The 71125-nt window shown below is 41.8% G+C and overlaps 3 protein-coding genes, 1 long non-coding RNA gene and 6 other non-coding genes across 13 annotated transcripts in view; 6 read left to right on the top strand and 4 right to left on the bottom strand.

Moving 5' to 3' along the window:
* LOC143741608 (uncharacterized) overlaps positions 1 to 16599 on the top strand; it is an 18511-nt gene extending 1912 nt beyond the window's left edge. The window contains exons 2-3 of one of the 2 annotated variants that reach the window (XR_013205166.1): positions 2379 to 2507; positions 16564 to 16599. This is a non-coding gene — a long non-coding RNA (uncharacterized LOC143741608). Of the gene's footprint in view, positions 1 to 2378; positions 2508 to 5048; positions 8915 to 16563 lie in introns of those variants that run through there. The other variant, XR_013205167.1, reaches the window with a different exon arrangement.
* Positions 13866 to 21654, bottom strand: LOC143741583 (uncharacterized). Of its 3 annotated transcripts, XM_077233848.1 has the most exons (9): positions 21254 to 21589; positions 20407 to 20513; positions 18675 to 18824; positions 18501 to 18587; positions 18301 to 18417; positions 18129 to 18209; positions 17836 to 17997; positions 17117 to 17694; positions 13866 to 16997 (listed from the first exon to the last, which is right to left on the bottom strand). In XM_077233848.1, the coding sequence occupies exons 2-9, from the start codon at positions 20500 to 20502 to the stop codon at positions 16622 to 16624; spliced, it is 1647 nt and encodes a 548-aa protein (XP_077089963.1). In that variant the 5' UTR covers positions 20503 to 20513; positions 21254 to 21589; the 3' UTR covers positions 13866 to 16621. The 3 variants fall into 3 exon arrangements, with proteins under 3 accessions (XP_077089963.1, XP_077089964.1, XP_077089965.1); XM_077233849.1 differs by lacking the exon at positions 18675 to 18824 and having other exon boundaries at positions 21254 to 21654; XM_077233850.1 differs by lacking the exons at positions 18501 to 18587; positions 18675 to 18824 and having other exon boundaries at positions 21254 to 21511.
* An 18659-nt stretch (positions 21655 to 40313) lies between these two features.
* Positions 40314 to 40387, bottom strand: trnan-guu (transfer RNA asparagine (anticodon GUU)). The gene has a single exon. It is a non-coding gene; the product is annotated as a tRNA-Asn (tRNA).
* A 121-nt stretch (positions 40388 to 40508) lies between these two features.
* On the bottom strand, positions 40509 to 40581 carry trnak-cuu (transfer RNA lysine (anticodon CUU)). Its single transcript has one exon. It is a non-coding gene; the product is annotated as a tRNA-Lys (tRNA).
* A 1327-nt stretch (positions 40582 to 41908) lies between these two features.
* Positions 41909 to 42963, top strand: LOC143742380 (uncharacterized). The gene is made up of 3 exons (XM_077235240.1): positions 41909 to 42668; positions 42749 to 42811; positions 42879 to 42963. The coding sequence occupies exons 1-3, from the start codon at positions 41909 to 41911 to the stop codon at positions 42944 to 42946; spliced, it is 891 nt and encodes a 296-aa protein (XP_077091355.1). The 3' UTR covers positions 42947 to 42963.
* A 98-nt stretch (positions 42964 to 43061) lies between these two features.
* Positions 43062 to 48566, top strand: LOC143741587 (uncharacterized). Its single transcript, XM_077233854.1, has 8 exons — positions 43062 to 43135; positions 43495 to 44060; positions 44194 to 44521; positions 44613 to 45420; positions 45533 to 45732; positions 46114 to 46605; positions 46696 to 47201; positions 47278 to 48566. The coding sequence occupies exons 6-8, from the start codon at positions 46216 to 46218 to the stop codon at positions 47942 to 47944; spliced, it is 1563 nt and encodes a 520-aa protein (XP_077089969.1). The 5' UTR covers positions 43062 to 43135; positions 43495 to 44060; positions 44194 to 44521; positions 44613 to 45420; positions 45533 to 45732; positions 46114 to 46215; the 3' UTR covers positions 47945 to 48566.
* An 834-nt stretch (positions 48567 to 49400) lies between these two features.
* Positions 49401 to 49474, bottom strand: trnai-aau (transfer RNA isoleucine (anticodon AAU)). The gene has a single exon. It is a non-coding gene; the product is annotated as a tRNA-Ile (tRNA).
* Positions 49475 to 58431: 8957 nt separating this feature from the next.
* Positions 58432 to 58504, top strand: trnaf-gaa (transfer RNA phenylalanine (anticodon GAA)). The gene has a single exon. It is a non-coding gene; the product is annotated as a tRNA-Phe (tRNA).
* Positions 58505 to 61487: 2983 nt separating this feature from the next.
* trnap-agg (transfer RNA proline (anticodon AGG)) lies at positions 61488 to 61559 on the top strand. Its single transcript has one exon. It is a non-coding gene; the product is annotated as a tRNA-Pro (tRNA).
* Positions 61560 to 61814: 255 nt separating this feature from the next.
* Positions 61815 to 61887, top strand: trnaf-gaa (transfer RNA phenylalanine (anticodon GAA)). Its single transcript has one exon. It is a non-coding gene; the product is annotated as a tRNA-Phe (tRNA).
* Positions 61888 to 71125: the final 9238 nt, after the last annotated feature.

Genomic DNA, 71125 nt, shown 5'->3' with positions numbered 1-71125 from the left:
AAGGTGTCTGTGAAAGTTTTAAAGCAGTCTTTTAGTGCCGCTTCAGAGCGGTCGCGTCCGTAACGGAGAACTGTCACGTCTGTAACATTGTTTTTTCCTCATAAATGCGAACACTAAAAATAAAATAAAATGAATATTTTATGTTCTGTGGAGAGCCAACCCTTCTTCATTAGATTTGCGCAGTGTAATTCACAGAATTACAACAAAAAAATCGTTGCCTCCTAAAAGTTAAAGATTTTTTTTTGTCACACATGACTGTGGATTTCCCTAATATTAAATATAAAACGCATGTGTAGACTGATATTTTTCTAATGCCTGGACTCCTTTCTGGGAGGAGCCTATGGATAAACAGACGTTTCAATATTTTGGTATTAATGCATTTTTTGAGAATTTATATAATTATATAAGTTTTGACTGCAAGTCTGCAAATGTCATGTCCATAACGCTGGAATTCCCAAATTTTAAATAATTTATCCTCAACTAGTTTTGTGGTGTAGGTCTACATATTTTATAATGTTAAGTTAACTTCAAATAATACTAATAGTAATTTAATAGGGTGACCAGACGTCCTGTTTTTCCCGGGACAGCCCCGTATTTCCACTCTAATTTTAGTGTCCCGACTTATTCTGAAAAAATCATGTTTTGTCCCTTATTTCATCGTTAATATATATATTTTTTTATATATAATAGGTTTCGTTTCCGAAAGGCTAAGTGAATATATATGTTACGTTCAAACCGTGTAGCGCGCGCATGACAGAGAGGGAGAGACCTTGTGTGTGTGTGCTAGTGTGCCTAATGAAGCGCATGTAAGACGCATTAATAGAGGGAATGCATTAACGTCACTTTCCCGCCGGAACACGCCCCCTCAGCCGGACTGAGTGGCAGAAGAGCAGCTGCGTGACTGGATTTAATAGGGGAAACTGCGAAAACGCAAGTAAAACAAACGATTATCAGTTTAAACTAAAGATTGGACTCAATATAGTGTTCCTTACAACTTACTAAAGATCCAGTGATCCATGGATATTAACATGCAGCCAGGAATCGTGTTTCCTGACATTTATATGTGCCTGATTTCGACACCAGGGAAATACATACAGCAAATTTGCCTGTGAATGCTTTATATAAATACAAAATAGGCAGGTCTAAATCCAGGTGATCACTTATCAATGTTATATATATCATCATATCGTCTAGAGACTTAAAACTTGTATAGTTTTTTGTCAGTGTTTATTTAAAAATGTCAAATTATACAGAATATACAGTGGTAAATATTTGATTGATGAGTTGTCACTGCAATATATAACAATACAATATATAGAGAATGATTTTACCACTAAATTCAGCATATTGACACAAAAAGGATAACTGCAAATCCACCTTTCGCTGCCTGGAGTCCAGTTGTTTCTATGAATTGTAGCGATCTATTTGCTTCTCTGTTCTGTAGCTTTAGGTAGTCTGTAAAAATATTCCTCATATTTCTACTCAAATCTAGTTGTACAGTCAGTCTCAAAGCTCTTTCCCGTTTTAGACGCGTTTTGTGTGTTTTTCCGCAGCATTCACACTGAAAACCAATGCTGCCGCTCAGTCTTTTTGCCACTTGTGGGCGTAACTGCAGTCACTCCGGCCAACGGTGACGTCACGTGCATTCCCTCTATACGCATGCGTTCTGTATCTGTCCCGTATTCCACTCCGAGAAATCTGGTCACCCTATAATTTAAAGATGTGGTAGCATTGGATCTGGACGGGAAGGATAACGCTGGGAGTTGGAAGGGGTGTGTTGCGATTCTGAAGGTTCGTGGATCTGAGTGTCGCGATTTCATTTTCATATGATATGGCATATCGTTACAGCCCTAGTCATTTTAGAATGTTAAGTTCTACTTCTGTATAGTTATTTTGGTGAAAGTAACTCAAAAGTAATACAGCAGTAATGTAACGCATTACAATTCTGAGACAGTAATATTGTAAGGAAATGAATTACTTTTAAATAACAGTAACAAGTAATATATAATGTATTACAGTTTGGAAGTAACTTGCACAACACTGGTTGAAATAAAGTCGTTATTTTTGTTTGTACTAATAACTTTTCGAGGCTGGCAAGTTTCAATCCTTTTGAAGTCTATGGAGGAGTGATCCAGCTCTCAGATTTCATCAAAAAAATCTTCATTCGTGTTCCGAAGATGAACGAAGGTCTTACAGGGTTGGAACAACATGAGGGTGAGTAAATACTGACAGAATTTTCATTTTTGGGTGAGCTAACCCTTTAAGTTCTCTTAACTCTGACTGACTCTTACAGTGCACTGAACTAGAGCTGAGTGAGACACACACAGGGATTTATTTTTATTTCTGACAATTATTCTCATCTTATTGTCCAAACACAGAAAAACTGAGACACTATTGTAAATAGTGACTTACTATTATGAAGATGGCGTTTATTAAAGAGGAGATTGAAGACATGAAGATTGAAGAAACATTCAGAGTAAAACAAGAAGATACAGAGGAACAAACAGGTTGGTTTCATTCTCAAAGCTGAACTCATTTGATTCTCATTAAAGGGTCATTCTACGAAAATGGTGGCTTTCCCGTCCCGGCCTTAACCACCAGGAAAAACACTTGTGTCAGATAATGACACAAAATATATGTTTTTTGTTTTCATTTAAGTGTTTTATTGTTAATAAAACATATGAAAGACTGTTATATTGCAACTATTTTTTATATTGTAGAACACGTTCAGTACCGTGAAATTGGCTTGTCCCTCGGGTCAGGAGTCGTGGTTTAGCTACATATTTTGAGTTAAATATATTTTTCTCCCCTTTAAATGTCTTAATACAAAGGAAAGTAGTATAGTTATTTAGTGAACTATTTAAACTAAAATATCAACTAAATATTATAAATAATTTACAGGGAATAGCTGTCTCTCAATTTCATGTCACTGGTGTTAAAATTTATAAAAAGCACCACTTTGAAAAAATGCAACATCCTTGCCAACTTCTTCCTGGGTCAAAGGCTTGTAGGAGGTGGGGCTGTTTTGAAAAGCACATGGTGAGTGTGCACTCTCTCCATCTTTTAGCAATTTGATAAATAATTTGATAATTTTTCCTACAGCATTTAAGCAGGCTCGGGTAACCCCACTGCTTAAAAAAACAACATTAAACACATCACTTCTAGAGAATTACTGACCTGTCTCTCTCCTACCATTCATTGCAAAAACACTTGAACGAGTTGCTTTCAACCAAGTATCATCTTTCCTGTCTCTGAACAACCAGCTGGATGTTAACCAATCTGGCTTCAAGAAAGGGCATTCAGCCGAGACCGCATTACTGCCGGCGACAGAATCCCTGCGGATCGCAAAAGCTGCTTCCAAATCATCAGTTCTCATTCTCATAGACCTGTCTGCTGCCTTCGACACTGTGAATCATCAGATCCTTCTGTCCACCCTCTCATCACTAGGCATCACTGGAACTTCCCTCCACTGGTTTGAGTCCTATCTCACAGGTAGGTCCTTCAGGGTCGCATGGAGAGGCGAGGTATCCAAAGCACATCAAATGACCACAGGGGTTCCCCAGGGTTCAGTGCTTGGTCCCCTCCTCTTCTCCATTTACACCACATCACTGGGACCCATCATACAGGCACATGGTTTCTCTTACCATTGTTATGCTGATGACACCCAGCTCTACCTCTCATTTCAACCAGACGATCCCACAGTAGCTGCACGTATCTCTAGCTGTCTGGCGGACATCTCGGCATGGATGAAGGAACATCACCTGCAGCTCAATCTGGCAAAGACTGAGCTTCTCGTTCTCCCTGCCTAACCGTCTCACGACTTCACGACTTCACTATCCAGCTAGATTCGTCCTCAATCACCCCATCAAGGTCGGTCAGAAATCTTGGAGTAATCTTTGATGACCAGCTAACCTTCACAGACCACATTACAAAGACAGCTTGATCATGCAGGTTTGCAATGCACAACATCAGGAAGATCAGGCCTTTCCTAACTGAGCATGCAACACAACTTCTTGTCCAGGCCCTGGTTATTTCTAGGCTTGATTACTGCAATGCTCTTCTAGCTGGACTTCCATCATGTGTTACTAAACCCTTACAAATGATCCAGAATGCTGCTGCTCGTCTTGTCTTCAACGAGCCCAAAAGGGCTCACGTCACTCCGCTGTTCATCTCCCTGCATTGGTTACTACTCGCTGCTCGAATCAAGTTCAAGGCGCTGACACTTGCTTACAGATTGACCACTGGCTCAGCTCCCTCCTACTTTCACCCGCTCCTACGGGTCTACATCCCTACCAGAAGCCTACGATCGATCAATGAGCGACGGCTCATGGTACCATCACAGCGAGGCACAAAATCACTCTCCAGAACATTCTCATTCACGGTTCCATGCTGGTGGAAGGATCTTCCCACCCCTCTTCCGTAATGCAGAATCCCTGACAGCATTCAAAAGACAACTGAAAACTCATCTCTTCTGTGAGCACTTAACATAGAAAAAAAAAAGAAAAACTTTTTCTTGAAATCTTCGCTTGTCTGGTTTATGCAAAGTATGCTGAACTTTGTATTCTGAGCACTTCTTGCATTGTTTTTGCCTCTCCACGATGACTCGCTTGGTTTAATCCTCAAATGTAAGTCGCTTTGGATAAAAACGTCTGCTAAATGACTAAATGTAAATGTAAATTTCATGCAAGGACTTAAGATGTGTCTCTGGTGTTCTACAGATTATAGTAAGGGGAAAGGAAATTTGATTAAAATAACTGTTCAAATTGCATGATTAAGTAATTTACAATTTAAGAAGTGTGGTTTGAGCTACTGTGGCCGCCATCTTAGATATGCCATCTTGTCTGCAGATTTGTCACTGGTGTTATCGACAATGTTGCTGTTGGGTAACTCCAGTGACATGACGATAACATCAGTGACAATAACACCATTAACTTTTTTCTCAACACAAGGCTTCATAAAAGCCTCAACAATTATATTAATAAAGACTTATAAGCATTTTATTACTGTTTCAATATTATAAACACATAATATGGCTTTCCTTTTGACAGATATGGCGAAACTAAGTGCTCCTGAAAAGCGAAGACTCTACAGACAGCACAGGGATGCTGACCCAGACCGCAGAGCAGCCTACCTTAAACAGAAACACCAGACTTACTTAAAGGATTAAGAGAGTCAAAAAAGAAAGCGAGTGAAGGATCTCACAGAAAGGGAAAAAAGACAGGAGTAAAGGAAATGGCTGGTCAGACAGGCAAAACACAGAGCAGGGTCCGTACGGGTGCTTGAAATCCTTGAAAATACTTGAATTTTGATGTTGTGTTTTCAAGGTTTGAAAAGTGCTTAAATTTTGGATAAGATACTTAAATGCTTGAAATTGTAACTCTTTCTTTCACAACAAATATCTATCTGATTGAATAGTTCATTTATTAAATGGAGAAATAAATTGTTTGGTGCAGCCCAAGCGCGATTGTTCTCGGCGCCCCCCGCAGTGTTGTTCTGGTTTCACGCTCAACTTGATTCTATCGAATCCTGGTGCGTTTGCGTGCATATTACGTCATCACAAACGTGCACGACGCATGATAGAAAACAGAACGTGGGTCAATATGTGTTTTTTATTAATTTGGTGCTATTATGCGGGCTGAGTGAACAACACAGGTTTACTGTGTCTCTCATTTGGCTTTCTGCTGATTGCAAATGCAGGAGACAGTGGATTTCCATTAATTTATTGCCCTGAGTCCATGCACTATGTGTGTGCGAATGCACTGCAGACTCACTCTCGCTCTTATCCAAGGTAAATTATCAACACTATCAAACCTTACATGTGTTTTATTTAACTAAATGCATCATAATCAGATAAAAAGCATGCGCAGGTCACTTTACTTCCTGAACAAGTGCGCACCCGAGTCTGTGTTGCTTTCACATTCACACGCGAACCGCTGCACGGTTCAAGTGCAACCGAACTCAAACCACCTCCTCCAGGCAGTCTCAGGTTTGGTACTCCAGTGCGCACCCGGGTTCACATTAGCGATTTTTCATGCAAACCGTGTCCTGTCCCGTTCCGAACTAAACTGCCAGTGTAAAAGCACCCTAGACTTTACAAGTAAGCCAACTGAAGTAGCCTACTGTACATGTTAGCGCCTATTTGTTTACGCTAGTAACTGCTAGCTAGGAATTCGCAGACTAAAGGCCATTGCACACTCCAAAATTCGCATCCAAAATTTTTACTCGGTAAAAAAAAAAAATTCGACCTCACGTTATGTCAATCACGGATCGGGTTCGAATTTCTGCGTTTTTCGCATCCACAGCCAGCATTTTGAGAGGTTTTTTGACAATTCAGAGCCACCGTACAAGCGAACGACAAAATCCAGAATTGCATCTGACAAGTATTTATTATTTGGGTACAAAATAAATCCTGTATACAGCTGTTCTGTCTGCCCAGCGCTTCCACTGGCCGTGTGTGTGTGTGTGTCCATGTCCATACTTAGACATACTGCCAGTCTCTTTTCAAGGAAATTGGTGGTCTTCTTTTTAATATGTGGCTCCAGTATCGCTAGCAAAGCATCAAACTGTTCCACTGACATTCTGAGGTAAATTTTGATTCGCTCGGGAATTCGCAACTCCTTGAGCTGAAAGGCCGTGTTCCAGGGTTAATTTTTCAATGAATTTGTGCAATTTGCTTGTTGGTAATAAACAATTAAACTGTTATCCATTGTATTTTACAATGTTGTTGGGTATCACAAAACGGAATATAATACAAAAAAGTAGCGGTTTGCAACGATTCTCCTTTCCCCCACAATGCATTGCATTACGTCACCTTGGGGAGAGAATTTACCAAAGCCCGCCTTGAGAGCATTGAGAGTGACTATAGGGACGAGTAGTAGACGAGAGTATTCAGATAGCGCAGATTATAGATAAATACATAGATATAGATAGATAGATAGACTAGATATATAGATAGAAGACAGATATATAGATAGATAGGCTAGTATATGCGGCAACTGCACATCCAATTGCGTGGCGCCTCTGACGTGTGACCAACTCTACGTTGTCAATGTACCTACTATATATTTCTATCTATTTATCTATCTAGCTGCTAGCTATGCTAACGTTATGCTATCTGGCTGTCTACCTATCTCTTTCTATACCGCCCACACAAGCACCTGCCAAACACAGCGACAGACACGCGGCGGCTACGTTTGCAACCACATTTTCACCGGAGGAAGAGATAAACACTTAGAAACGCCCATAGCTAGCATGATGCCTTCTATTTCTTGATGACAAAGACAAAGTTTACCAGTACTACGACACTATGACAAAGGTTACTGGTACTTATCTGAACTAACGACATGATCACTGCCACTATAAAGAAAACGTTGATTTTTCACTCGGTGCTATTCAATGACAGTAAAAAAAAAAAAATGTTGTTATTTTGCACTGCTGCTCGTAGACTAGCTCCAGTGCTCATTGCTGCGTTGCTAAATGATAGCAACTCACCAGGACACTTCACCAACTCTCCACTCATTTAATTGGCTTTGACGGCCATCAGTTCTTGGCAATTCCTCATTTGCCCTCTCACGTCTGGCAGGTTCGAAATTATACGGCTGCGGGCCAACATACATGTTGGCTCTTGCCACCACTTCCTCATCCCAGTCAGTCGCCATAGTTCTAATACTAGGCTGAGGCTACCCTTCCCCCACTTCTCCCCAACGTGACGTCATCACCGAATTGCGTAAAAAAAAGTTAATACCAAAAACGTAAAAAACTGGTCTTTAAGATGATATATGAAAAATGATATACATATGTTGAGTGATTTATGTACCCATTAATCGACAGTGGTGGTTAACCTGCAACATGAGCTTTAAACTATCCTTCCTCTCGGCGCAATCTCAGGATTGGATGGACGGGCAACAAAATCATCCTCACTGCTTTACGAATCCATTTAGTATTTTTTGCGTTTTTTTTCCATAAATACGCATCGGACTCAGTGTGCAAGGTTTCTGTGCGTGACGAATTTTTAGGCTGATGAACACGAAATAACGCATACGAAAATTTCGGACTCTGTGCAATGGCCTTAAGTGACTGAGGGTGCTTTCACACTGGCAGTTTAGTTCGGTAACTAACTAACGTTAGCCCTGTACATAACAACAATCGTTAATTGCTGAACAGAAATCGTGTCAGATGGAGTGTCATACAAGTAGCCTACTGTAAGTTCGAAGATGGCCTTTTGCAATATTTACACTGCTCTATTCCAGTTGATAAAGTCTTGAAAATGAAATAAATTTTTTTTTCAATTAATATAGGCTATTTATCAGGCAGGTGCCTGTGCACTCTCAGAGTCTTCTGGGTTAAAATGGAATTACAGGTGGTTGTTGCACTGTCTTTTTTTTGTTCAAACCTTGTCTATATCAAGAATGTGTCCCAAAACCAAGGCCTGTAAAATATTTCTGTTCAAATCCTATGTCCAAATCCTATTACTTCAGTTTTACAGCCTGAAAATCACATAATCTGGGAAGCAATGTTTGGACATTAATATAATGAAAAGTATTATTCAAAGGCAGCCCAAACTTTGTAGGGTGAAAGACAAACATGTCAATATGACTGAACCATTACAAGTTTGTACGGCATGCCCTAGATTTGGAAATAAGTGTGAAAAGACTGGCAGTAGCATAAACTTAGAGCAAAATCTTGGAGGATGCAGCAACTGTTTTCCTGAATTTTGTCTGATTTCACAAAGAATGACCCAGCTGCATGTCATTTGGCTCAAATCCTTCCACTCAGTGCTACTAGACAGTGATACATTTTGAAAAATAAAACTTGTGTTTTGCTTAAATGTCTGATCTTTCTGCTATTACGAAACACAATTTTGGCTGTTTGTTGCATTATCTCTTTTAATGTGATTAAAAACACAAAATAATAATTTTGACTCTGTATTGGTATGTAATTTACGGTGGTGTAAGGTGCTGGAAAAATTTAATTGAATTTGACCTTGGAAAAGGTGTACGAACCCTGACACAGAGAGATTAAGAGCAGGAAAGATAGTGTTGACTCTAGGGGTGTGAACCTACACTGGTCTCACGGTTCGGTTCGATTATGATTATCGTGTCATCGATTCAGTTCAATTCGATATCCTGATGCACTGCATCCTCAATTTTACTTAAAAAGTGATGTGATGTGTGTGTGTGTGTGTGTGTGTGTGTGTGTGTGTGTGTGTGTGTGTGTGTGTGTGTGTGTGTGTGCGCGCGTGTGCGTGTTTGCCTGTTCGGGAAGTCGCAGTGACAGAAACGGTGACATTCCAGTTTAAGTTTCAAGGGAGTAAAGCCTGTTTATGCCATTAAGAAAATGAAATTCTGTCAAATCAATTTTGTTTTAAAGAAATGTTAATTTAAAAGCAGCAGTCATTCAATCGCATCAACTGTCACCGAGTCCGCTGTTGAAGGTGACGATCATCCATCTTAATCTGACCAATAACCTTCTTTTATTGTTAATATTAAATTAACACATTTTATGAAATCTGAAATTATTTGTAATGTAAAATATTTCTAATAAATTGATGATAATTTTTTGAAATAATCTTATGTTATGTCATTGGTTTCACATTGCGTCACTGATGTTACATTGCGTCACTGGTCTTACTGCATGGCATATTGGTGTTCTGGCATCAGAGTTGCCCAGTTTCTTAGAATATGTTTTTTGTATCTACCTAACTGCTGCTGCATTCATTAGTAAGCATTTTAAGGATATACTCATTCAATTTTGATCACTCAACCTCAATTATTTCTAATGTTACAACAAAAAACACAATGGTAGAAATAGAAAAATGTCACACAATAGAACTTTACACATACCTGTTTAAAGTAAATTATTACTAATCAAGACAATTTCTTAATATTACATTGACTTTTTCTGTATTTGATTATGTATGCAAATTAAATAGTCAAATGACATTCTGGAAAGCCTAGGTAGCCTAGGTTCTAGGTAAACCAGTGACAAAAAGCCATTTTTTTAATGTAATGTAGTAAAAATATCAAAATACATTAAGCTGTCATTTAAGTTGATTTATAATGTTAAGAGGTTACCTATTATCTGACTGTAAGTTTTGGTAGTTAACTTTAAAAAAAAATTATTCTTTTTTTTATGTTCAAAAAGCCAAGATTTTCATAGAATGACCCGAAAATGTCCAGCTCTACAGCAGTGAATGATATTTTTGAAGAATGTCATATGAGTGTGTAACAGGTAAACCCAATATCTACTTCTGAACTGAAACCAGGAAAACCATTAATTTCTATCATTTAATTATGAAACATTAACAAAGCATGGACGTTACAATATATAAAATACAGGAAATACATTATATAAAATATTTTATATAATATATATAAAATATAACGCTTTTAATAATATAGATTGTTTTGTTGTAAACCTTGTTCTTCTTAAGTGTAGGAGACTTAGAAGCGAAAAACCATCAGACGTTGGGATTGTATCTTTTAAGCAGGATTGTTTATTTGCTGTAGTCTGCTTCGTCCAAAATCTTACCCAAGTCTGACTAAAGGAAATGTTCCCTTGCAATTTATAAACATTTTAGGGGCAGGGCTTAACATTGTGATGAACAAAGCATGTAAATGATGTATACCGGTTTAGGAACCGGCCCTATGCATGGAGTGTTACCAATTCCAATCCAATCTGCATAACTATTCAAACAGTGGGACTACCAAAGTTTCAGTAATCTGCTTACAATAGAGAGAAACAGGAATAGCCGGTTAGATAGAGAGAGCAGAATTCTGCCAGATACAGAAAACAAGATTTGCCGGACTCTCTTGCTGGAAAACTGTTTCACAGCAAATATCATCATCATCATCATAACCTTAAATGCTGAATTCAGTATACGAAACTGTCTCAGTTTATATACTATTGTATTGGAACCTAAATGAAAACATTTTAATAAATTTGTAACACTACAGTTTCAAATCAGTTTTACGGTGATAATAGGAAATTAACAGAGATTGTTTTTGGGTTACAGCAGCTCTAGAATAAAGTTATTGTCCAGCAGAACTGGGTTGTTCCATTATGTAACCCACCTACAGGGATAGGCTAGGACACGGAACCAGTGAGGAGCCCAGAGAAGAACCGAATGCAACAGGCTTCGGCGGTCAATCTCTGCGGTGAAGATTCCTTCATAGGCCCTATCCTAGTCCATCCTTACCTCACTGTTCCTTAGGTGTCAAAGGAATTAAGAAATAGGGAAAGATGGAAAAACAATAGCAGACTCAGAAAAAGTTTACAACCATAGTGTTTGAACAAATACTGCTCTACTGTCTAGCAGCCTCGGAAAAGTTTACAATCCTAGTGTGTGAACAAATACTGCTCTCCTGTCTTTTGTTTTCTTTCTTACTCTGTGCAGATACCACTGATTACTACCCTGGGATCCATACGCACTGACCTCGTCATCTGAGCCACAAGAAAACTTCAAGAAAACGACTAGACCCACTGCCGAACCAACTATCACGAAAGAAAAAAATACACAACGCAGAGACTCACATACGAAACCTTCAGTCATCCATCAACATGATCAAGATTGTCGTACCAGTTACATGACGGACACTCTCGCTTCGCACAAGATAATGATCTTACTGGACAGAGTGGCCTTGGATTACATTCTAGCAACGCAAGGGAGAGCCTGCACCATCGTCGGACCTGAGTGGTGGACTGGTTTTAATGAATCCAACAGAGAACTTGAACAAAATCCAACAAGACATTCTTGATCTTTCAGCAAAATTACACCAGATGACTGAAGATAATTATTCATGGTTCGGAAACTTGTTAGGTAAACTGTAGATATGAATAAAGGAAATAGGAATTCTGCTGTTGTTTCTTCTACTAGCGTACTATCTATGCGTCCACAGTATCAAGTGTTTCATTCAACAAATGAATCACGCCCCTCACAAAGAAATGACAGTTCCAAACAGAAAAGACTATTACCCTTAAGAACTTCACGGACCCTAAAATTGCATGTTTGTTTCTGTGTCAGCATGCAATTGCAGAAACAGCAACACAGAAGCATGTGCCTGTAACGCTCACAAGTTACAAGAATCAACTTTTAAGTGTCTAAATTTGTATTTTGTGAGAGTTATTTAGAACTCTCAAAGGGGGAAATGTAGGATTACAAATTTATTTAAATATTTAATTTAGATTTCCAATACAATAGTATTTTATATTGAGAAAGTTTATAAATGATGAGACCAGGAAATCTCTGCAAACGGTAGGGGTTCCCAGCGGGATATTCCTGACTGTCCCGTCTCAGTACGAGAAAGCGAGGCTTTTCCTGTTCTCATTGTTTTACCGGGTGAAGAGTCATGCTGAGCAAGTTTGAAGCCCTGCTATTTTATTACTGAGACCATTTGTCTTGGAGTTCTCATCTCAGTACGAGAAGTCCTGCACCGTTCTGTTCTCATGTCTCAACTCATTTACATGCTTTGTTCATCACAATGTAATCCCTCCCCCTTGAAATGTATATAAACTACAATGTAAAGTTCCCTTAGTTAGACTTGACTTGACTTGGGTACGAAGCAGACTACAGCAAATAAAGAATCGTGCTTAAATAAGTCTCCTGGTTTTCGCTTCTGAGTTTTTCTACACTGAAGAAGGAAGAAGTTTACAACAATAGCTCAAGAAAAGGAAGCTTGGAGCTTGGTCTTGCTGTGTGGTTGTCATGCTGACTCTCTCGCCCTCTCCAGTCCAAGGCTTGATGTTGTTGTTTGTGTATCTTTATATTTTGTCTTTTATTTTAATGTAGTCATGTTTAATTCTAATTAAATACAACTTTGTGCAAATTTGATTACTTTGTATGGCCTCTTCATTCATGTTGCTACTCCTTGAGCCAAGGGGTCGTAACATATAGCCTATGCGCATTTGAATGTATATGTGCACAGATGCATGGCCTGCATAATACAGAATTATTAGTCGCTTCTGTGTATCCGTGCGAACTGGAATCATTTTGATAACGTTTTATCAGTACAGAGCTAAAGGGAAGGAGGCCTTCACAGGGGAGAGACTAGTTGACACTTCAGGACTGCGTTGTCATCGTGTCCAGGCGCAGGTCAGATATGGATGGCCTGGATCCGGCGGACTACGGAAAACCTCGGGATAAACCGAGACTAATATTAGCGTAGATCCCATTTTTCTTAAGATGTAACAAGGACATCAGGTGTTATGGGAAGTGTTCCCGGTTCAGGCTGACCTAATTTATGCAGCCTAACATTAAATTATAGAAGTTGATAATGTGTTAAGTTTATGCTAGGTTAAAGAGATGTGTTTTTAGTCTAGATTTAAACTGGCGTTTGAGTGTGTCTACCTCCCGGACAATGTTAGGAAGACCGTTCCAAAGTGTGGGTGCTAAATAGGAAAAGGATCTACCGCCAGCAGTCAATTTTGATATTCTAGGTATTATCAACTGGCCAGAATTTTGAGATCACAATAGACGTGAAGGACTATAATGTGTTAAGAGCTCGCTCAAGTACTGGGGAGCTAAGCCATTTAGTGCTTTGTAAGTAATCAGCAATATTTGACAGGTCATCAGATGCAAAATTCACTTTTATATGGTGTTTGCATATAATGTGTGTTTGCAGTGTGTGGACACAACCACCATGCAATGAAACAAATCCATTCACTCCTTTTTTTTTTTTACATCAAAAAGCCTAAATGCTCAATAATCAAGCCGTTTGGATTTTTTGAGCAATATGATGTCTTATTGCTCATGCTTCGCCCACGACCCCTGACAGACTGTCCCGTATTAGCATATTTCTGCCTTCAGCCATTTGTATATTGTCCGCCAAGGCAGAACTTTACGTGTCTTGACCCACGGATGAGAGGAGTTGGGTGAGCAGTTGCTTTTAATCATTTAAAGAGACATGCACCAAAACAGGTCACTGTGAACAGAGATTTTTTGAGGAGGTAAAAAGGGTATTGTTTTACACAACCATTCAGGAATTTTAACCAAATTATGTAACAAACTTAACATGAAGATTCTAAAGAATCATACGAACCTGTGGAAAATGGGCATCCAATGACCCGTTTAAAATTTCTATGATGTTTAATAAGTAGCCAATGCAGTGTTGACAAAACGGGGCTAATATGGTCATACTTCCTGGTTCTGGAGTTTGTCAAGCGTGCAGGGCAACCAGTCATAAGAGCATTACAATAATCTAGCCATGAGGTCATGAACGGATGAACTAACTGTTCCGCATTTGTCATTGATGATTGGTATCAAAGAGCACACCCAGGTTCCTAACCGACGACGAAGACTTGACAAAGCAGCCATCAATTGTTAGAAAGTATTCTAGGTTATTACGGGAGTAAGTTTTTGGTCCAATAATTAGAATCTAGTCATCCAGTTATTTTTATATCAGCTATGCATTCCGTTATTTTTGTGAATTGGTAAGTTTTGTCAGGGCACGAAAAATATCAGCATAACAGTGCAAAATAATGCCTTGCTTCCTAATGAAGTATTTTGTGTGTCGACGTAATCGTTGACGTTGACGCGTTGTCCCAGCCCTACTCCCAAGGGTAGCATGTACAGGGTGAACCGCAACAATCCTAGTACTGAGCATAGACATCATATAGAGCTAGACGCCCTATTGGCCGCTGTGGAGCAAGAAATGCGGCCGCCATCTTAAACCGGTCATCCTCCTATTTGCGTTGCATAGCAGCAGTAGATGCCAGAGCACTGTGCAGCATATTTCTGCTCAAATCGGCGGACCATCACTCGGGGATTACTTTTCACAAGTAAGATTTAACATTTAACATTACTGTACTATTGGTTGTATTTTGTGAACAAAATATTCAATGTGTCCTGTATCGTAGCTACGTGTATGACCTTTGCAGCAAAAAACCAGCATGAAAATCAGTTCGGTATTCAGTGAGATATGATTAATTAAATGCGCTGACAGCTCATTGCACCTGCCAAACAGATTACACTGAGCGGAGCGGGTGACCGGTTTAAGATGGCGGCCCAACGGCTCGTCCGCGCCAATAGGCAGTAGCGGTCGATAGGGCGTCTATCTATATGATGTCTATGGTACTGAGCCTTGTGGTACTCCATACTGAACTTGTGATTGATATGACATCTCTTCGCTTACTGCTACAAACTGATAACGGTCAGATAAGTATGATTTGAACCATGCCAATGCAATTCCAATAATGCCAAGATAATTTTCGAGCCTATTCAAAAGAATGTTGTGGTCAATAGTGTCAAATGCAGCACTACGATGGAGTAACACTAATAGAGCGATACAACCACGTCATTTGTGACTCTAATAAAATCTGTCTCAGTACTATGGTACGGTCTAAATCCTGACTGGAAATCCTCGCAGATACCATTTCTTTCTAAAAAGGAACATAGTTGTGAGGATACTAGTGTGACAAAAGTGACAGAAGATTCGAGACCAGCCTGTAATTGACTAATTCTTTCACGTACGTTTTTCAAGGCGACCATTATTTAGAAAATGTCACTTTATGGTTTCCATGGTGATGCGTCATTGCTTGTCACGTGACACACCACAGCCACAACAGCTCTGAATGAATGATGATCTGCTTTTATGTAATTTATACTTTATTCAAAATATTTACAAATTTGTTAGCTATAGCATGAAATATCTGATATTCCGATTGTCAAATATATGCAAGTGGATATGTTTTGTTGTTTAAACACCTTTATAATGATCACGTTAGTTGAGCTCTATGCGCGACGGGCACCACCATGTTAGTTTGTGCCACAGTTCAGAGAATTGGATCTGTTGGATTTACAACATGTGAATTCATCCACTTCTCTCGAAATATATGAAAGTAAGTGGCCGGTAAACTGGGAGAAGAATAGAGTAAACTTTAAAGTTTATTTACACTGTGTATCTGATATGAATAAACTGTGTCTTATTATAATGGAAAGGATTATTATTGCCGCTTCCATAGACGTCAGTGTGTATTTTACAAACTAAATGTATTGTTTTTTTAGTACTTATTTTTAGTACTAATCACACCACTGTGATCGTACGTGCGAAAGGGTTGAAAACCCTTCACAAGCGTTTTAATAATAGCCAGCTTAAACGTTTTTGGTACGTATCCTAATGGCAAAGGTGAATTAATGATATTAAGAAGAGGATCTATGACCTCTGGAAGGATCTCAATAGCTTTGTCGGTATAGGATCAAACATATACTTAAATTATAAACGCAACACTTTTGTTTTTGCCCCCATTTTTCATGAGCAATAATGATTTTTAATGGGCAAATCTGTCTAAATCTGTATTAGTGAGCACTTCTTTGCCAATATAATGCATCCACCATTGGCATATCAAGATGCTGATTAGACTGCATGATTATTGCACAGGTGTGCCTTAGGCTGGCCACAATAAAAGGCCACTATAAATGTGCAGTTTTATCACACAGCACAATGCCTCAGATGTCCCCCCCCCCCCCCCCCCCCAACTGAACAGTTGAGAAGACACTATTTTTCTAACGGGAACGTGGTTGGGAACCCTGTATTAAACTCAGGTTAACTTTTTTTTTTTTTTCCTCAGACCTGATGCAGCTGAAAGAAGAGAATGAAGTACTGACATACATATTACTATACTACTACTAATGGTGTATTTTCAATTCTTCTGATTGAAATGTAAAAATAGTTACTTTTTTGGTTGAGTCCATCTTCAGAATGCAGCCATATGTAGATGTTATGCTGGCTTTAATGTGGTCAATCCTGCACAAGATATCTCGCCCATAAACAGCCAGCATCCACCTGTGGGAGGGGATAGTTTCGGGCTCAGGTGGCTCCTGAAACCTCACAGGGAGCAGGCTTGGCTGGGAGATGAAGTCTGAGCAGGCACCAAGGTATCGGCAAAGACGCTTCAGCCACTCCTCGCTGTGGTTCTCCCGCAGCTGCCTCACTAAGCAAGAGGGGCTGTTGCCCAGGGCCCTCTCCCTCAGGAACCTTATGACCCGCATGTCACAGGCATACCTGAATTAAACAAAGGGAAAGAGAGACAGAAAGACACAAACATTAAAACCAGCTCATCTCAATTGTGTTTTAAATGACAAACATTTGTTACACAAGCTAAGTAATCTCAGTATACTCACTTTCGAGTTAGGATCAGCCTAAATTCCAGTCTGTGGGCTAAGTCCAGCTGGTCCAAGATGGCCTTGCTGGTGGAAATTAAGGCCGTTTTGCACCCACTGCACCAGAGAGTCTCCGTGATCATAAGGTAGTACTGGTCCACATCCAGGACCTGACGGGCTCTCTTGTGTGCCCCATAGCCTGTGAGCTGTCTCCCACACACAGGACAGGACAGCCTGACCTTCCAGAGGTGGTATGGCATCCACAGTAGAAGCCGGTGTGTAAAGAAGCGCTCTGGAGCGGGGCCTTGGTGATAGATCAGAGCTGGCTCTGGTGGATCATACCACAGCTTCAGGTCAGTACGAAGCCGATGTTGCTTCCACAAAGCTGCTGAAATCCATTTCTGATCCTGTGGTGGTATGGTTTTCATCAACTTTGCGGGAAGCCATCCAGACTCTGAACCTGGAGCGATCACCCTATCCTCGGCAGGTTGAACAGAGGATCCAGCCACAGATGGAGCAGCAGAGGGAACACAGGTGGAGCTGATCACAGGGGTAAGAGGAGCAGAGGACGTCCCAGAGGAGGCAGCGGCTGACACTTCCTAATGTATTAAAAAAGGCAAACACATACAGTAGATATGATTACAAGCCACATATGAGGAATGTTTGATCAAAATGTAGCATATTTATGTGATCCAACAATATTAGTGTGAAGAAAACGATTAAATGAAAGAGTTTCTCACAACTCTAGAAGCAGCTCCTGGAGCACAGGAAGCAGAGGTGGCTTCAGACACAGAAGAAGGAGGAAGAGGCAGGGGGGAGACGGTCTGAATATACAGCCTGGGACTGCAAGCAGGAGATGGTGTCCTAGATGCAGGGCTGGACAATGCAGAAGTGCTAATAGGCTTGCAAGATTAAGAGAACACAGTTTACAATATTGAATGAAATAATATATCATTATCAGGTATTGCAGTAACAATGATTAGATAAACTCAGCATATCTTTATGGAATGAAATTTCATTTTTTTGACTATACCTTGGTTGCATGCGTCCTTGCCACACCTAGGTTTGGCTTTAAAGCTGCACCATGGGCCCCACCATACTGTGGCTTTGTAAACTGACAAAAATAAATTAGTAACATTATGTGAAGCATTTTTAAAATGCTATAACATATGATAACATAAATATCTGCAAAGACATGCATTTACCGATGCCAAAGTTAAAGTAGGCTTTAAAGGTGCCTTTCCAGATGTTGTTCCTGACTGCCCTGGTGTTACAGGTGGTGACGTGGATGGTGTGGATGACACAGGGGCCAAACTGGAAGGCTACAGTTTCACAGAAAAGGAAATTAAATTCAAAAATACACAATACACCATCAACACATTACAGTTTTATGAAACACTTATACCATTTTTGTATGGAAACCACAGTCACATGTCTGTGTCCCCCCAAACAGAGACATTTGCCCCCTGTGTTGCAGTGGACACTTCTCAATCTGTAACATATGACAGTGAATCATAACTATCTGTTCCCTCTATATATGACATAGCTTCCCTGTGTTTATATACATGCCCAAGTTAACCTTCTGATACAGGCCATGCCATTTCTTCTGGCGTGGTGCCGGTCTGTTTCCTTCCTCAGAAGGCCAGACCCCCTGTGTGGCAAATCTGCGCAGGCGGGTCATCCATTCACCCTCACTCATAGCCCTGTGCTTCTTGTGCTTGGAAGCCATCTTCCAATAAAAGATAGCGTGTGGCAAAATACAAAGTTTATGACTATTCAGTAGAGTAGTTAATCAATTTCATACATTTATTTCACATAGCACATATTTCATCTCAGTGTTTTTGGACAAGGTTATAGTTTGATATTTTGGGAGGAAGGGATATTGTGGTGTGTGGGTATATGCCATAACATAACTCGGTAACACTTTACTTGAAGGGGTGTACATAAGACTGACATGACACCTTCATAATCATGACATAACATATGTCATGAATATGAAGTAGGGTTTATGCATGTTTATGACAACTGTCATTAAGTGTCTTTCACTCAATAATGACATTTTGAATGCAAATATGACATTGTTTAAGATGTCTTTGTTATGACACCTTGACATAAACCATAACATCATAACCTGTCAGTGTCTTTGTCATGACAACTTGACATTAAATTAAGTTAAACTGGCATGTGGTTGGTTTTGACATTGGCTGTCATGAGGCCATTATAACTGTGTCATGAATATTTTTCGTGACCTCAACTACAGTGTTACAAATTGAATTTGTCATTAAACAGTTATAATGGCCTCATGACAGCCGATGTCAAAACCAACCACCTGACAGTTTAATGTAATGTTAACCAATAAAGCTAAGTGGTTTCTTAAGTTTGATAATTAATCTGCTATGTCATGTTTATGACAGGTTGTGTTGTCTTAGTAATGTCAAGTTGTCATGACAAAGACACTGACAGGTTATGATGTATTGGTTTATGTCAAGGTGTCATAACAAAGACATCTCAAACAATGTCATATTTGCATTATAAATGTCATAATTGACCGAATGACACTTAATGACAGTTGTCATAAACATGCATGAAACTTCCTTCATATTCATAACATGTGTCATGTCATGATTATGAAGGTGTCATGTTAGTCATATGCACACCCCTTCAAGTAAAGTGTTACCCATAACTCCATAAAAATCAGATTATTACATACCATTTCGATTACATAGACTTACAATTAGCCCACATTATGATTATTATCGATTATAGCCCACTTAAACAACACAAGGCCCATATTACGTCATACAACGTAATGTTAATGTTAATAAAGGCGCAGTTTTATGGTTAGCCAGTAGTATTACGATTCGGCTTATGTCAAAATGATTTATGACCCTATGATTGACAGGTGGGCGGGGCTAACCTTTGACCTTCCGGAGGATGTTCCGGAGGTCCTTTGATGTAGGGATTAACCTTTGACCTTCCGGAGGGGTTGTTCCGGAGGTCGCTTAATTTAGGGATTAACCTTTGACCTATCGATCGATCAAGTTGACAGTACATTCCGGAGGATGTTCCGGAGGTCCTTTAATGTAGGGATTAACCTTTGACCTATCAATCGATCAAGTTGACAGTTGTCTTTGCCCTATTGACTTTTGTATGATATATGAAGTTGCCAGTTGTCTTTGCCAGTTGTCTTTGCCCCATTGATTTTGACCTATTGACCCCGGGGGAAATCCCCTCCGTGTCGGGGTGAGAAAATAATTTTTCTAATGTTGCATATAGATTAGAATAGAATTACAAAAGTAAAATCATCTTACCGTTTCACTATGGTGAAGAATTGGATTAAAGTTGACAGTCTCCGCACTGTGTGTGTGCGTCTGTGAGTGTGTGCGTGTCATCCGATATCCTGGCATTCCTGAGCACGCTATATAAATGGGGATAGTGAGAAAATATCTTCCAGTAACTAAAGTTGAACACATTCTGTTCTTTAAAAAGTATATAAATGAAATGGTTAATACAATATCTTTTCAAAACAAAAATAAATATCTTACTAAAAATCTACTGAAGCAGTCATTTCAGATTAAATAAGTTTAAAGTTTTTAAACACTCTGTGTTTTGACACACTGTGATTCAGAGTGGAGGAGGAGTGTGTGTGTGTGTGTGTGTGTGTGTGTGTGTGTGTGTGTGTGTGTGTGTGTGTGTGTGTCTGTGTGTGTGTGTGTGTGTGTGTGTGTGTGTGTGTGTGTGTGTGTGTGTGTGTGTGTGTGTGTGTGTGTGTGTGTGTGTGTGTTTCATGACACCCTCCCTCCCCTCAGTCTCTCAAACACCAGCGCATGACAGCAATGGTCTCCGCGCTAAGTGTGTGCGTCTGTCTGTGAGTGAGACACCACCCTATTCCTGCACCCCCTGCTGGGGGGTGAAAGTGAGAAAATATCTCCCAGTAACTAAAGTTGAACAACATTGTTCATTTAAAAGTATATGAATGAAATGCTTGCATCATTCATTGTAAATAAATAACATTCCAATTATAGCAGTCCAAAAATAAAATCATCTTCCATTTAGACTGTTGAAGAAGCTATACAGTATGAACGGATGATCAGAAATAAAATCATAACGTATTTCATGCAGTTTACGAACCGATGACAAAAATAAAAATCAGCTTACCGTTTCAGAGTACTGAAGAATTGGATTAAAGTTGACACTCAAAGCGCTAAGTGTGTGTGTGTGTGTGTGTGTGTGTGTGTGTGTGTGTGTGTGTGCTTGCAACACTGGGAGATGTATCCATGGTCCGTCTTTAGCACCTGTTGTTTTCACGATTCATACTAATTTATGGTCGCGAGCATATCCTGAAAAACAACAACTGTATAGAAAGGACTCAAAGGAGCCTGTACCGCTGTACGTGCCACTTCACCCTACCGATACGCTTTCCAATTAAAAAAAATCGTATCTCAAGAGAGGAGTGTCTCTTTTGTGACAGTTTTAACCTTCTATCCGTGAAATACGGCGACAAATGTTGGATAGATCTCTGAGAACGACCTCTCTGTGAACTCGCCTGTACCATTCATAGAACACGCGCGCCATCTAGCGGACACACATAGTTATATCTTTCCCATACATTTTCACTGCATCTCAGAATGTATATTATATATAGATGACGGCTCGAACCCTGGCAAACCATATCTTGTCCAAACTTCAAGACTGCACAGCTCAACTCATCAACATGCAAAACAGTGAGTATTTTCTCTTTGTAATTCTTTTATGCTATGGTGTTTTAAAGATTGTTTTTTCACATAGGGTGTGAAACAATAGATGTGAATTTTTAAATATGTAAAATTATATTAATAAAGTATGATTTTTAAAAATATCTGGGTACAGATATTAAGTATCATAAACTATGATTTTAAAAATATCAGTCTGCATATGTACATTTTAAAAAATCACATCAGTCTTTATTTCCATGCTTATGGGGTTATGCTACGGTGATTTAAATATTGTTTTCACATGGTGAAAAACAGTAGATATGATTTTTTAAATAAGTAAGATTATATTCATAAAAGTTTGAAATTTAAAAATATGGAACATTGGTGTTTTTTGTTTTGTTTTTTAAATCACACCAGTCTGCATACCCATGCTTATGGGGTTATGCTACGGTGATTTAAATATTGTTTTCACATAGGGTGAAAAACAGTAGATATGATTTTTAATAATATGCAACATCACATTCATTTATCATAAAGTTTGATTTTTAAAATATGGACCATTGGTGATTTTAAACCAAATCAGTCTGCATATCCATGCTTATGTGTATTAATATGGATTATCATCGGATGTACTGCTTATGTGAAACTTTTTATATGAAAAAGCTTTTATTATGAAAATCATGGATCAGCCGTCGGCTTACCGCAACATACTTCACTCTTCTACGAATGGTATTTGTGTGTTATAATGCAGCGCTATCTTTTAATGTGAAAAAGACGGTGATATATACAGCGTTATAATTTAGTAAACCGATCTTTCGGATAGCTAACCATGCGGCATGGTGATAGAACATGTGTGTTGGTTAGCATCTCGTGCTACGCTGCTAACGGGTCTCACACATTGTTATGGGCGCTATATCATTTTGCTTTTGTCTGTATATGTTTCAGAAAAACATTGCTGATGCTTCTGACGGTATACTGGTATATATTTTACCATATAATCATCGTTTTAAACACTTTCTGAAGCGTCACATTCAGGTATGGAATGGATATGGTTGGCCATGAGTTCAAACAACATCCAGTCACAGACAAATAGCGCCCCACAGTCCCGGAGTTCAAACAACATCCAGTTCACAGACAAATAGCACCCCCACCAGTCCCGGAGTTCAAACAACATCCAGTTCACAGGCAAATAGCGCCCCCACCAGTCCCGGAGTTCAAACAACATCCAGTTCACAGGCAAATAGCGCCCCCACCAGTCCCGGAGTTCAAACAACATCCAGTTCACAGGCAAATAGCGCCCCCACCAGTCCCGGAGTTCAAACAACATCCAGTTCACAGGCAAATAGCGCCCCCCTACTGCCCTGAAATGATATACAATGCACTCCTTACTGTGATAGGTCATCCTATGGTTGGAGATGATTTTGTTTAGAGCAATTTGTTTTAATCTAGCTATTTAAATGCTGATGTGATGTATTTAAATTTTCCAAGTTGTATGATTCATAAATTATAGGTGTGTGTGTGTGTGTGTGTGTGTGTGTGTGTGTGTGTGTGTGTGTGTGTGTGTGTGTGTGTGTGTGCGTGCGTGTGTGTGTGTGTGTGTGTGTGTGTGTGTGTGTGTGTGTGTGTGTGTGTGTGTGTGCGTGCGCGTCATCAACCATATAAAACGGCCCCACCAGGCGGCTTCAAATCATAATATGTTTTTCCCCCTCAGATTCAAACGTCGAGCGGAACGCCTTTGATGCCATTAATTCATGTGAGAACTTATTTTCTATTCTTTATAAATTAAATGTACCAATTTTTATGCATCTTTATTTATTAATTTTAATTTATTTCAAGTTTTACTTATTTTTAATTCGTAGTGGCTACGCATGGGTTTGATGGAGACAGCACTGCCAATGGTAAGAACAAGATCCACCTTCAACGTAATGTTTTACGTTTAAGGAAATCTAACGTTTTATTTATTTATTTATTTATTTTATAGATTTCATCCAATTCGTCACACAGCCTGGATTCCCGGTGGTCGACCTTACTGAAGACGAGAATGAACAAGACACCATCGTCGTAACAGATAGGCGAGACATAGTCGGAGATCAAATAGTTCCTACCCCCACAGCTTTAGACCAACCAAAGAAAAAGACTAGAAAAACGAATTATTCTGTACCCCCATTTAGTCCTGAGCTATTTAATGGTGAGGCTATCTACATGTATTAACATTTAAACTCAAATTTGTCATACCATTATGATTGATTGTTATATTTCCATACACCAGGTTCGGATAGAATCCATGATGATGATGATGACGATGTGACTGACTGGGGTGTGGCTCAACTCCACGCTTGGGATCAGAGCTCTTGGACGAGCGAGCGTGGCGAAGCGTCGAACGCCGGTCAGACGCCATTTCATTTTCACCAATCGTCGGAAGAGATCGATGTTGAAGAAGTAGCACTGACCCCTCAACCAGTCGATGAACCATCCAACTATAAGCCTCTGATTCGCCAGCTCATTAATTCAATAGATGCATTTCGCAGTGAGTTTCGTGAGGCGAATGCGGATATAAACAGGAAAATTGATGCAAATTCTGCAAGGCAGGAAGAAAACCGTAGCAGAATAGATGCCTTACGTAACGAGCTACGATCCTTTCAGCCAGAGATACATAGCAGATTCGATGTTCAGGATCGTTTTTTTCAGAATGTGAGCGATGAAATATTTCACCGCATCCATATTATCCGATTAATCATGGATGAGGATTCTGATATAAACGAGCATATGTCAACGCAACACCATAGTGAAATGCTGCTCAGGCTTCGTCTTCTCCATACCCTCATAGATGAGATGTCTGCTACAATTAATAGTTTACTCACGATCCATTTTGTACCGCGTTAGATCATGTATTGATTGTTATATACACTCTTTGATTTTATACTCTTTGTATACTCTTTGATTTATATTCCTTTTATATACTCTTATTATATTACATGTATACACTATGCTATTTTATCTATGCTATTTTATCTATGCTCTATGATTTTGTAATATCTCACGTTTTATACTCTGTGATTGTTTTATACTCTGTGATGTTAGTCTGAATTTCAAAAATGGATGGATCAAAATACTTCTTTACAGACGCTCGTCAATCAGACCAATCTGACACAGAACTGTCTCCGGATGAGCTTGAAACGATAAGTATGCTTCCAGATTCTTTAGAACAGTATCTTAATGTAGAATCGTCACACCAATCTGCTGATTTGGATCTTTTTGAATTAGCCGTAAATCCAAATATGAATCTCTATGACCCACCCATACAACACGGTGCAGGGTTAAATACCGCCGAACCACCCCCAGATCCTGACGACGATAGTGTAGAACATCCTACCGACAATGATAATACTTTCCGCGAAGGTGATCCTCCTACACATGAGCGATTAAGTCCCCTCGACATTGATGCGTTGATTCGCCGGGGTGGGTTCGTTAACGGATATCACGTTTTACCACGACCTCGTTTCAATAGCGTATCGTTGAGAAGGAGCATGAATCTGAGAGTCATCAACTCTGCAGATCTGGCCGATTATCATCGTTACTTACACGACACACTGAGCGGGATTGTTACTTTTGCTAGAGATTTTGGTGGGGACGTACCCGTGATCAATTTGACCGTGTCAGCCTCCAGTCTCCAAATACCCATCAACGCTGTTTTAACCGATGGAAATAATTATGACCCCAATTTGCTTTACGACCAAATTGAAAAAGTTTTACAGAGCAACGATCAGTTATTATCGGACCAGGCCGTTGAGATAGAAGCTACAGTTGTTATGAACAGGCAAGGAGGTGGGGGTCAACGACGTAAACTTATGGATCTAGCCATTGCTGAGGTGATCAAGAGAAAAAAAACCAGTTTATTTTGCCCCACAAATATTTCGAATAATTTGTGTTTCTCCATTTGTCTCGCCCGTTTTCTTAACCCACAACACCCCGAGACCGAGTTAGAAAAACTGGCTACCACCATCCAAAACAGTGCAGGCTTCTCAATCCAAGATCCAATCGCTTTTAGCGACATAGCCTCATTTGAACGAGCTCTAGGCATTAAAATTGTTGTATTTCACAGATCTAACGCAGCTGTCTTAGAAACGTACAAAACTTGTGATGAACCCCATCCGAAAACGGTGTTCCTCTATCACCATAACGATCATTACTACATGATAACGAGTTTGACAGGGTTCATCGGTTCGGAATACGTATGTGAATTTTGTTACAAAAGTTACACCAGTCGCAGAAACCATCGATGCAAACACGCATGCAACATATGCTTCGACTCAGAATGTTACACCTACCCTAAAACGATCATACACTGTCTAGATTGCATGCGCTACTGTAATTCGAGCTATTGCTTCGAAATGCATAAAAAAAAACCCACCTCCGGGTCACGAAAACCCCGCCTGTGATCTTATAAAATACTGTAAACTATGCAACAAACGTTACGATGTTAAACCGGGAAACAAGAAAACCAAACACATATGCGCTCCGGACAAATGCGTACATTGTCGCGAAATTCTGGTGGAGGAGGGAGAACACCAATGCTTCATACAGCCCCTAGCGCCTAAGGAGTTTTGCGAAAAATACATTTTCTACGATTTTGAAACGCGTTATGAAAATGGGAGGCACGTGGCTAATTTTGTTTGCGCGATCACGTTCCAAGGGGAGAAATTTGTAGCTCGCGGTACAGACTGTATAGCTAAGCTAATCAAGCGCTTCAGACAGCCGCGATATGAAGGCTGCTGCTTCATTGCTCATTACGCCTCCAGATTTGACTCCTTTCTCATTCTGGAGTATTTCTGCAAAGCTGGGATTGCCATCGATGTTATCATGCAGGCATGTAAATTAATCCTTATGTATGATGAAACGTTTGCGCAGCGATACCTCGACAGTTATTCATTTTTCCCGTTTGCCCTAGCCAAAATGCCAGCTGCGTTAGACTTGACGACGACTGAAAAAGGCTACTTTCCACATCTTTTCAACAGAGTGGAAAATGCGAAGTATTTCGGACCTTACCCCGACAAAAAGTTTTACAACTACGATAACATGTCGGATAAAGACCAACAAAAGTTCGATGCCTGGTACAGCACGGTTGAGGGTAAGTTCTTTGACTTTAAGAAAGAACTGTACGAGTACGGCGTTAACGACGTTGTGTTATTACGCGAAGGTTGTATGAAATATCGCCAGTCGTTCATTGAATGCACCAAACTTGACCCTTTCAGTTTTACGACGATCGCTAGTTGTGCGATGGGGATCTTCAAAACACATTTCCTTAAGAAAAATACGCTGGCTCTCACGCATAACAAAGCGTACATCCGACAGAGCAAATGCTATTCATCTGGTTCAATAGAATGGCTGGAGTATGTCAAAAAGACTCGAAACGTCGACCTACACCACGCCTTGAACCATGGCGAAGTATCCTTCGGTAAGTACTTTTTAGACGGTTACTACGAACAGAATGGGTTGAGGTTTGGCTTAGAATACAATGGTTGTGTACACCATGGACACTGCTGTCGCTTTGAACCCCATCAGATACACCCCTTGTCGCGAGTACCTTACGGGGTTCTCAGGAGACAGTTTGACGATAAGGTCGAAATTCTGCAGAACGCGTACGGTTTGCAAATCGAGGTTCTTTGGGAATGCGAATGGAGCAAAATGAAAAAGACCGATCCCTCCGTGATAGAATTTATGGCCAATTATTCGGCCCCCGAGAGATTGAAACCGCGAGACGCTCTGTTTGGTGGTCGAACTAACGCTTATAAACTCTATCACAAGGTGACCGAAGATGAAAAAATAAGGTATCTCGATTTCACCAGCCTCTACCCCTTTTGCCAGGCTAGGAAAAGCTATCCGATCGATCATCCACAAATCATTTTCAAAGATTTTGAACCGATTGAAAATTATTTCGGTCTTATCAAAGCGACCGTGTACCCTCCCCGCAAATTACTGCACCCGGTTCTCCCTTACAGATGCGAAGGAAAACTCATGTTCCCATTATGTAGAACCTGCGCTCACGAGCAAAACCAGACCTCAACCTGTACCCACACGGATCAGGAAAGATCGCTGTCGGGCTGTTGGGTCAGCATCGAGCTTTTAAAAGCCGTCGAGAAGGGTTATGTGGTAGCCAAGATAGACGAGGTTTGGCATTTTCCTCAGCGGTCAGACACGTTGTTTGGCGATTATGTCAAAACGTTTCTGCGTTTGAAGCAACAAGCGTCAGGGTACCCGTCGAACGTGGTCACGGACGCTGAGAAAGAGACTTACATTCGCGAGTATTTTGAAAAAGAAGGGGTTCAACTCGACCCCGAAAAGATCAAGTACAACGCCGCCCAGAGGGCGGCGTTGTACTTGATCTTTTCGGGGTCGAGTTCCCAAAGAACCTCGATTTGCAAACCGTACGCGTTCTGCAGAATTTCGACCTTATCGTCAAACTGTCTCCTGAGAACCCCGTAAGGTACTCGCGACAAGGGGTGTATCTGATGGGGTTCAAAGCGACAGCAGTGTCCATGGTGTACACAACCATTGTATTCTAAGCCAAACCTCAACCCATTCTGTTCGTAGTAACCGTCTAAAAAGTACTTACCGAAGGATACTTCGCCATGGTTCAAGGCGTGGTGTAGGTCGACGTTTCGAGTCTTTTTGACATACTCCAGCCATTCTATTGAACCAGATGAATAGCATTTGCTCTGTCGGATGTACGCTTTGTTATGCGTGAGAGCCAGCGTATTTTTCTTAAGGAAATGTGTTTTGAAGATCCCCATCGCACAACTAGCGATCGTCGTAAAACTGAAAGGGTCAAGTTTGGTGCATTCAATGAACGACTGGCGATATTTCATACAACCTTCGCGTAATAACACAACGTCGTTAACGCCGTACTCGTACAGTTCTTTCTTAAAGTCAAAGAACTTACCCTCAACCGTGCTGTACCAGGCATCGAACTTTTGTTGGTCTTTATCCGACATGTTATCGTAGTTGTAAAACTTTTTGTCGGGGTAAGGTCCGAAATACTTCGCATTTTCCACTCTGTTGAAAAGATGTGGAAAGTAGCCTTTTTCAGTCGTCGTCAAGTCTAACGCAGCTGGCATTTTGGCTAGGGCAAACGGGAAAAATGAATAACTGTCGAGGTATCGCTGCGCAAACGTTTCATCATACATAAGGATTAATTTACATGCCTGCATGATAACATCGATGGCAATCCCAGCTTTGCAGAAATACTCCAGAATGAGAAAGGAGTCAAATCTGGAGGCGTAATGAGCAATGAAGCAGCAGCCTTCATATCGCGGCTGTCTGAAGCGCTTGATTAGCTTAGCTATACAGTCTGTACCGCGAGCTACAAATTTCTCCCCTTGGAACGTGATCGCGCAAACAAAATTAGCCACGTGCCTCCCATTTTCATAACGCGTTTCAAAATCGTAGAAAATGTATTTTTCGCAAAACTCCTTAGGCGCTAGGGGCTGTATGAAGCATTGGTGTTCTCCCTCCTCCACCAGAATTTCGCGACAATGTACGCATTTGTCCGGAGCGCATATGTGTTTGGTTTTCTTGTTTCCCGGTTTAACATCGTAACGTTTGTTGCATAGTTTACAGTATTTTATAAGATCACAGGCGGGGTTTTCGTGACCCGGAGGTGGGTTTTTTTTTATGCATTTCGAAGCAATAGCTCGAATTACAGTAGCGCATGCAATCTAGACAGTGTATGATCGTTTTAGGGTAGGTGTAACATTCTGAGTCGAAGCATATGTTGCATGCGTGTTTGCATCGATGGTTTCTGCGACTGGTGTAACTTTTGTAACAAAATTCACATACGTATTCCGAACCGATGAACCCTGTCAAACTCGTTATCATGTAGTAATGATCGTTATGGTGATAGAGGAACACCGTTTTCGGATGGGGTTCATCACAAGTTTTGTACGTTTCTAAGACAGCTGCGTTAGATCTGTGAAATACAACAATTTTAATGCCTAGAGCTCGTTCAAATGAGGCTATGTCGCTAAAAGCGATTGGATCTTGGATTGAGAAGCCTGCACTGTTTTGGATGGTGGTAGCCAGTTTTTCTAACTCGGTCTCGGGGTGTTGTGGGTTAAGAAAACGGGCGAGACAAATGGAGAAACACAAATTATTCGAAATATTTGTGGGGCAAAATAAACTGTTTTTTTTTCTCTTGATCACCTCAGCAATGGCTAGATCCATAAGTTTACGTCGTTGACCCCCACCTCCTTGCCTGTTCATAACAACTGTAGCTTCTATCTCAACGGCCTGGTCCGATAATAACTGATCGTTGCTCTGTAAAACTTTTTCAATTTGGTCGTAAAGCAAATTGGGGTCATAATTATTTCCATCGGTTAAAACAGCGTTGATGGGTATTTGGAGACTGGAGGCTGACACGGTCAAATTGATCACGGGTACGTCCCCACCAAAATCTCTAGCAAAAGTAACAATCCCGCTCAGTGTGTCGTGTAAGTAACGATGATAATCGGCCAGATCTGCAGAGTTGATGACTCTCAGATTCATGCTCCTTCTCAACGATACGCTATTGAAACGAGGTCGTGGTAAAACGTGATATCCGTTAACGAACCCACCCCGGCGAATCAACGCATCAATGTCGAGGGGACTTAATCGCTCATGTGTAGGAGGATCACCTTCGCGGAAAGTATTATCATTGTCGGTAGGATGTTCTACACTATCGTCGTCAGGATCTGGGGGTGGTTCGGCGGTATTTAACCCTGCACCGTGTTGTATGGGTGGGTCATAGAGATTCATATTTGGATTTACGGCTAATTCAAAAAGATCCAAATCAGCAGATTGGTGTGACGATTCTACATTAAGATACTGTTCTAAAGAATCTGGAAGCATACTTATCGTTTCAAGCTCATCCGGAGACAGTTCTGTGTCAGATTGGTCTGATTGACGAGCGTCTGTAAAGAAGTATTTTGATCCATCCATTTTTGAAATTCAGACTAACATCACAGAGTATAAAACAATCACAGAGTATAAAACGTGAGATATTACAAAATCATAGAGCATAGATAAAATAGCATAGATAAAATAGCATAGTGTATACATGTAATATAATAAGAGTATATAAAAGGAATATAAATCAAAGAGTATACAAAGAGTATAAAATCAAAGAGTGTATATAACAATCAATACATGATCTAACGCGGTACAAAATGGATCGTGAGTAAACTATTAATTGTAGCAGACATCTCATCTATGAGGGTATGGAGAAGACGAAGCCTGAGCAGCATTTCACTATGGTGTTGCGTTGACATATGCTCGTTTATATCAGAATCCTCATCCATGATTAATCGGATAATATGGATGCGGTGAAATATTTCATCGCTCACATTCTGAAAAAAACGATCCTGAACATCGAATCTGCTATGTATCTCTGGCTGAAAGGATCGTAGCTCGTTACGTAAGGCATCTATTCTGCTACGGTTTTCTTCCTGCCTTGCAGAATTTGCATCAATTTTCCTGTTTATATCCGCATTCGCCTCACGAAACTCACTGCGAAATGCATCTATTGAATTAATGAGCTGGCGAATCAGAGGCTTATAGTTGGATGGTTCATCGACTGGTTGAGGGGTCAGTGCTACTTCTTCAACATCGATCTCTTCCGACGATTGGTGAAAATGAAATGGCGTCTGACCGGCGTTCGACGCTTCGCCACGCTCGCTCGTCCAAGAGCTCTGATCCCAAGCGTGGAGTTGAGCCACACCCCAGTCAGTCACATCGTCATCATCATCATCATGGATTCTATCCGAACCTGGTGTATGGAAATATAACAATCAATCATAATGGTATGACAAATTTGAGTTTAAATGTTAATACATGTAGATAGCCTCACCATTAAATAGCTCAGGACTAAATGGGGGTACAGAATAATTCGTTTTTCTAGTCTTTTTCTTTGGTTGGTCTAAAGCTGTGGGGGTAGGAACTATTTGATCTCCGACTATGTCTCGCCTATCTGTTACGACGATGGTGTCTTGTTCATTCTCGTCTTCAGTAAGGTCGACCACCGGGAATCCAGGCTGTGTGACGAATTGGATGAAATCTATAAAATAAATAAATAAATAAATAAAACGTTAGATTTCCTTAAACGTAAAACATTACGTTGAAGGTGGATCTTGTTCTTACCATTGGCAGTGCTGTCTCCATCAAACCCATGCGTAGCCACTACGAATTAAAAATAAGTAAAACTTGAAATAAATTAAAATTAATAAATAAAGATGCATAAAAATTGGTACATTTAATTTATAAAGAATAGAAAATAAGTTCTCACATGAATTAATGGCATCAAAGGCGTTCCGCTCGACGTTTGAATCTGAGGGGGAAAAACATATTATGATTTGAAGCCGCCTGGTGGGGCCGTTTTATATGGTTGATGACGCGCACGCACACACACACACACACACACACACACACACACACACACACACACACGCACACACACACACACACACACACACACACACACACACACACACACACACACACACCTATAATTTATGAATCATACAACTTGGAAAATTTAAATACATCACATCAGCATTTAAATAGCTAGATTAAAACAAATTGCTCTAAACAAAATCATCTCCAACCATAGGATGACCTATCACAGTAAGGAGTGCATTGTATATCATTTCAGGGCAGTAGGGGGGCGCTATTTGCCTGTGAACTGGATGTTGTTTGAACTCCGGGACTGGTGGGGGCGCTATTTGCCTGTGAACTGGATGTTGTTTGAACTCCGGGACTGGTGGGGGCGCTATTTGCCTGTGAACTGGATGTTGTTTGAACTCCGGGACTGGTGGGGGCGCTATTTGCCTGTGAACTGGATGTTGTTTGAACTCCGGGACTGGTGGGGGTGCTATTTGTCTGTGAACTGGATGTTGTTTGAACTCCGGGACTGTGGGGCGCTATTTGTCTGTGACTGGATGTTGTTTGAACTCATGGCCAACCATATCCATTCCATACCTGAATGTGACGCTTCAGAAAGTGTTTAAAACGATGATTATATGGTAAAATATATACCAGTATACCGTCAGAAGCATCAGCAATGTTTTTCTGAAACATATACAGACAAAAGCAAAATGATATAGCGCCCATAACAATGTGTGAGACCCGTTAGCAGCGTAGCACGAGATGCTAACCAACACACATGTTCTATCACCATGCCGCATGGTTAGCTATCCGAAAGATCGGTTTACTAAATTATAACGCTGTATATATCACCGTCTTTTTCACATTAAAAGATAGCGCTGCATTATAACACACAAATACCATTCGTAGAAGAGTGAAGTATGTTGCGGTAAGCCGACGGCTGATCCATGATTTTCATAATAAAAGCTTTTTCATATAAAAAGTTTCACATAAGCAGTACATCCGATGATAATCCATATTAATACACATAAGCATGGATATGCAGACTGATTTGGTTTAAAATCACCAATGGTCCATATTTTAAAAATCAAACTTTATGATAAATGAATGTGATGTTGCATATTATTAAAAATCATATCTACTGTTTTTCACCCTATGTGAAAACAATATTTAAATCACCGTAGCATAACCCCATAAGCATGGGTATGCAGACTGGTGTGATTTAAAAAACAAAACAAAAAACACCAATGTTCCATATTTTTAAATTTCAAACTTTTATGAATATAATCTTACTTATTTAAAAAATCATATCTACTGTTTTTCACCATGTGAAAACAATATTTAAATCACCGTAGCATAACCCCATAAGCATGGAAATAAAGACTGATGTGATTTTTTAAAATGTACATATGCAGACTGATATTTTTAAAATCATAGTTTATGATACTTAATATCTGTACCCAGATATTTTTAAAAATCATACTTTATTAATATAATTTTACATATTTAAAAATTCACATCTATTGTTTCACACCCTATGTGAAAAAACAATCTTTAAAACACCATAGCATAAAAGAATTACAAAGAGAAAATACTCACTGTTTTGCATGTTGATGAGTTGAGCTGTGCAGTCTTGAAGTTTGGACAAGATATGGTTTGCCAGGGTTCGAGCCGTCATCTATATATAATATACATTCTGAGATGCAGTGAAAATGTATGGGAAAGATATAACTATGTGTGTCCGCTAGATGGCGCGCGTGTTCTATGAATGGTACAGGCGAGTTCACAGAGAGGTCGTTCTCAGAGATCTATCCAACATTTGTCGCCGTATTTCACGGATAGAAGGTTAAAACTGTCACAAAAGAGACACTCCTCTCTTGAGATACGATTTTTTTTAATTGGAAAGCGTATCGGTAGGGTGAAGTGGCACGTACAGCGGTACAGGCTCCTTTGAGTCCTTTCTATACAGTTGTTGTTTTTCAGGATATGCTCGCGACCATAAATTAGTATGAATCGTGAAAACAACAGGTGCTAAAGACGGACCATGGATACATCTCCCAGTGTTGCAAGCACACACACACACACACACACACACACACACACTTAGCGCTTTGAGTGTCAACTTTAATCCAATTCTTCAGTACTCTGAAACGGTAAGCTGATTTTTATTTTTGTCATCGGTTCGTAAACTGCATGAAATACGTTATGATTTTATTTCTGATCATCCGTTCATACTGTATAGCTTCTTCAACAGTCTAAATGGAAGATGATTTTTATTTTTGGACTGCTATAATTGGAATGTTATTTATTTACAATGAATGATGCAAGCATTTCATTCATATACTTTTAAATGAACAATGTTGTTCAACTTTAGTTACTGGGAGATATTTTCTCACTTTCACCCCCCAGCAGGGGGTGCAGGAATAGGGTGGTGTCTCACTCACAGACAGACGCACACACTTAGCGCGGAGACCATTGCTGTCATGCGCTGGTGTTTGAGAGACTGAGGGGAGGGAGGGTGTCATGAACACACACACACACACACACACACACACACACACACACACACACACACACACACACACACACACACACACACACACACACAGACACAGACACAGACACACACACACACACACACACACACACACACTCCTCCTCCACTCTGAATCACAGTGTGTCAAAACACAGAGTGTTTAAAAACTTTAAACTTATTTAATCTGAAATGACTGCTTCAGTAGATTTTTAGTAAGATATTTATTTTTGTTTTGAAAAGATATTGTATTAACCATTTCATTTATATACTTTTTAAAGAACAGAATGTGTTCAACTTTAGTTACTGGAAGATATTTTCTCACTATCCCCATTTATATAGCGTGCTCAGGAATGCCAGGATATCGGATGACACGCACACACTCACAGACGCACACACACAGTGCGGAGACTGTCAACTTTAATCCAATTCTTCACCATAGTGAAACGGTAAGATGATTTTACTTTTGTAATTCTATTCTAATCTATATGCAACATTAGAAAAATTATTTTCTCACCCCGACACGGAGGGGATTTCCCCCGGGGTCAATAGGTCAAAATCAATGGGGCAAAGACAACTGGCAAAGACAACTGGCAACTTCATATATCATACAAAAGTCAATAGGGCAAAGACAACTGTCAACTTGATCGATTGATAGGTCAAAGGTTAATCCCTACATTAAAGGACCTCCGGAACATCCTCCGGAATGTACTGTCAACTTGATCGATCGATAGGTCAAAGGTTAATCCCTACATTAAGCGACCTCCGGAACAACCCCTCCGGAAGGTCAAAGGTTAATCCCTACATCAAAGGACCTCCGGAACATCCTCCGGAAGGTCAAAGGTTAGCCCCGCCCACCTGTCAATCATAGGGTCATAAATCATTTTGACATAAGCCGAATCGTATAACTACTTTAGCCTATGTATTGAATTAAAGCTGAAATGAACAGACACAAATTATTTTACCTCTGGTAAAAACTGGCGCCCAAAACTGTAGGCTAATTAACGTTAACGTTATGCATAATTCAGCCATATAGCGGTACGAGGTAATCTATATGATAGGCTAGCTATTTTTAGCCAACTTAATGTAAGCATAACAATGTAATAACATACATTATGCACGATAGTAATTATATTGATATAAACATGTAAAACTGTAAACATTCATTAAAAATAATGAAACGGGCCGCTACACTTGACCTCTGCTACATAAATAAGACGTTCTTGTAACGTTAGTACACGTAATACGCTAGCTAACTAGTGCAAGTCACTTAACTAAAAATAACAACATTGTCGGTTTCTAACCTCGATGTAGTAACGTGAAATCCAAAGTAAACCCAGTACTTTGACACCTGTAAAGTTTCAACTGTTTTTTCAAAACCGCTGGAAACCACTTAACCTCTGGCGATGCCCCGTCAGGTAGATGGAGGGTTTTTGGGAATGAAGGATAGTGATTGGTTGTCAATAAAAGCAAGGAGACGGAGATTTCGGAAATGGACTTTATTGATTTGCTGTAAACTGTGAGGTAAAGCTACACATACTGATACGTGATTGATGCATACGTATAAAAAAAAAAAGTTGGAAATGGATCATAGTAATTGGAAGCTGTGAAACGGAGATGATGGGATCAGGCTTTATTGATTGGCTGTGAACAAAGATGGAAAGATGCCAATAGTGATACGTGATTGGATGGCAATTGACAGTCTCTCGTTCTCCCGGCACCGCTAGCTGGGCAACTGCGGTGAACTGCTTCGGGCTGGTCGCGGTCTTTATCCGTGCCTAAATTGCACCCGTGAAAGGGAGCCTCACATTTCGCACAGGCTTGGCATAGCCTCTTGCTGTCACGGTGAGACATGGAGATAAACCCAAACGCAGACAGTATAAAATAAGACACGGTTTAATGACAAAAACAGGAAAACAAAACCCACGAGGGGGCAAAACAGATGGAACACAGAATACCAGACTGACTAGACTAAACTGGGAAACAAATGAACAAGAAAACAAACAAGACTTCAAGAGATGCTAATAATGACTAGATGTACACAGGGTACTCACGATCAACGTATAACAATGAACCGACACAAGACAGCAAACACAAGGGGATTAAATAGGAAGACTAATCAAACATAACAGGTGACACGGGTGAAACACTAATGACAGAATCAGGATAACAAGGGGGTGGGGTAACGAGACAACACAAGCACATGACCAAAACACAAGGCCATGTGCTTGCACACAGAACATGGGTCTGTCATGATCCTGCCAAAATACTAGAATTCACAGACCTGATGGCAGAATCATGACAGTACCCCCTCCTTAAAGAGCGGCTACCAGACGCTCCCCAAGGAGACATTAAACGCGGGACAAGACTGACAGAGACATAGACCAGATCCAACAAAACATGACAAATAATAACAGGGGCATACAAGCGTGAACAATGACCGGGTTGGGGTGAAACATCAGAAAAAATAAACAAGGAAGGGGAGGCGGAGGGACAACAGAGTCTTTGAGCGAGAATCCAGGGTGGGTGGGCGGGACGGTGATCTTGGAACTACAGGGTGTGGGCTTAGGACGGGAGACCCGAACGGACTTGGGTGGAGTGGTGTGAGTAGACGGAGAAACAGTCCTAGGTTGAACCATGACGGGGGAAACAAACGGGAGTCCGGGGGCAGTAGAGACAGGGACACACGAGGAGACAGTCCGGGGACTTCTGACGGGGAACATGGTTGGTGATGGGACAGGACTGGGTGCCGCGCTCACGGCGACCGACTCTGGAACAGCGCTTGCCGTAGCGGGCTCTGGAACAGCGCTTGCCGTAGCGGGCTCTGGAACAGCGCTTGCCGTAGCGGGCTCTGGAACAGCGCTTGCCGTAGCGGGCTCTGGAACAGCGCTTGCCGTAGCGGGCTCTGGAACAGCGCTTGCCGTAGCGGGCTCTGGAACAGCGCTTGCCGTAGCGGGCTCTGGAACAGCGCTTGCCGTAGCGGGCTCTGGAACAGCGCTTGCCGTAGCGGGCTCTGGAACAGCGCTTGCCGTAGCGGGCTCTGGAACAGCGCTTGCCGTAGCGGGCTCTGGAACAGCGCTTGCCGTAGCGGGCTCTGGAACAGGCACTGGGTTCAGCTCCGAAACACCGAACACCGGCCTCTCTAAGATCCGAGCCAGACGCTCCAGATAGTCCCAGCTCAGGAAGGCAGACGGGGCGTGAACAGTCTCTAGATGGACAGACGGGGCGTGAACAGTCTCTAGCTGGACAGACGGGGCGTGAACAGTCTCTAGCTGGACAGACGGGGCGTGAACAGTCTCTAGCTGGACAGACGGGACGTGAACAGTCTCTAGCTGGACAGACGGGGCGTGAACAGTCTCTAGCTGGACAGACGGGGCGTGAACAGTCTCTAGCTGGACAGACGGGGCGTGAACAGTCTCTAGCTGGACAGACGGGGCGTGAACTGGCTCTGGCTGGGCAGACGCAGGTCTCCTCCTCTTCTTCCTCCTGATTCGCGGAGCGGATGATGCCTCGGGAGTCGAACTGGGACGAGTCTGTTCTCCAAGCCTCACGAAGCCTAACCTCAGATCCTCCGGGATCACCGGCAGACAGGCAGGAGGTGACGAGACCATGGGACCCTGTGACTTCCGACGAACCAAGCAGTCCACCATGTCCCGGAATGGGCGGTGGGCCAGCCTCTCCCGTTCCGCCAGAGGTGGAGGAACTTTGAGACCCGCGATGAGGTAACGGTTAACCAGGCTCTCCGGTAAAAAATTTCTCTTTGCCTCCACGGCCTAAGCATATCCTCTCAGGGACCTCTCTCCCTGGGGAGGGAAAGGAAGCTTGCCCAACTTGCTGTCGTTGATAGCTGACTGCCACCATAGTTCCTGGTCAGCTGATTGTTGTTTTAGTGGGGATGACATACTGTCCGCTGGGTTCAGAATGGGTCGGTTCATTCTGTCACGGTGAGACATGGAGATAAACCCAAACGCAGACAGTATAAAATAAGACACGGTTTAATGACAAAAACAAGAAAACAAACAAGACTTCAAGAGATGCTAATAATGACTAGATGTACACAGGGTACTCACGATCAACGTATAACAATGAACCGACACAAGACAGCAAACACAAGGGGATTAAATAGGAAGACTAATCAAACATAACAGGTGACACGGGTGAAACACTAATGACAGAATCAGGATAACAAGGGGGTGGGGTAACGAGACAACACAAGCACATGACCAAAACACAAGGCCATGTGCTTGCACACAGAACATGGGTCTGTCATGATCCTGCCAAAATACTAGAATTCACAGACCTGATGGCAGAATCATGACACTTGCGGGTAAAGTCAGGGTTAAGCCTAGAGGTAGGCTTAGATTGTACTTTGTTTGTTTGAGCCATATCTGTTGTTGGGGGATACAAATTGACCCAGTAGAGCAGGCCAATAATATGCACAACCCGGAGTTAAAGTTCCGTTTCGGTCTTTCGAGTGAGAGAGCAGTTACCGAAGACAAACTTCTCAAAATATCCAAAGGCAAAAGTGAGTCATACAACAAAGAGTTGGAGGGACACAACCTCCAAAAGGAAGCAAAAACGCTAGTACATATAGGCCTATGCCGAATCGATTGACCTCATGCCTGAGAGCCTGATAGGTTACAAGTTACCGGTGCCCTCCTTATGAGAACAAAATCCACGTTCGATCGATGTCGTAATTTATTACGGATGCTCGATGGTGTTTTAAAAAGAGTTTTGAGCAGGACCTCTCTGTAACACAGGCCTCCACCACCCGGAACAAAACATGAGCATTCCATCCAGGCGCCACAGCTAACATAAGCTGATGTAAACTTTCACAACACCCGCTGTCTTCTTTGAACACAAAGCAACTGACCAAGCTGTAAACGCTAAAAGGGGCAAGGAAACGTCGTGTCATGCATCCGAAATGACACGGATGTGTTAGTGGACACACGTGTGCTAAATTCTGCAGCTGTGTTGGTGGTTGCATGGCAGGACGTCAACGAAAAACACCATTCGTCCCCCCGTTTCGGTCTGTCGAGTGAGAGAGCAGTTACCGAAGGCAAACTTCTCCAAATATCCAAAGACAAAAGTGAGTCATACAACAAAGAGTTGGAGGGACACAACCTCCAACCGGAAGCAAAAACGCTAGTACATATAGGCCTATGCCGAATCGATTGACTTGATGCCTGAGAGCCTGATAGGTTACAAGTTACCGGTGCCCTCCTTATGAGAACAAAATCCAAGTTCGATCGATGTTGGAAGTTATTACGGATGCTCGATGGTGTTTTAAAAGGAGTTTTGAGCAGGACCTCTCTGGAACATAGGCCTCCACCACCCGGAACAAAACATGAGTATTCCATCCACGCGCCACAGCAAACATAAGCTGATGTAAACTTTCACAACACCCGCTGTCTTCTTTGAACACAAAGCAACTGACCAAGCTGTAAACGCTAAAAGGGGCCAAGAAAGGTCTTGTCATGCGTCCGAAATGACACGGATGTGTTAGTGGACACACGTGTGCTAAATTCTGCAGCTGTGTTGGTTGTTGCATCGCAGGACGTCAACAATAAACACCATTCGTCCCTGGGTGGGCTTGAACCACCAACCTTTCGGTTAACAGCCGAACACGCTGACCGATTGCGCCACAGAGACCTACGGCTAGCCTGTCCATGGGTTAGCTTTTAAAAAAAAAGCAGACCTGGAATTTTCCGACAATGGCGGACTCGCTTTCCACGCTTGAAACCGAGACCCCGTTGGGAAGGGCTAATAGATGCGCACAACGTGGGGCTCGAACCCACGACCCTGAGATTAAGAGTCTCATGCTCTACCGACTGAGCTAGCCGGGCAACTGCGGTGAACTGCTTCGGGCTGGTTGCGGTCTTTTTCCGTGCCTAAATTGCACCCGTGAAAGGGAGCCTCACATTTCGCACAGGCTTGGCATAGTCTCTTGCGGGTAAAGTCAGGGTTAAAGTTGGAGCCAAAGTAAGCCCAAAGTAAGCCCACGTGAGCCAATCGTGTTTCTCTGCTGTGGCTTACTTTTGACCAATCGCGTTCTCTCCTGTGGCTTACTTTTGACCAATCGTGTTTCTCTCCTGTGGCTTACTTTTGACCAATCGCCTTTCTCTCCTGTGGCTTACTTTTGACCAATCGCGTTTCTCTCCTGGCTCTGCTCCTGTGGCTTACTTTTGACCAATCGGCGACCGCTATTATTATCGTCATCTTTGCAATCTTTGCAACAGGTAAGTCTATTCTTCACCACTGTACAATCGATCATTATTTATTCATAAACAGTGTTTGTTTTTAGACAATTAAACATGCCAATAAAGCTAGCTAGCGTGTAATAGCACACGTTTTCTTCTGTTCATTGTGAACCTGCAACTTTACCATGATATACAGTAAACAACATGTCACTACTGTCAAGATAATTAGCCGACCGCTAATTAAGCTATATCCTCCTTAAACCATTTTTTTGTTGTTGTTAATTTAGTATTTTTTTGTGTCATTCATTACATTATTTTGAGCACAAGAAGATTTTTACTAAAAACTTTAAAAAAAAAGTTTAATTCATATATGATATACTATACTATGTTATACACCAGTATACATAGTTATGTTATCTTTTTAAATGCTATGTTATACATATTTAAAAAGACATGAATAGGCAAAAACAAGTGTTTTTTTGTTTCAACAAATGATTCTCAACTATGTTATAAAAGATATACGAAAACGATTTGATATACCATTTTAAGTTTTAGATCTGTTTGATGATCATATTATTATGAATTGTCATAAACGCCTTTATGTTATATTTGGTGTTTCTTAGTAATCTCTGCCACAAAAGCTAAACAAAACAAAACGATTTAAGCATGGCATGATACCAGCAAGATTGTACCAAGAAGTGTTATTTATTTTCTTATTAATAAGTTCATCACACTATTTACAATTTGTACACAAGGCAATTCAAAGTGATTCACAGTTGTATAAAAAACAATAATGCTTATGCTCATAATAATAATAATAATATTCATTAATTATTATAATATTATAATAATTAATTACATAAAAAACAAATGCTGTAGTAAAATACTTTAAGTTGGAATATGACAGCTATGTAACGTTCTGTTTCTGCCTGTGTCCTTTCAGATTATGTATGCATACCCGGTTTTACTCCTTATGGGGCCAACTGAGGAGGCCAATAGGAGGGAGATTGTGTTGGCAGGGAGGGCCAGGTGTAAGGAGGAGGTCCTGGCTGAGGCCACTGCCTTTGTGAGGCAGAATGGAGGGAATCCTGGAGACCAGTTCCTGGTTCTGGCTCACTGCAAGATCCAGTTTGGGAAACACCAGGGTCAGAGGTTCCTGTGGCTGCTGGAGAACTCACTGGGGTATGCCTGCTATCTGGTCAGCACCATTTTGGGGGAGGAGGAGAGGGACAACCCGCTGTCGGCCAACAAACACCTGTTCCTCAGATACACCTCGCAGATCAGGGAGGTAGGCGAGGCTGTGGAGGTGTATCAGAAAAAACAGGCCATGCTGCAGGAGGCCCAGAGGACAGGAGACTCTGGATGTCTGATGGTGGAGTTTGGGGATTTTAAGGGTAGGTCAATGAAGGAGGTGTATGAGGACCCAAGCAAGGAGGCCCAGGCTCTCATCACCTACCTGAAGAAGGCAAAGGCCAGGCCTTACACCAATATGGCCCTTTTCAAAGCATACGTGCTGAAGAGGCAGGCTCCAGCCCACGTGCCCACCACCACTGTGCCCACTGCATCTGTCCTCACTGCTGCTGTGCCCACTGCCACTGTGTCTGTTCCTCCTCCACCTACTGCCACTAAGAACAGGCCACTACTGGCGACCAATGTGAAGGCCCTGTTGGCGCGGGGGAAGCATTTATCTGCTTCACAGCTGGCACAAAAGATTTTGTCTCCAGCCAAACCCTGTAAGTGATTTGCAAGCTTTAAAATCATTACAGTATATATTATGCAGTATATATGTCTAACGAAAATACGTGTTCAACAGCTGCAGGACCACGTGTACCTCCTGCGTCTGAGTCCGCAGCCCGGAGACAGCTCTTTACATGTGGTGAGTATCACTTAACGCATACAAATGTGTTGGTGACATGTGCTTAGTGTTTTATGTTATTTTACAGACTCTGCTGCTACGGATTTTTTTGAGGAGGAAGATGACCTGGATGGCAACTGTAGCCTCGCAAGCTGAGGAACAACTTCCTCAAGGTATGTAAATCTTAAACAATATTTTACAAACAATTACAAATAAAACAAAACAGTATTTTTTAAATGACACATTATTTTATTTCACAACACAGAGGAATGGCACTTCTCAGGTGTCAATCTACATTCACTCTTTGAGTGAACATCCTCAAAGGAAAAAAGAGAATTTAAAGGTGTATGTAAAAGGTTTTATTTCATTTTTTATCGTAATCACTGACTAAAGCTCATTCTTGTCATCTCACACTTCCCCCACTCCCCTTGGAATAAGTGGCTGTTGTAGTGTTTGGTCTGCTTCGCTTCACACTTGGCTGATCCCACCGTTTTTTCTTCTTGTATTTCTTCTAATGGTGCTTGGATGAAAAACAGGAGGATTTTCACTGCTTCATCTTTTCATCATTATGTTGTCTCTCTACTAATCATACATGCTTTGCAGTAAACCTTGTAATCGCAGTAGCTGTCCAGCAGAGCTGAGAAAGTCATGCAGTGAAAGTCTAAAACAATAAGATAATTTTGTTGTGTTTTTTTACGCTCCAGCCACTGCAGGCTCGAGAGGCCCTGCTCCTGCCCCGGCTCGTGCTACTGCCCCTGCTCCTGCCCCTTATCCTGCTCCTCCAGCATTGTGGACCCCTGGCCAGGTGTCCCAGTCGCCTGCAGAGCTTCCTGTCCACTGGAAAGAGCAACTCCCATCTTTCCAGCAGGACTGGATCAGGAAGACTCTGTTCAGGGCCAACATAAAAACAGGGAAGCCGGAGCTGACGCCACATCCCAACTTCTGGTGGTATCCTCCCCAGCCCCCGACCGTCTTCAACCAGCCCCCTACTTCTCCTGATATCTTCTTCTGCCGCCCTCTGTTCCTCTCGATGCAGCTGAAGATGTAATAGCCTGCAATATGTAAGAGCCTGCAATAACCACAAGCTGACAGCTGCTGGCCTTTGTCGCACTGTGCGCAAGGTCCTGGACATAGACGGGTGGTATGACATGGCCACAGAGTATCTGGAGTGCAAAGGGTGCAAGAAGAAGTATCCAGCCTGGTCTGAAGACATCCTGGGACAGCTCGACATGGGACACCGCAGAAAATTCCCCGCCATTCTGAAATACAGGTAGAACACATTCATATTTAGATCAATGCACTGTAATTTGTTGTACTGTATAAAATCAAATACGTTGATTTACTGATATTAACATTGAAATAATAAGATGTGGCACTGAACAGAATTATTTGACTGTCTGTAGGTACTCGTGTGACTACCGTGTAGTCATAATGATGCGGGAGAGGACCCGGGGCAACAGTGTCACACAGCTTCACAAAAAGCTGCAGGAGCAACACACCTCAGCGTGGTCACAGCGGACGCTGGAGTACCTCAATGTCTGTGAGACCTTCACAGACTCCTCCATCGTTGAGCCTCCACTCTTTTCTGCGCCCCCGCCCCTCCCACCCATCCCCAAACCCAAGTGGCTGTTGTCTGTGTATGCCAGGGACGCCCGCTCGCGGCTACCTGAGGTCAAGGCCAAAATAACCTCAGTCTTTGCCTCTGTCCTCAAGATGGACTCCACCAAAAAGGTATAAAAAGTCAAGTTTGAGTAATAATAATTGTTATTATCTTAAATTTTTCTGACATTTGTTTATTCTACTGTTTTTTTTTTTTACATAGGTCACCAAAAAACTCTCCGGCGCTGCTGTCAACACTGCTGGTTGGTGCACTAATGTAGGCAATGAGCACGGCCAGGTGTTGGTGTCAGTCCTCACAGCGGCAGAGGGGCATGGATTGTGGCTTATGGCGGTGGGTCTCATGAAGAGGTACAGGGAGGTTGGAGTGGCACCACCCGCCGTCATGTATGTGGACAGAGATTGCTGCAGCCCACACGCGCACAGACAGTCGCAGGTCAGAGCCATGTTCATAGAGTGGGATGAGCTCCAAGTGCGCCTAGACATTTGGCACTTCCTGCGGCGCTTTGCAGCAGGCGTCATCACGGAGGCTCATCAGCTCTACGGCACATTAATAGCTCGGCTTTCCAGGTGCATCTTTGAGCTGGATCCAGATGATGTCGCTGCTCTACGGTTGGCCAAACAGAGGGAGATACAGGCCAGAGGAGTTGGTCCAGTCTCAGAGAAGGCTCTGGATAAGCTGATCACCAGGAAGGAGTTGGCACTGCACTGTCGCAAGCGGACCAGAGGAGTGGAGGAGACCACCTGGAGGATCAAGGCGCTCATTGATGAGATGGACAGTGAGAAGGGGAGGGATACTCTGGGTGTACCACTGCTGGACAACGAGTGAATCCAACAGGTCTGGATAGACCAGCAGAGGCACATTGCCTGTATTCAGGACCCAGAGGGCTTCCCTCTGTACCAGAAGACAGACACACTGAAGAAGGGTGGTGTGGTTCTCAGCTGCTATCGCTGTGCTCGTGGCTCCACCTCCTTGGAGTCTTTCCACCTCCATTTAAATCGCTTCATCCCAGGTAGGTTATAACTTTTATAACCTGCAAAAAACTTTAAACTTTTATAACCTATTCTGCCATACTGAATACATAGATAAATAATATTTGACTTTATTTGACCTGTATGGACCAGTGCCAGTGATGCGCATTTCCAGGCCTATCTCCTGGAAGGCCTGATGCGCTGGAACCAGGACCGGATGGATGAAGCAGTGAGGGGAAAGACTGACCTGAGGACCTACAGTAGCGTTGAGAGGGAGGCAATGGACCGGCTCAGCCGCAAAGAGCTGAAGATGTCCCTGGATGATCGCTACCAGCCTCCAGGGGCTTACACAGGTGAGAATTATTCATGTTATCTCAAACAAAAGATTATACATTATACAGGTGTATGAGTGTTTAAGTGTACATTTTTTATATTGTATTTCAAATAATTCAACTATTGTTGGAGTTATTTGTACTTTGTTTAATTTAGGCTTAATTTGACCCTTTATAGCCTTATTTCTTTGCTTTGTTTTGCTAAAGTGAATTTGCTTTATTTTGCAGTTTAGTATTTATTTGTTTAGTATTTAAATTTTTTGATCTGTTAAACTGCGTCAAGCCTACAAACGATCAAACTTTGAAAAGTTTGATTGTTTTTTTTGTTTCAGTTCTTTATGGACAAATAGCCACTACAGCTATAATAATGTGAATGTGCTTTGTATGTGTGTTCTTTTGCAGGGGAGCTGCTGGGTATTGAGTATCTGTACAGTCAGTCTGGGAAATCCCTGACTGTTATGGATAACCCAGAAGAGGAGGATCGGCTGGTGGAGCAGATGACTGATGAGGTGGTGCAGGACGAAGGCTTTGTTGAGGAGGAACCTGAGGACCTCACAGTGCCAGTCCTCTATGACCCCATTGAGCCTGTCCCAGTCCACAGCAGCGGCCCCAAAGCCTTCAACCCCTGTCCCTCTGCACCAGGACCATCCTCACTACAGCCACCCACAGGACAGCAGCGCCCTGCCCAGCCTCCTCTGCAGTCTCCTACTCTGCAACCCTGCCCAGCCTCCTCTGCAGTCTCCTCCTCGGTGCCCTGCCCAGCCTCCTCTGCAGTCTCCTCCTCTGCGCCCTGCCCAGCCTCCTCTGCAGTCTCCTCCACAGCCTTCTGTCCAGCCAAGTGCTGCCTCTGCTCCTGCAACATCAACTGGGTCCAGTGTTGCAGACCAGGCTCCTGTAAGTAAGCTTCTCATTATTAGTTTCTATTTGCTTTTACACTCTGACATTTAACATGCTGTGTATTGTTATTGTAATACTTTCCTGCAGGCTCCTGTTCTTGGACCCGATGGCGTTGCAGGCTGGGATAAGGTGCAGGATCTGGCTGAGTACCTGGTGTCCCTCCGTCAGGCACTCTACCTGGACGAGCAGCAGGTCACAGAGGTCATCCGTCTGTGGACTGCTCTTCCTGATGGGGACAAGAGGAAGATCCACTATCAGCCCAGACACCAGCCCAAACTGACCGACGGACGCTTCAAGGCTCAGAAAAACACAGGAGTGACACCGGGTGTGGACAGTGTGAAGAGGTGCCTGATTGGTCATCCTGGGGGGCCAGCTCAGTGGCCCAGCACCAGTCGCTTAGTTGAGGCCATGTGTATCAAACTGTGTGCACTTCACAAGTCCCCAACTAAGAAGGATGGAGTCCGTCTTCCTCGTTGGACTAAGGTGCTCACGGATTACCACCACATCCGAGACCTGGTGCTGACCTGCCAAACTCTGATGGAGGCCAAGTCACTTCAGCTGTTTATGCTGAATCAGAGGACTTTCACTCAGTGGTAAGCATGGTTTTACATTGACATTTGAAAGAAAGGGATAGCAGTTATTTATTATGAATACATTTTTTGATTGCAGGTTTAATCGAAGGGAGAACACCCAGGAAGTGACTGTCCTTACCCAGGGCCTTGCTGCAGAAGACTGCATCGCTGTGGCCAGCTCACAGCTTCCTGCTCCCCGGGAAGAGCTGGATGAGGCTCCCTCCACATCAGGGGCCCGGCACGAGTTTGTCCTTCCTCCTAACAAAGCGGGACAGGCTCCTAAGCTACGGCCGGGCAGACGACCTGCCAGTTCTGCAATTGTGAGGCCAATTACCCCAGCAGCTCCTACTCCTCCCCCAGTTCCTGTGCCACTACCCCAGTTCATTTTATTGAACACTGCGCCCACGCTGCTGGCAGCTGGTGCAGGTGGCGCTTCAGCTGCTCCTCTCCTGGCTCCAACTCCAGTGTTTCCTGACGTGCGAGAGGCTCCTGCTCCCACTGCCCCGGTGTCTGTGTCCCGCTTCACTCAGAGGAACAGACGACGTAGGGCAGAAGAGGAGGCCAGTGGAGCCCACAAAAGGAAATATGTCAGTGAAGTGGCATATAACAAATGCTCTAAGTGTGGCAATTCCAAAACCAAGGAGTTCGGCCACAGCCGCTTCGGCAGTGCCACGTTTTGCCCCAGTGTCTCTGGTGGCAAATCTTTAGAGGAGTGGCTGGTAGAACAGCGCCAGCAGAAAAAACCTGGACAGCCACCTCCATAATAAAAATCTTCCAACACAGAAAAAAGATTGTTTGTAAATACCTGTAAATAAATATCTATGTGTAAATACAGTTATGTTCTTTTTTTTCTCTCAATCTTTCTGTAATGTCTTGTTTGTTTAATTTATATTACAGAATGTTCTATTCTATTTCTACATTGTTAGTTGTTTATTGTTGTTCATTAATGTCTTGTAGTTTTAGTAAATATATACTGTTTACACTCTTATTCATTGTGCTGCTTTTAATTGCCTTGGGACTGGAATGTGCAAACTGTACATGGGCCCACCCACTCTTTCATAGAGTATACATTGTATATAACACATATATTGTGTGTATGTCCATATACTTACGGGGTGGTGATGGTGATGGCGCAGTGGATAAGACACATGCCTTTGGTGTGAGAGACCCGGGTTCGGGTCCACTGCGAGACACCAATGTGTCCCTGAGCAAGACACTTAACCCCTAGTTGCTCCAGAGGCGTGCGACCTCAGACATACATAGCAACTGTAAGTCGCTTTGGATAAAGGCGTCAGCTAAATGAATAAATATTGTTTTTTTTTTATGTGTGTGTGTACTTATTTCAATATTTGTGTGTATTCATTTTAATAAAAAAAACTACATTTCGATATTTGTGTGCATTTGTGTGTATAAAACATTTGAAGTGTCCTAAAATAAATCAGATAACTCACATCAATCAATCCCACACACAAAAAACACATATTTGAATAAACATTTGTATTAGTTTTATTAAACCATAAACATGTAATATGCTTTTTTAAAAATAATATACACAATTAATATCAATCAATGTAATGATATGTCACATTTATAACCAAGTGAAGGCGCATGCGCAGTTGATCACACACTAGTCGCGCAGAACACGGGTTCGAGCCCAGCCCATGGAGTGTGACTTGTTTCACATGTAACTAAAACTCTTCCATAACGTACAGGAATATAGCCCGAATATTGTTGCAGGGCAAATTTGTGCTTTTTTTCACGTTTTCTGCGTCCTTTTCGCTTGTGTGCGGGGCGCAAAGATTGGACCCCTTCTTTTGCACAGCGAGCGCTCTACCATTTGAGCTAATTCCCCTCGATGATGGCGAGAAGTTGTCCATCGCTCTCAAAGACAAAGACGAGGCGCGATCCCTAGCACGTTTTATCCCCAAACATTTTATCCCCAATTTCTCAGAAATAAAATTTCCCAAACACCCTTCTAGCTGGCTGTCTGAGAGGCAGATAGTGATGAGGCTAGGTGGAATCAGGTAGACTAAAAGATGCGGACGTGGTTCTTCTGCCGAAACCCGGGATTGAACCAGGGACCTTTAAATCTTCAATCTAACTCTCTCCCAACAGAGCTATTTCGGCCAAGTACTTGTGCAGTTTAGCCAGCAGCGATGTCTGGGAGACCGCCCGTCATTTTCGAGAAGAGTAGAGCGAAGGTCCCAGAGAGAAAAAGAGTGACCCGTACGGGGATCAAACCCGCGACCTTGGCATTATTAGCACCACGCTCTAACCAACTGAGCTAACCGGCCTCTCTCTGGCATATTTTATCCCCAATTTCTCAGAAATATCCTGGTTGCCCTAATCAGGCTGAAGAGATTAAAAGAAAAGGCTAGTAACGGGCTTGTCCGTGATTTGAACGCGGGACCTCTCGCACCCTAAGCGAGAATCATACCCCTAGACCAACGAGCCGAAACATACGTCCTCCCTGCTGCTGCCGGGCTGCAAACATTTCAGCTTGCATGGCTTAAAGCGCAATTTTTTTATTAAATCTACAATTAAAAGGTAGTCAGTGCAAAGTTGCCAGCACAGAGGAAATGCGGCCTCTTTTTTTGTGGTCATTGGAAATCAAGCTGCAGCACCTGCACACGTGCTAGGGATCGCGCCTCGTCTTTGTCTTTGAGAGCGATGGACACCTTCTCTCCATCATCAAGGGGAATTAGCTCAAATGGTAGAGCGCTTGCTGCGCAAAAGAAGGGGCCCAATCTTTGCGCCCCCGCACACAAGCCAAAAAGACGCGAAAAATGAGAATTTGCCCACAAATTTCCCCTGCAACATTATTAGGGCTATATTCCTGTGCGTTATGAAGGAGTTTTAGTCACATTTGAAACAAGTCACCCTCCGCGGGCTGGATTTGAACCCGTGCTCTGCGTGTGATCAACTGCGCCTGCGTCTTCATTTATCTATGACATCATTATATTGATTTATATTTTTTTGTGTGTATTATTATTATTTTTAAATATTGCACATTACATGTTGTTGATTATTTAATAAAATGAATAAAAATGGAGGGATATGATTTGATTGACATGATTTATCAGATTTGTTTTAAGACACTTCAAATGTTTTATTAAATGTTTTTTTTTTGTGTATATTATTTAAAAAAAATTGCATATTACATGTTGTTTATGATTGAATAAAATGAATAAAAATGTTTCTTCAAATATGTGTGTTTTTTGTGAGGGATATGATTTGATTGATATGATTTATTAGATTACTTTAAGACACTTTAAATGTTTTATTAAAATGAATACACACAAATATTTAAATGACACTTAAAATGTTTTATTAAAATGAATACACAAATATTTAAATGACACTTTAAATGTAAAAAAACAAATATTAAAATGAATACACACAAATAATGAAATGAGTACACAGACACAAACACACATATATACATATATATATATATATATATATATATATATATATATATATATATATATATAGGACAATATGAAAGACTGGGTGGAACCATGTACAGTAATATATACAAAATATATACAGGAAAAAAGCAAATTGTTTATTGAGGAGGTGGAGTTTGGCTTGTATTTTGCTGGCGCTGTTCTGCCAACCAGTCATCTAAAGATTTTCCATTTGAGGCACGCAAGCAAAATGTGGCATTACCATATCGGCTATGGCCAAACTCTTTGGTTTTGGGCTGCCCACATTTGCTGCACATGTTAAAGGTTACCCCTCGCACATACTTCCTCTTATGGACTCCGCTTTCCGTCTCCTGGGCCCGCCGGCGCCTGTTCCTCTGGGTGTAACGGGAAACAGGAGCAGCAGACACAGGAGCAGGTGGAGCTGGGCCTGCACCGGATGTTGAAGCACCAGAAGGTGGAATCACCATTGACACGGTCATGTTTGGGTTAAGGACTAGTGACAATGACACAGGTGCTGAAATGGGCTGCACAACTCCTGATGCTGTGGGGGCAGGTGCAATGGGGCACACCATGGTGGTGGCAGCAGCAGGCCGTCGACCTGGTCGCAGAAGAGGAGCCTGTCCTTCTCGATTTGGCGGAAGGGTAAATGTATGTTTTGGGCGTGAGGTCGATGCCGCTTCATCCAATTTTTCCCTCGGTGGAGGAAGCTGCGTATCAGCCACAGCAATTGGGTCAGGTGGAGTCAGTCCCTGAGCGAGGACACTCATTTCCTGTTTTTTCTGCTGCCGTTGAAACCTGAAAATAAATTACATGTATTATATATATGTTTAAAAAAGTATTCAGTTAATTTGAAGAAAATAATGTGCCTTGCTTACCACTGAATGAGTGTCTTCTGGTTTAGCTCAAACAGCTGGATCATTGTTTCATCCATCAGCCTGCGATTGTTAAGCACCAGCTCTCGGATGTGGTGGTAATCCGAGAGGATTTTAGACCACCTGGGGCGGCAAACTCCAGCCTTCTTGGTCGGCGACTTGTGTAAAGCACACAGCTTTGTACAAATGGCCTCAACCAAGCGGCTGGTGCTGGGCCACTGTGCTGGTCCCCCGGGATGTCCAATCAGACACCGTTTTACACTCTCCACACCCGGTGTGACTCCGGACCGCTTTGGTGCCTTAAAGCGTCCATGTGTCAGCTGAGGCTGATGTCGAGGCTGATAGTTGACCCGCTGTTTGTCTATGTCATGGAGAGCTGTCCACAGCTGAATGGCCTCTGTCACCTGCAGGTCAGTGAGGTAAGGAGCCTCACGAAGACCAACCAGGTAACCAGCCATATCCTGGACCTTGTCCCACCCAGCAATGCCATCGGGCCCAATGACTGCTCCCTAGTAAATTCAGATTAATGTTAATATATGTGGAATAAAACGAGATTGAAATTAAATAAAGCCCTTAAAATGTTTTACCTGAGCCTCGTCGGAGAAACTGCTTCCAGTGTCAGATGGCTGTGACAACACTGAAGGGGCAGGGGCAAGTTGGTGTCCTTCTCTAGTTGATGTGGATGGCTCAGCCAGTGACACGTCAGCCATTGATACATCAGCCAGTGATGCTGGGGACTGAGGCTGAGGCAAAGATGAGGGGCTGTTTGCGAGATCATGGCAGGGGTCATTCTCGTACAGCACTGGAACTGTGATGTCCTCCGTGATCTCTTCCTCAAACCCCTCATCTTGCAGGTCTTGGTCATCAATTTCCTCCACCAGCCTGTCTTCATCCTCTGGGTTCTGGAGCACTGGAGTCAGTGTTTTGCCAGTCTGGCTGTAAAGGTACTCTATTCCTAGCAATTCACCTACGAGAATAAAAGGGGGAAAAAAATGTCTTAATATTTTGTCTAGTACATTTAAGGCTAAATTGATACTTAGTAGAGTATTACAAAATAACAAATTAATTAATGTCTTGCCTGTATATGCTCCAGGGCGATAGCGCTCATCCCAGGGCTTCCCAAAGGCTGTCTGGCTAAGCTGGTCCACAGCCTCTCTCATGGCACTGCCATATGACCGGATGGAGGACGCTCCTTTTATGGCATCTTCCATCCGGTCATCATTCCAACGCATCAAGCCCTCAAGGAGATAGGCTTGAAAATGCGCATCACTGGCACTGGTTCCTAAAAGTAAAAAAAAAAAAAAAAGGGTTTTATATGTCACATATGTACAATATATTTACTACACATGAGGTGCTATGAAGTAGCTGGTTACATGTAATAGAGTTATGTAATTACATAAAAAAATTATTGTCATTATAACCAGAGTTATTAGTGATTTGTGAGGCAAGACAGCTTTGTCAATGCTTTTATGACATCAGAAAAGAACTGTAAAAGTGTGACATTTATAAATGTGACATTAATTTAACGTAATGGAAGCAGTTACAGTGCTTATATTTTTTTACAGAAAAATTACTAATCCATATGTATGTAATACCTGGAATAAAACGGTTCAGGTGGAGGTGGAATGACTCCAAGGAGGTAGAGCCTCGAGCACACCTGTAGCAGCACAGCTCCACACCGCCTTTCTTCAGTGTCCCCTTCTTTATGTAGAGCGGAAAGTGCTCTGGGTCTTGGATACACTGTACATGCTTCCGCTGTTCTTTCCATATCTGCTGGATCCGTTCATGGTTCAGAAGTGGAACTCCCAGAGTATCCTTCCCGTCCGCACTGTCAAACTGATCAATCAGTGACCCAATCAATATGGTGGTCTCCTCCTCCCCCCTGGTCCTCCTCCGGCAGTGCAGTGCCAACTCCCTCCGGTTAATGCGAGCACTGACCGCCTTTTCTGAGATGTAGCCAGTCTTCTTTGCTGCCAGCTCACCCTCCTTTGCACGGCGAAGAGCAGCCACATCCTCTGAATCCCACTGGAATATGGACATGGATAGACGTGCCACGAAGATCCCATAGAGCGGATGAGCCTCTGTCGTGACACCTGCAGCAAATCGCCGCATGAAATGCCAGATGTCCAGGCGCACTTCAAGCTCATCCCACTCCGAAAACATGGCCTTCACCTGAGACTGGCCGTGCTGACTGCAGCAATCTCTGTCCACGTACATCACCTTTGGGGATGCCTCTCCTGCCTCTCGGTAGCGTTTCATTAGGCCAGCTGCCATGGGGTCCAGTGCATGTCCCTCGGCGGCTGTTAGGACAGAGACAAGGACTTGGCCGTGTTCGTTACCAACATTTGTGCACCAGGCAGCTGTTCCTGAAGCAGCACCGGCAAGTTTTTTTGTGACCTATTGAAGAAAAAAAAGATTTTTAAAAACAAAACAAAATAAAAACTCATAACTGTTCATTATGTACACACACACATATCCATATCTGGACAATTTCTGGATATAAACAGGGCTGTGATACCTTTTTTGTGGAGTCCATCTTGAGAACACAGCCAAATACAGATGTTATTTTGGCCTTGACCTCGTCCAGTCGCCCCAGAACATCCCTGGCGTACACAGCTAACAGCCACTTAGGTTTAGGAAGGGCAGGTAAAAGGGGAGGCTCAGCAAACACAGGAGGCTGCACAAGGGAGGACCTTGTGAATGGTTCACAGGCAGTCAGGTACTGCAGCACACGCTGTGTCCATGCCTCACTGTGTTGTTCCATCAGCTTCTTGTAGAGCTGAGTCACACTGTTGCCCAGTGTCCTCTCCCTCATCATCCTCACCACCCGGTTGTCACATGAGTATCTAAAGAAACAACAGTATAATCATGCAAATGCTTTGGTTGGAAAAAATAACACAAATAAAAGCGCCTAATAATGAATGATTGTCATTATGAATTACCTGTATGTCAGCAAAACTGGAAACTGACTGCGGTGGCCCATATCCAGCTGTCCTAAGATGTCCTCGTTCCAAGCTGGATACTTCTTTTTGCAGCGTTTGCACTCCAGATACTCAGTGGCAAGGTCATACCACCCATCAATGTCCAAGACCTTGCGCACGGTACGGTAAAGTCCTGCCGCTGTAAGTCTGTGCTTACCACAGTCTGGGCGAACGCAGACAAGAGGAAACAACCACATCTTTAGCGGCATCCATAAGAAAATGGGCCGACAGAAGAAGAGGTCAGGTGAGGCGGGTGGCTGGGTGTTTATTAAAGGGGGCTGAGGAGGATACCACCAAAGCTTCAGCTGGGACACTATTTCTGGCTTTCCGGTTCGCATGTTGGCCTTAAACAGTGTGTTCCGGATCCACTCATGCTGGAAAGGTGGAAGATGATCTTTCCAGTGACTAGGAAGCTCAGCTGGTGGCTGATGATGAGGAAGAGCTGGTGTCTGTGCTGTTTTCGCTGATGGAGACGGACCGGCACAGGCCTCTGAGTGAACAGTAACATAAACAATATAAGGATGACTGTTATTTGATAGTAATATGCCATAAATGCAGTCCACAAACAGCCGGCGAAGCAGTAATTTTAAACAAGTATTAATAATAATTATGATTATATTTAGGAATAACAGTGAAGAAAATGGTATTAGTGTCAAGAAGCAAAGAACACAGTGTACACTTTATTGATGTAAGGAATATGGGATCAATATAGCTCTTTGAGAATGAGGATTAGATGGAATGAAAGAAGGAAAATGAGTCGTGATGAATTCAGTAAAAAAAAGTATGATGCCCACAGACATGAAGCATGCACACAGACACAATAAGGAAAAACTGTTCCTCTAATTATTAGAACAATGAATCTCCACCATCCTGTCTGCTCAGGTTGAGTGAGTGAGAAGAGCAAGCGGTGTGAAAAAGTTATCCAGTGATTGTTTAGCAACAGGTAAGTTCGGAAACGCAAATAAATACACTGACACCTTTGGACATCCTTAAGGTTTGGAAGAAGTGCACTCAAAGAATGCCTCCCGCTTGAGGCATGATGTCACATAATTCTGTATTGTAAACAAAAAATATTTAAAAATGTTTATTTATTTTCAAAAATAATGATTCTCAGTGGGTTTCCACAAAACATTCTTATAATATTTGCATTTGTGTCATTTGCCACACCTGTATTTAGCTGTGCTTCACATTGTGATGCAGCAAATACCAGCTCCTCATCATCATCTTCAGCAGTGGGAATGGAAGTGCCTGGAGCACAAATGTTAAAACTATTACTGTGATCAATACATGGAGACAAACATATGTAAAATGTTGCTTACTTACCAGTAGCGAAAAGCTGCTTTCGGACCAAATGTTTGGCTGGGGGTTCTGCTGCCGGAGGAGGTAAAGTGGACTGCAGTAATGGATCTGGAAACAACAAGTGGACAAGTTTGCCATGACGATAAATGAATACATGTAGAACTGCTGTAGGGAAAATTCTATATTTACACTCCTACTCACAGGGTTTAACTGGTGACATTAGTTTTTTTGCCAGCTGTGAAGGTGACAAATGTTTGCCACGCGCCAACAGTGCTTTCACAGTGGCGGTCTGCTGTAAACCAGTTTGGATGGCTGTAGGTGGACTTGCAGAGGCACTAGAGGTTGCAGGTGGACGTGCAGAGGTACTGGAGGCTGCAGGTGGACGTGCAGGCTGATGTAAACTGGTGCCCATATCAGAAGCCCGTCTTTTCAGGACATACGCCTTGAAAATGGCCATGTTAGTGTTGGGCCTGGCATCTGCCTTAACCAAGTACCTGATGAGGGATTCGGCCTCATTGCTCTGGTCTTCATAAACATCCTTCATGGACCGGCCCTGAAAGTCACCAAACTCCACCATCAAGCAGCCCTGGTCTCCAGTTGCCCGGGCTTCTGCTTGCATTTCCTGCTTCCTCTTATACTTCTCTACTTCTTCTGCCATCTCTCTAATATGAGAAGTGTACTGTAGGAACAGTTGTTTATTTTCTGACAGGGGGGTTGTCTGCGCTTTCTCACTGGAAAGGCTGAGCACCAAATACACTGCGTACCCCAGAGAGTTTTCCAGGAGCCATCTAAATCTCTGACCCTGGTACTTCCCAAACTGAAGTTTGCAGTGAGCCAGTACTAAAAACTGGTCACTGGGTTCTCCACCGTTTGTGCAGACAAAAGTACTTGCCTCTGCCAGCACCTCCTCCTTCGATTTGGCCCTTCCAGACACCACATTTTGAAGTTGGTTCGCCTCCGCCGATGGCGCCATGAGGAGACGGTTTGATGTTGCTGACTGGCGACGAAAAACGGGGTATGCGTACATTTTCTGAAATGAAAATCAGAAAGAGACTATTACCTCTGTCAATCTAAAAGATACCTGTATGTTAAGTGTGTTACAATAATTTAGCAAACTACACAGCAGGACTTAAATCATGTTTATCAGGCATTTTGGGTGACAATATGGAAAGAATATGAATATGAAATATTAGATATTATTATGAAAATCTTGGCAATTACTACTAACTCCCATTATTACACTTCTTTTTTCATTACATGTTGCCCCAAGAATACATTAATATGCAAATTAGATACATAGATACATTGTATAAAATGGGAAAACCCGCTTATGGCCATTTTACACACATATTGCATAGAGCAAAATGGAAGTCTATATCAAATCATTCTGTTATCTTTTATAACATAGTTGGGAATCATCTTCATACAAAGTTTGGTATATAAAATCCTGAAACCTAAACAATTTCAGGATATAAAACACTGATATAATTAAGCTATATCCTCCTGAGACCAAAAAAAGTTTAGTTAATTTAGTATTATGTGTGTCATTACATTGTTTAGAGCATAAGAAAGTTTCTTGCAAAAACGTTTTTTTTTTAAAATAATGTTCATATAGGTTATACTATGTCTTCTGTAGAGGACACTAGGACTCATTTTTTATTATTATTTTATTTAAAGACATGAATAGGCAAAAACAATGTTTTTTTTTTAGATCACGTCTTTTTAAATAAAATAATAATAAAAAATGAGTCCTAGTAGTGTCTTATACAGAAGACATAGTATAACCTATATGAACATTATTTTAAAAAAAAAAACGTTTTTGCAAAAAACATTCTTATGCTCTAAACAATGTAATGACACACAAAATACTAAATTATTAACTAAACTTTTTTTGGTCTCAGGAGGATATAGCTTAATTAGCGGCCGGCTAATTAACTTAACAGTAGCTACATGTTTTCTTTTCTGTATTTTATCATGGGAAAAGTTACAGGTTCACAGGTACTGAAGTAAACCTGTAATATACACGCTAGCTAGCTATATTGGCATGTCTAATTTTCCAAAAATACACAATGTATATGAATAAATATTAAACGATTATACAGTAATGAAGAATAGCCTTACCTGTTGCAAAGATGACAATAATAGGAGCCGCTGATTGGTCAAAAGTACGTCACAGAAGAGAAACACGATTGGTCAAAAGTAAGCCATGGGAGAGAAACGCGATTGGTCAAAAGTAAGCCACAGGAGAGAAACGCAATTGGTCAAAAGTAAGCCACAGGAGAGAAACGCGATTGGTCAAAAGTAAGCCACAGGAGAGAAACGCGATTGGTCAAAAGTAAGCCACAGCAGAGAAACGCGATTGGCTCACGTGGGCTTACTTTGGGCTTACTTTAGCTCAATCGGTAGGAAGCAGCAAGCGCAAGCGAGAGGTAGCGGGATCAATGCCTGCATTCTCCAGTGCTGTCCATCCTTTTTACTAAGGATGGACAGCACTGGAGAATGCAGGCATTGATCAATAAGGACTAGTGGTGCTAATAACGCCAAGGTCGCGGCTTCGATCCCCGTACGGGCCACTCATTTTCTCTCTGGGACCTTCACTCTGCTCTTCTCGAAAATGACGGGCGGTCTCCCAGACAAGTTCGCTGAGTAAAAACCGCACAAGTACCTGGCCGAAATAGCTCAGTTGGGAGAGCGTTAGACTGAAGATCTAAAGGTCCCTGGTTCAATCCCGGGTTTCGGCAGAGGAACCACGTCTACTTCTTTTAGTCTACCTGATTCCACCTAGCCTCATCGCTATCTGCCTCTCAGACAGCCAGCTAGCAGGGTGTGTTGGTTCCATGGTGTATTGGTTTGCATTCTGGGCTTTGAATCCAGCGATCCGAGTTCAAATCTTGGTGGAACCTTCTTAGGCTCTTTGCGGAAGGGAGGGAAAAAACAGAGGTGATGCGCAACTGCTGACGTGGCGGTGAAATTGGCACTCTGAAACCGATTTGGAATTGGGGAAACATGGGCTTAAAAAGCAAAGGCTTCATTTGCTCCTTGCTATCGTGCTTCTGGACTCAATGGCTGCGTTCCAAACCGCATACTCAATGAGTAGGTACTTAATTTCAATGAGTACTTACTTAACGAGCGCTAAAAGAGTAGGTACTTTATAGCCAAATCTTGTTGAGTATGAATGCGATCCGGACATCATCCGCCATGTTGACGTTATCATGTGACCTACGACACGTTATCACAAGCGCAACAACTTAAAAGATGAACGACACGTTTAATTCATCTATCTATAAATATCTTGATATTGATGAAACTTGCTCATTTTGTGGTATTGTTGAAGAAACAGCTGCCAATTTATTTTGTGAATACATTTAGGGTTGATTTAAGTTGTTATATTTTAAACCCTTCTAATGTGACCCACAGTTCCTTATAACGATTTTTTAAGAAACCCCAAAATTATCTCTTGAATATTATTATCTCTTGAATATGTTGTTATCTCTTGAATATGTTGTTAATTTCTTTATTTTATACCCAAAAAGTTTCTCCTTCAAGTTTTCCTCTTTTCGTGATGAATTTACCTCTCGTTTCATCCCTCAGACAATAACAACAAAACTATTTTTTAATGTATTATGAAGAACTATTTATATTTAAAGATATTTAGCCTTGTTATTGTTCTTTTTTCCTGTGTATAAATATCATATTATGATGTACACAAACCAATGATCTTTATGTTTTCTGTTTTGTCATTATGATTGTTCATTGTTAGATACAACTAGTATCTTTCCATGATATTTATGTAATAAGTTTATAAGTTTAAATTATATGAGCGACAGGTGCACTAACACTTCATAACATCAGTAACTCGACAGCACAACCTAGAACAGTTTTCCTCTGCGTTTACTGTCTGCAGTGCACAAGGAGACGGGCCACTGCTCGAAGATCTCCTTTGGAGAAACTGTTGACTTTATACTCGAAAAATGCAAGTATCGCTCATAAAAAATTAATATTACCTCAGAATGAATTGCATTGTTAGCCCACCCCAAAACTTAAACAAAATAATATTAAATGCTGACCAATACTTAATATATTACTTTTTTTATATACTAAAAATGATATAATCTAATAAAACAAGCAAAATGTAATTTGTTTTGTCATATGAGTTATGCATGAATACACGTGAACATCTCAATTGTCAGTCAAGCAATGAATTAATGCATACATTAAATAATTATATTTTATATACTGACAACAATAAGAAACATGAATAAATGAGTAAAAGAACAAATAAAAGTAACCATCACACAATAAACAAATACATGCACATGAAACAAATCTTTATTCAAACTACAAGCATGTATTTGGGCGCTGAAGCCCACATCCTACTGCCATCTCAACACAGCGGTTCCCATTCTGCGGCTTTATTCTGATGAATTCACCAGAGGTGACCGTGCCTTCGTGCCGGAGCTTGTTGCTGCGCTGCGCTTCACAATCTGAGGCTATGAGGGCAGATGGAGAGATCTTATGACAGTCTCATCCATGGCACCGTTTCCAGGATTCAGCTCTGGGCTCCTCATCCTCAGTGCTCACACCAGTCTGAATAAAAACATGTTTAGTTACTTTATACATTTGTTTATTTACCTTATTTACAGCACATTAGTCTAATGTCAACAGTGTTGACAACAGTGAATTAACGTTATCCTATCCTATGATAATGCCACACATACATCACTCAGATGTCTTTTTCATGTTGTGATGTGCTCATCTGCAATATGTCAATACTTACAATATTTTCCTTTCAGATGTAAATAGACATTTTAAATAAGCGTGTTTAAGATGTATATGGTTATGTAAATCCACTTTAGAGACGTTACGTGTGCTTAGAGCTCCCCTGTTAGCTAGCTATACAAAACATGTTTTTACAGCAAAATCACAACTATACTATACTGTCTAACTACTTTGCACCTTCAACAGTTAAAACGTCTACTCTATTGTAGTTTAACACATAAGGAACCGTGTTTACTCACATTTGAAAACCCCTGGCGTCGCTGATCTCCGTGATGTTTGATAATGACGTATGCTCTCGCGTGGCCTCCTGGGATATAAGAGTATCCATCGGTTGAGCACTCAAAAATCGGGCCGGAAGCAGTAAGCCATCCGGGAACTTCTCCCCTACTCTTTTATGAATACTGATGTTTCGAACGTACTGCTTCCTTCACGTACTGTTTTCGCCTACTATATAGTAGGAAAGTCGGCACATTCGAACGCACTTAAGTCCAAATCTCGCGATAATTGGTACGTCACCCAGGTAATTCTCGCCTACTCTTTTGGATTAATACATACTTTTTCGCTCGCCTACTCTTTTCCCATACTAAATAGTAGGGAAGTATGCGGTTTGGAACGCAGCAAATTACTTAAATCTCTGCTGCTCATGGGAAAAGTTGACACACGCCAGGGTTCCATGTTGTAATGGTTAGCACTCTGAGCTAGCTCATTTGAGCTAATTCCCCTCGATGATGGAGAGAAGGTGTCCATCGCTCTCAAAGACAAAGACGAGGCGCGATCCCTAGCACGTGTGCAGGTGCTGCAGCGTGATTTCCAATGACCACAAAAAAAGAGGCCGCATTTCCTCTGTGCTGGCAACTTTGCACTGGCTACCTTTTAAAATTGCGCTTTAAGCCATGCAAGCTGAAATGTTTGCGGCCTGGCAGCAGCAGGGAGGAGGTATGTTTCGGCTCGTTGGTCTAGGGTTATGATTCTCACTTAGGGTGCGAGAGGTCCCGGGTTCAAATCCCGGACGAGCCCATTATTAGGCTTTGCTTTTAATCTCTTCAGCCTGATTAGGGCAACCAGGATATTTCTGACAAATTGGGGATAAAATGTGCCAGAGAGAGGCCGGTTAGCTCAGTTGGTTAGAGCGTGGTGCTTTTAACGCCAAGGTCGCGGGTTCAATCCCATTACGGGCCACTCATTTTCTCTCTGGGACCTTCGCTCTGCTCTTCTCGAAAATGACGGGTGGTCTCCCAGACATGGCTGCTGGCTAAACCACACAAGTAACTGGCCGAAATAGCTCAGTTGGGAGAGCGTTAAACTGAAGATCTAAAGGTCCCTGGTTCAATCCCGGGTTTCGGCAGAGGAACCACGTCCGTCTCTTTTAGTCTACATGATTCCACTCTACATGATTAGCACTCTGGGCTTTGAATCCAGCGATCCGAGTTCAAATCTTGGTGGAACCTTTTTAGGTTCTTTGCGGAAGGAAGGGAAAAAACAGAGGTGATGCGCAACTGCTGACGTGGCAGTGAAATTGACACTCTCAAACCGAGTCGGAATTCGGGAAATATGGGCTTAAAAAGCAAAGGCTTCATTTGCTCCTTGCTATCGTGCTTCTGGACTCAATGACTTAAATCCCTGCTGCTCATGGGAAAAGTTGACACACGCCAAGGTTCCATGTTGTAATGGTTAGCACTCTGGGCTCTGAATCCAGCGAACCGAGTTCAAATCTCGGTGGGACCTGCTTTTGCCAGGAATGTGTGCAGTACCTCGTTCGAAAAAACGTTTTCGGCAGCACTGAGCCGCAAGAGCTCATCTAGGTAGTGTCCCTTGAAGGGGGGCGTAAAAAGGATGGACAGCACTGGAGAATGCAGGCTTCGATCCCGCTACCTCTCGCTTGCGCCTACTGCTTCCTACCGATTGAGCCAAAGTAAGCCCAAAGTAAGCCCACGTGAGCCAATTGTGTTTCTCTGCTGTGGCTTACTTTTGACCAATCGCGTTCTCTCCTGTGGCTTACTTTTGACCAATCGCGTTTCTCTGCTGTGGCTTACTTTTGACCAATCGCCTTTCTCTCCTGTGGCTTACTTTTGACCAATCGCGTTTCTCTCCTGGCTCTGCTCCTGTGGCTTACTTTTGACCAATCGGCGACCGCTATTATTATCGTCATCTTTGCAATCTTTGATTCAATCTATTCTTCACGACTGTATAATCGATCATTATTTATTCATAAACAGTGTTTGTTTTTAGACAATTAAACATGCCAATAAAGCTAGCTAGCGTGTAATAGCACACGTTTTCTTCTGTACATGTGAACCTGCAACTTTACCATGATATACAGTAAAAAACATGTCACTACTGTCAAGATAATTAGCCGACCGCTAATTAAGCTATATCCTCCTTAACCCTTCGGAGTCTTGGGCTATTGTGGCCGTTTTTGAGTACTTTTTTTTATTTTTTTATTTGCAACATAAACAAATGTTTACCATACCAATGTTGGGTATATTTTTTTTCAGCACAACATCACCTATATGACCAGACAATTAGTTTTTCACTTTGATGTACTGTATCAACATACTGGACCCAAAATAACACAAAAAACACAAAATCCGAATAGAAAAATTATAGCTTTTCTACTACAAAAAACACAAGCATGCTCAATGAAGCATTTTATTTTTTTTTATATTTTATTATTTCTTGAAGTTGCAAGACATAAATACACATTTGGTCATATTAAACAACATTTTTGTCTTGTCTCACATCAGCTTTTTTTTTTTTTTTTTTTACGAGAAAAAAATAAAAATAAAAAAAAAATAAAAGAAATACAATAAAACAAAAAAACAAACAGACTGGTAGCAAGAACAAAAACAGGGGAGTGTCTCAGGTACTATATTTCACACAAAATCTGATCTTATTGGCCGAATAAATTTTAAGAATCCATTCCATATTCTCTCGAATTTATCCATTTCAAATCTACAAGTGGAAGTCAGTTTCTCCATAACGTATATATCATGCATGACATCAACCCAATTTTCCTTTCTTGGCGCTTCCACCTGTAGCCATTTCCTAGTAATTCCCTTTTTTCCTGCTAGTAACATGATTTTAAACATTTTGCAATTCAGATTCTTTTTACCTTGCATATTAAGTCTTCCCAAATAAAGTGTGTCAAAAGTGAAAGGTAGATTAATCTGTAAAATCTTGTCCATACACTGTTTAAGTTCCATCCAATATTTCACCATCGAGGGACAACTCCAAAAAATATGAACATGGTTTGCACTCTTTTCCCCACATCCCCGCCAACAGATTGTATCCCGATATTTTGTCTGAGCTGGGGTTCTAAAATATCTCACTAAGTTTTTCCATCCATGTTCCCTCCAGGTTAAGGATGATGTCACTCTCCATATTTGTTGCGAGAGATCCTCCCATTCCTCATCCGTCAATTTTATGTTTGCTTCAATTTCCCATTTTTGTTTTATGTAGTGTGTATCGTCTCCTTTTAAAGCTTCTATCCCTGAATAAATCTTTGCAATTAATTTCCTGTTTATTTTAGATTGGTATGAGGAGATAAAGAGTTTTATAATGTTGAATTCTACGTCAAAATTTTCCTTTTTTATATCATGCTCTAAATAATGTCTCACTTGCAGAAATCTATAAAAATCTTGATTTGCCAGACTAAACTGTCCTTTCATATTTTCGAAACTTTTACACTTCTTCTTTTCTAATAGTTCCCAAAACATACGTGGTCCTTGTTCCCAATTTTTAAATCTATTATCTCTTATATTAGGGGAAAATTCTGTATCATATCCTATCCACCTTAGCAGCTTATTCCTGTGTGTCAATTTATTCTTTGTAACAATTTCAAACCACACTTTAAGTGAAATGTCAAGCCATGGATTGGGTACATTTTTCAAATGGTGCCTGAGTTTGTAATCCCCAATTAATGCCTGAATTGGAGCTTCCGTTGTCATTTCTATTTCAATTTCTTTCCACCTAGCAGAGTATGAGGGATTACATAAGTTCAACAAAGGCTTTATTAGCGCTGCTTGATAATAACTTTTTAAGCACGGGAGAGCTAGCCCCCCCTTCGCCTTAGATAACTGTAATGTTTTGTATCTTATTCTAGGTTGTTTTCCTTGCCAGATATATCTTGAGATAATTTTGTCCCATTCTATAACTTCCTTATCCAGTATCTCCACTGGAAGATTCTGAAACAGGTATAACACCCTGGGAAGAACATTGATTTTGATCACCTCAACTCTAGATATAAGAGTCATAAAGGGAATTAAATTCCACCTTGCAATGTCTTCTTTTATTTTGGATATTAATGGGTCATAGTTTGCTGATTTCAATTGACTAATATCTTTTGTTAAATTAATTCCAAGATATTTCATTGATTTCAAATTCCACTTAATTTCATAATTTTCTTTAATCGCTTCAGAGGGGCTATAATTGAAAGTGAGGACTTGTGTTTTCTGTACATTTATTTTGTAGCCGGACATTTGTCCAAACTTTACAAATTCTGACATGAGTACTGGCAAGGATGTATCAGGACTAGACAAAAATATTAGAACATCATCTGCGAATAGTGCAAGCTTCTGAAATGTCCCCTTTATCTCTATGCCTTGTATTTGTGCGTTTTGTTTTATGGATTGGCTAAGTGGTTCCAAAAAAATTGCGAAGAGAAGGGGGCTAGCCGAACAACCCTGCCTACATCCACGCCTTAATGAAATAGAATTGGATAAACTCCCATTAATCTTGATCCTGGCCGTTGGGTCAGTATACAAGGTTTGTATTGTCCTAACTATTGTATCATGAAAGTTAAATTTTTTTAACACTCTATAAAGGAAATCCCACCTGACAGAGTCAAACGCTTTCTCCGCATCCATTCCCATCACTACTGCTTCTGTGTGATTTTCTTTAATATGCTGCATCACATGTAAAGCCCTTCTTATATTATCTTGCGTTTGTCTTTCTTTAATAAATCCCGTCTGGTCCAACTGAATAATATCCGGTAAAACCCGTTCAATACGTCTAGCCAGTATTCACTTGCAGTGAAAAGTCTATAATCCTGATTCAGGACACTAATAGGTCTATAGCTGGAACAATCCAATTCGTCTTTGCCTTCTTTAGGGATTACAGAGATTATGGCTTCACGCCATGAGTATGGTATTTCACCCTTCTTTAACACCCAGTTAAATGTTTTTACTAGCATTGTGATTAATGCTTCCCTGAACAACTTATACCATTCTGAGGGGTATCCATCTGCTCCCGGAGACTTATTCACTTTGAGTTTAGAAATCGCAGAGTTTATTTCCTGAGCTGTAATCACTGATATCAGGAATGAGTTTTGTTCGTCTGTTACCTTAGGCAATGAAAGTGTATCTAAAAAGGCGTCTATGTCTGCTTTATTATCAATGAATGGTTGGTCATAAAGTTGTGTATAATAAGATTCAAAGCATTTCTGTATGTCCTCAGTCTTATACCTTATTATTTTATTGTGAGAATCCCTTATCTTATATATATTACTTCTAGCCTGCTGTTTTTTTAACTTATATGCTAGTAACTTTGTTGATTTACTACCTGTTTCATAATACCTTTGTTTTGTCAATGAAGCATTTTAAAAGGTTTAAAATGTAAAAACAAGTTGTAAATGTCAACATATACAGGTACAATTCAGATATAATCAAGCTATACACAAAAAAAATATGATTTACAAAAAAAGCAGGTGTAGCCATTGGCTTTTTTCTTTCATTTTAGCTCAGCCACTTTTTAAAAAATGTTGTGCACACAATTATACAGAGAGCTATATTTAAGGTCTTGCATTCCCAGAGTATGAGGGTTCACAAATAGTGCAAATACAACATAGAAATATGTAAAATTGAGATAAAATTAAACTATATGCAGCAAAAAGCAGGTGTGGCAATAGGCGTTTTTTCTTTTCTTTTTTGCTTAGAAACTCTACAAAACACTTCATGTACAATTACACAGATAGCTACATTACAGGGCTTTCATTCCTTGAGTAAGAGGGGTTCCTCAATAGTGCAAATATACCATACAAAAGGTAAAATTAACACAAAATCAAACTATACATACAACTATTTACAACAAATATCAGGTGGGTTTTTATTTTTTATTTTTTTAATCTGTGCCACTCCTCAAAACAGTTTATCTAAATCTACTCCTAAACTTCCTAAACTACCTAAACTATCTACACTACTCCTAAACTACTCTCAAAATCTACTCAAACTCTTCCAAAACCAGCAATAATCTCTCTCTATATAACGTATATATGTCTCTCGTTGTCAACTCCGTAAATCTCCTGCCTTTCAATTTCGCTTCTTTGCTCAGCTGGCTCCTCCTCCATTCCCTAAAATGTGCAGCCTGAAGAGCGGAGTCAGCAGATTCACACATTTTTCTCCGTTTTGTTTTACGACAAAAACCGACAAAGTAATTAGAATAAATGCCTGTCGCATCCCATCTGGCGTCCTTTTACGAACGCGTCAGTATTTTTTTATATAAAGTTTAAATGATAATTTCTCCGTTTTTACTTGGTCTATCAACACAAAACCAAAAGTAAAATAGAATTTCAAGCCAGCACTTTCGACCGAAGTGGACGGCAGTGCTCAACGTGACTTTGTTTTTATGCTTCAACGTCTTAAACTGGTCATGTAACTTGATCACGACCGGCGTGATCGGTGACCCCGAAGAGTTAAACCATTTTTTTGTTGTTGTTAATTTAGTAATTTTTTTTGTGTCATTCATTACATTATTTTGAGCACAAGAAGATTTTTACTAAAACCTTTAAAAAAAAAAAGTTTAATTCATATATGTTATACTATACTATGTTATACACCAGTATACATATTTATGTTATCTTTTTAAATACTATGTTATTCATATTTAAAAAGACATGAATGGGCAAAAACAAGTGTTTTTTTGTTTCAACAAATGATTCTCAACTATGTTATAAAAGATATACCAAAACGATTTGATATACCATTTTAAGTTTTAGATCTGTTTGATGATCATATTATTATGAATTGTCATAAACGCCTTTATGTTATATTTGGTGTTTCTTAGTAATCTCTGCCACAAAAGCTAAACAAAACAAAATGATTTAAGGATGGCATGATACCAGCAAGATTGTACCAAGAAGTGTTATTTATTTTCTTATTAATAAGTTCATCACACTATTTACAATTTGTACACAAGGCAATTCAAAGTGATTCACAGTTGTATAAAAAATTATGCTTATAATAATAATAATAATCATTAATTATTATAATATTATAATAATTAATTACATAAAAAACACATGCTGTAGTAAAATACTTTCAGTTGGAATATGACAGCTATGTAACGTTCTGTTTATGCCTGTGTCCTTTCAGATTATGTATGCATACCCGGTTTTACGAAGAACCTCTGAGGGTCGACTCCTTATGGGGCCAACTGAGGAGGCCAATAGGAGGGAGATCGTGTTGGCATGGAGGGCCAGGTGTAAGGAGGAGGTCCTGGCTGAGGCCACTGCCTTTGTGAGGCAGAATAGAGGGAATCCTGGAGACCAGTTCCTGGTTCTGGCTCACTGCAAGATCCAGTTTGGGAAACACCAGGGTCAGAGGTTCCTGTGGCTGCTGGAGAACTCACTGGGGTATGCCTGCTATCTGGTACCAGAAGACAGACACACTGAAGAAGGGTGGTGTGGAGCTCAGCTGCTATCGCTGTGCTCTTGGCTCCACCTCCTTGGAGTCTTTCCACCTCCATTTAAATCGCTTCATCCCAGGTAGGTTATAACTTTTATAACCTGCAAAAAACTTTAAACTTTTATAACCTATTCTGCCATACTGAATACATAGATAACTAATATTTGACTTTATTTGACCTGTAGGGACCAGTGCCAGTGATGTGCATTTCCGGGCCTATCTCCTGAAAGGCCTGATGCGCTGGAACCAGGACCGGATGGATGAAGCAGTGAGGGGAAAGACTGACCTGAGGACCTACAGTAGCGTTGAGCGGGAGGCAATGGACCGGCTCAGCCGCAAAGTGCTGAAGATGTCCCTGGATGATCGCTACCAGCCTCCAGGGGCTTACACAGGTGAGAATTATTCATGTTATCTCAAACAAAAGATTATACATTATACAGGTGTATGAGTGTTTGAGTGTACATTTTTTATATTGTATTTCAAATAATTCAACTATTGTTGGAGTTATTTGTACTTTGTTTAATTTAGGCTTAATTTGACCCTTTATAGCCTTATTTCTTTGCTTTCTTTTGCTGAAGTGAATTTGCTTTATTTTGCATTTATGCTTATTATCTTCTTGTTTAGTATTTTAATTTTTTGATCTGTTAAACTGCGTCAAGCCTACAAACGATCAAACTTTGAAAAGTTTGATTGTTTTTTTTGTTTCAGTTTGTTATGGACAAATAGCCACTACAGCTATAATAATGTGAATGTGCTTTGTATGTGTGTTCTTTTGCAGGGGAGCTGCTGGGTATGGAGTATCTGTACAGTCAGTCTGGGAAATCCCTGACTGTTATGGATAACCCAGAAGAGGAGGATTGGCTGGTGGAGCAGATGACTGATGAGGTGGTGCAGGACGAAGGCTTTGTTAAGGAGGAACCTGAGGACCTCACAGTGCCAGTCCTCTATGACCCCATTGAGCCTGTCCCAGTCCACAGCAGCAGCCCCCAGGTCCTCAACCCCTGTCCCTCTGCATCAGGACCATCCTCACTACAGCCACCCACAGGACTGCAGCACCCTGCCCAGCCTCCTCTGCAGTCTCCTCCTCTGCGCCCTGCCCGCCCTCCTCTACAGTCTCCTCCTCTGCGCCCTACCCAGCCTCCTCTGCAGTCTCCTCCTCTGCACCCTGCCCAGCCTCCTCTGCAGTCTCCTCCTCTGCGCCCTGCTCAGCCTCCTCTGCAGTCTCCTCCTCTGCGCCCTGCCCAGCCTCCTCTGCAGTCTCCTCCTCTGTGCCCTGCCCAGCCTCCTCTGCAGTCTCCTCCTCTGCGCCCTGCTCAGCCTCCTCTGCAGTCTCCTCCACAGCCTTCTGTCCAGCCAAGTGCTGCCTCTGCTCCTGCAACATCAACTGGGTCCAGTGTTGCAGACCAGGCTCCTGTAAGTAAGCTTCTCATTATTAGTTTCTATTTGCTTTTACACTCTGAGATTTAACATGCTGTGTATTGTTATTGTAATACTTTCCTGCAGGCTCCTGTTCTTGGACCCGATGGCGTTGCAGGCTGGGATAAGATGCAGGATCTGGCTGAGTACCTGGTGTCCCTCCGTCAGGCACTCTACCTGGACGAGCAGCAGGTCACAGAGGTCATCCGTCTGTGGACTGCTCTTCCTGATGGGGACAAGAGGAAGATCCACTATCAGCCCAGACACCAGCCCAAACTGACCCACGGACGCTTCAAGGCTCCGAAAAACACAGGAGTGACACCGGGTGTGGACAGTGTGAAGAGGTGCCTGATTGGTCATCCTGGGGGGCCAGCTCAGTGGCCCAGCACCAGTCGCTTAGTTGAGGCCATGTGTATCAAACTGTGTGCACTTCACAAGTCCCCAACTAAGAAGGATGGAGTCCGTCTTCCTCGTTGGACTAAGGTGCTCACGGATTACCACCACATCCAAGACCTGGTGCTGAACTGCCAAACTCTGATGGAGGCCACGTCACTTCAGCTGTTTATGCTGAATCAGAGGACTCTCACTCAGTGGTAAGCATGGTTTTACATTGACATTTGAAAGAAAGGGATAACAGTTATTTATTATGAATAAATTTTTTGATTGCAGGTTTAATCGAAGGGAGAACACCCAGGAAGTGACTGTCCTTACCCAGGGCCTTGCTGCAGAAGACCGCATCGCTGTGGCCAGCTCACAGCTTCCTGCTCCGCGGGAAGAGCTGGATGAGGCTCCCTCCACATCAGGGGCCCGGCACGAGTTTGTCCTTCGTCCTAACAGAGCGGGACAGGCTCCTAAGCTACGGCCGGGCAGACGACCTGCCAGTGCTGCAATTGTGAGGCCAATTACCCCAGCAGCTCCTACTCCTCCCCCAGTTCCTGTGCCACTGCCCCAGTTCATTTTATTGAACACTGCGCCCACGCTGCTGGCAGGTGGTGCAGGTGGCGCTTCAGCTGCTCCTCTCCTGGCTCCAACTCCAGTGTTTCCTGACGTGCGAAAGGCTCCTGCTCCCACTGCCCCGGTGTCTGTGTCCCGCTTCACTCAGAGGAACAGACGACGCAGGGCAGAAGAGGAGGCCAGTGGAGCCCACAAAAGGAAATATGTCCGTGAAGTGGCATATCACAAATGCTCTAAGTGTGGCAAGCCCAAAACCAAGGAGTTCGGCCACAGCCGCTTCGGCAGTGCCACGTTTTGCCCCAGTGTCTCTGGTGGCAAATCTTTAGAGGAGTGGCTGGTAGAACAGCGCCAGCAGAAAAAACCTGGACAGCCACCTCCATAATAAAAATCTTCCAACACAGAAAAAAGATTGTTAGTAAATACCTGTAAAAATAAATATCTATGTGTAAATACAGTTATGTTCTTTTTTCTCTTTCAATCTTTCTGTAATGTCTTGTTTGTTTAATTTATATGACAGAATGTTCTATTCTATTT

The sequence above is a fragment of the Siphateles boraxobius genome, unplaced genomic scaffold (assembly GCF_051911475.1).
Source record: "Siphateles boraxobius isolate OS27281-9 unplaced genomic scaffold, OSU_SipBor_1 19, whole genome shotgun sequence".
Taxonomy (NCBI): domain Eukaryota; kingdom Metazoa; phylum Chordata; class Actinopteri; order Cypriniformes; family Leuciscidae; genus Siphateles; species Siphateles boraxobius.
This window is presented reverse-complemented; position numbering and strand designations above follow the sequence as displayed.

What these genes read in the sequence shown, in the direction of transcription:
- LOC143741583 (XM_077233848.1), bottom strand. Translation starts at nt 20,502, where the DNA reads ATGCCAGGATATCGGATGACACGCACACACTCACAGACGCACACACAC. An exon ending in GTGGTTTCCATACAAAAATG is followed by an intron (nt 18,418 to 18,500) that starts GTATAAGTGTTT and finishes GTGAAACTGTAG; the next exon opens with CCTTCCAGTTTGGCCCCTGT. An exon ending in CTACTTTAACTTTGGCATCG is followed by an intron (nt 18,210 to 18,300) that starts GTAAATGCATGT and finishes TATTTTTGTCAG; the next exon opens with TTTACAAAGCCACAGTATGG.
- LOC143742380 (XM_077235240.1), top strand. Translation starts at nt 41,909, where the DNA reads ATGGGGCCAACTGAGGAGGCCAATAGGAGGGAGATTGTGTTGGCAGGG. An exon ending in TTTGTCTCCAGCCAAACCCT is followed by an intron (nt 42,669 to 42,748) that starts GTAAGTGATTTG and finishes CGTGTTCAACAG; the next exon opens with CTGCAGGACCACGTGTACCT. An exon ending in GAGACAGCTCTTTACATGTG is followed by an intron (nt 42,812 to 42,878) that starts GTGAGTATCACT and finishes GTTATTTTACAG; the next exon opens with ACTCTGCTGCTACGGATTTT.
- LOC143741587 (XM_077233854.1), top strand. Translation starts at nt 46,216, where the DNA reads ATGAGGTGGTGCAGGACGAAGGCTTTGTTGAGGAGGAACCTGAGGACC. An exon ending in GTGTTGCAGACCAGGCTCCT is followed by an intron (nt 46,606 to 46,695) that starts GTAAGTAAGCTT and finishes ACTTTCCTGCAG; the next exon opens with GCTCCTGTTCTTGGACCCGA. An exon ending in CAGAGGACTTTCACTCAGTG is followed by an intron (nt 47,202 to 47,277) that starts GTAAGCATGGTT and finishes TTTTGATTGCAG; the next exon opens with GTTTAATCGAAGGGAGAACA.